This window comes from Tursiops truncatus, chromosome 5, assembly GCF_011762595.2.
Source record: "Tursiops truncatus isolate mTurTru1 chromosome 5, mTurTru1.mat.Y, whole genome shotgun sequence".
NCBI classification, from domain to species: Eukaryota; Metazoa; Chordata; class Mammalia; order Artiodactyla; family Delphinidae; genus Tursiops; species Tursiops truncatus.
Window position 1 is genome coordinate 102,133,179 of NC_047038.1, and position 72,089 is coordinate 102,205,267.

The 72,089-nt window shown below is 37.1% G+C and overlaps 1 protein-coding gene across 12 annotated transcripts; it reads right to left on the bottom strand.

Moving 5' to 3' along the window:
- Positions 1–331: 331 nt before the first annotated feature.
- Positions 332–59,730, bottom strand: KLHL8 (kelch like family member 8). Of its 12 annotated transcripts, none has more exons than XM_033857217.2 (12): positions 59,559–59,728; positions 58,296–58,397; positions 47,994–48,105; positions 28,350–28,722; positions 17,552–18,100; positions 16,959–17,145; positions 12,973–13,116; positions 11,936–12,047; positions 7,884–8,052; positions 7,501–7,660; positions 3,332–3,533; positions 332–3,115 (listed from the first exon to the last, which is right to left on the bottom strand). In XM_033857217.2, exons 4-12 carry the CDS (start codon positions 28,560–28,562, stop codon positions 2,992–2,994), a joined length of 1,860 nt encoding a protein of 619 aa, XP_033713108.1. In that variant the 5' UTR covers positions 28,563–28,722; positions 47,994–48,105; positions 58,296–58,397; positions 59,559–59,728; the 3' UTR covers positions 332–2,991. The 12 variants fall into 12 exon arrangements, with proteins under 12 accessions (XP_033713108.1, XP_033713110.1, XP_073661544.1 ...); XM_033857219.2 differs by having other exon boundaries at positions 47,980–48,105; XM_073805443.1 differs by having other exon boundaries at positions 17,552–17,872; positions 59,559–59,727.
- Positions 59,731–72,089: the final 12,359 nt, after the last annotated feature.

Here is a 72,089-nt window from a genome sequence, read left to right on the forward strand (position 1 = left end):
CTAATACATGGTTTTAAGAAAATATTATAGAGAAGTTTTATTGCCACTTGTTTACTCCACATAAAGGAGAAAAAGAGACAGAGTCAATGACACCCCAATATAATTTCTTTAGAAGTCTGATACAAGAAACCACAGAAAACATTCTTAACCAATAAGACATGAATTAGATTCTAAATGCATTTTCTATGATATAAGACATGGAGAAAAAAGGAACAAAACACTCAAGTGTACCATTTGCAAGAGTAGTTTCTGCAATTTCAACAATCTCTTATCTAGGCATTTAACAGCACTGTAAGTTTAAAATGCATTTAGGAATTAAGAGAATGAATAATACTCCTTAGAGTACACAGTTTATTCAAACATTTAAAAATAAATTAGTTACACAGAATATAGTGAAATTAGTCAAAAACAGTATCAAGTAATTTGTTTTTAAAGTGGCAGTACAACACAGTAAAAGCAGTGGCTTTAATAACTATTCGGGAGAATCACACAGAAGCAACTAGAAATACTTTTCAAAGAAATATGCAAACTTTTACTTTTTCTTTTTTCCATTTATAATTTAGAATTTTAGCTCTACTTTATGTCTTTTTGGTAGGTGATCTTAACATCTGAGGTTAAAGGGACAGGCCTCACAATTAAGTAGCCATCTTCTTTGAATATTTCATCCTTCTGTTCCTGTGAATATAATCACCTTTCAGTTGCATGATTCCTTCAGCCTGATTCACATTTCATATCTCAAAGAATATGTTTCTAATAAAGAGACGGTGCATATTGACTCTACTATTAATTTTTCAAACCATTGTCAGGTCCTTCAAGGCTGTGCTTCTGACTACCCACACATGATGTAACAGCCAGCCACATGTTCCATTTACTTCACTTTACTTCCCTTATGAGTAGTTCATATTTTATGGGTAGCTAGGGTACCAACTTAGTAATGTTAGATGACTACTGTATAGATAAAACCAGTAATGGAAATGTAACACCTTCATGTTCCTAAATGCTATACACATGACAAAGGCAGAAATATGTTAAAGAAAAAAACATTTTAAATGATCTTAGAAAGAATAAAAGATCCCCTCCCCCACAAAAATACATGTAACACACTAGTAACCATACCTAGACAAGCATTATAATACAAGAACTCCATTAGACATAAGAAATAGCTGAAGCCAGGTTTTGAGCCTTATCCTCCACATCCAGCCAGTTGTAGCCAGTCCACTGAGTGCTACGGAGTTAAATGCTTTTGGGATTGACTGAAATACGGTTACAATTGTACAAGAGAACACTGGTTCAGATCCAGCAATGACTTATGGACTTGCCCACAGGCTGACAGCAAAAAACTGGGACATTTAAATCTGCTTCACGATAGACCTTTATCTGCTAGCTGAGCCCACTTACAATTTTTTCTTCTTATTTTTTTGATCTAATATATACAAGGCACTGGCTTTTGGAATGTGGCCTTCTGCCTTACTGTACTGACAAGCCTAGGTTGCCATTTAATAAGGACCATCACAGCTACTAGGCAATGACCTTCAGGGCTGGACAGACGGAGTAGTGTTCTTCACTGCCGCAGCTTCCTTGTGAACAAGATGACTGACAGCAGTAAACTATACTAAATTCTAAGGCATGACTAAAGGAAAATTTAGGAAGGCCTAAAAGAGAGGTACCAAACTTGCACTGCAAATACAAAATATAATATTTTAATATTCTTCATAAATATTTATAAAAATATACACATATAACAAATAAGCCACTTTATAATGCTGCTAAAACCATGAAGAGCTGTTAGATCAGTAGATATATCAATATCCTGGGCTTTAAAGTAATCTAAAGAAATATTTTCAATTAAAGTTCAATAAATATACTGGAGAGAATTAAATATAACAGGAAAAACAGTTTCAATCTTTCTGTTTTTACAATATCTTTTATTGGTAATGATGGACTTGAAGTATTCAACAGTTCAACTACAATCTATAAAGGGTTTTTGTAAAAATGCATTCATTTACTGAAAATAAATAAATCCAGACTCTGTACAGTTTAGAAAAACTATGATGGTGGCAAATAACAAAATAGAAAGATAATAAATCTTGGGTTCAAAATGAAATGACTAAATCAAAGAAGAGTGTTAAACATATTTTTGGAGTCTCCTCATTAGGGAGTCATGTAATGGACACCATTCCCTCTCAAGGCTCTCAAATGGGCACTAGAATAATGTCGACTTTAAAGCCTTCTCCTCTAATATCCCCTCTGGTTCAATTTTTGATTATGAAACAAATCCTTTCGGCATGCAATGAAAAAATAAAACTGCAGATTCGTTCAGAGGGAATTAGTTCAGTTAGATCTTTTGGTGTCCTAGCAATTCAAACTGAAATTAAGGGCTTCCCACAGCATTCCTATAAGCTTCTGAAAACACAACTAAAGGGCACTCAGAAAGATGAAACATTTTTCCTATTTCTGTAATAGCCAAGGAATTGAAAACTCAACACCTAGAAAAAGCAAGGCATAAATTCATCAGCACCAAGTAGAAAAGATCTTCAAATGGAGCAGGTCTGTTATGTGTCCTGATATCCTTGTGTTGATGAATAGGTTCCAATCTCCCCTCTAGGAAAAATCCACTGCCTAAGGTTAACACCTTTAGGCAAAAGCTCAGCAAATGACTTCATTTTACATTTTGATTCATACACACTTTTTAAAAAAAGGAATTTCAAGGTTTTGGCACTCCTTTAAACACATTTTTTTTGGAGGAGAGATGGTTTCAGGTTAGAGTGTCTTCCTTCCCTACTTCATTATTTGTTAAAGTGGGAAGTATGAACTTTATTACTAGTAGTTTCAGCTACCATTTCAAAAGTTGCACTTAGTCACAATACAACAGTTTACATTTAAATGAGACTCTAGTAGTAGTTAAAATTGTTCAAAGGTGGCCATTACAAAATACTGGTAGTCTTTCTTGCCTATCAGATGTTATTAAATTGTTGGTGGCTGGAGTTCAAGTCACATACAGTCAACCACATTACTGGATCCATGACCTACATCTCGAATTTGGCTAGTTAAACAGGCACACACAGCTACACCTGCTCCAGCTCTGCAGTGAGACACAGATCCAACAAGCTCCCACCTGAAAAGATAGAGGAGAAAGGATGTTATCTTAAAACAAATCATGATTTACTTTACTCAAAAGACAAAACAAAAAAATCCCTATTATGGGACTGGTTTTGAAAGATAGTAAGCTATCCCCAAAGTTTTCTATTAACTACATGTAGCAGCATTTTAGCACTCCGGAATAATCTGTTACTGGAAGATCCCATTAAAGTGTAAAGGAAATAAAAATTACCTATTCAGCACTGGATCAAATGCTTCTACTGTATTTAAGTATGCATTGCCATTATGACCACCAACTGCAAAGATTTTGCCCATCACTGTTGCGATCCCCACTCCACCCCTGGGAGTGGTAAGGGCTGCTACATAATCCCACTTGTTGCTTCGAGGATCATACCGCTCAACTGAACTCAGAGGAGAATTATCATCAAAACCACCTATATAAAGAAAGATTTTTAAAATAGCATTATGTTTCATAGAAATTAACCATTAAATTTCAGTTCAATAGCTTCTACAAACCAATCTTTTCAAAACATTTTAGAAAACCCCAACATCTATCACTACTACCAACTCCTATTATACATTTACTACAATTCAAGATAATTTAAATAGTATTTTCCTCAATATTAGGATTAAAAATCTTAAAGTGAGAAAAACTAAAGTCCCTATATTTAAGCAGATAATTTAGGAGAAAAAAACCCCACGGACATTCATATAATTTTCCCTTAGCTTCCTAGAGGCAAGCAAGAAAGTACTGAGATTCCTTCTCTTTGTGTGTACATGTATATATTAGATTTTTAAACAGTAAGAAGGCTTGAGAAGAGAATAAACTACACTAAGTCACTTGACTCATTTAAATATGTCAAAGTTTTCCAACTGTTTCCCTTAGTACTATAATCGTAATCATAATTACAGAGATGGTGGACTATGACTGAATTCTTACCAATTTTTGCCAAAACTACATCTTCATGCTCCCTATTCTAGATGACGACAGTCCTCTCCACAGATCATCTTAACAATGTTACTTATTATGTTCCTGATTGTTAAACACAGAGACTGCTATTTTAACAGTGCTCTTTCCTTTAAAAATATATGTGTCTCTTTTTAGGCTCCACCTCAGTCTACATGAGTAATAGGTCTCCCTGATGATTAAGCCTGTTTTCCTGAGGACAGAAGTGTTGATATTCTGACAGTCTATTTAGAAACAAGGTCAGGTTAAAAAAAAAAATCAACAAAGTTAACTTCTCTAATGGGTTTAATTTTATTAAATCAATTGAGGTAAAATTCACTGATCGGGAGTTCCCTGGTGGTGCAGTGGTTAAGAATCCGCCTGCCAAAGCAGGGGACACAGGTTCGAGCCCTGGTCCGGGAAGAACCCACATGCCGTGGAGCAACTAAGCCCGTGAGTCACAACTACTGAGCCTGCACTGTAGAGCCCGCGAGCCGCAACTACTGAGCCCATGCACCACAACTACTGAAGCCCATGTGCCTAGAGCCTGTGCTCCACAAGAAAAGAAGCCACAGCACTGAGAAGCCCACGCACCACAACAAAGAGTAGCCCCCGCTAGACACAACTAGCGAAAGCCCGTGCACAGCAACAAAGAATCAACGCAGCCAAGAATTAATTAATTAAAAAATAAAATAAAATTCACTGATCTTAGCTCATAATTCAGTGACTTTTAACAAATGTAATAGTGTTATCACCACCACAACCATGATAAAAAACATTTTTTCACTGTAACAAAGGCTCTACTTTCAATTATTGCTAATGCTAATGTAGAAGAGATTAAGTTTTTAATACAGGGTAGTTATATTTTTCATGGCCCTCTTTTTCATGGGCTCCCTATCATTTCCCTAGCTAATGCATATAAATTTTGAACAAAGAACTCAAAGCAGAGGAACAGAAAAGGGAGGATGCAATTAGCTTCCTGTACATACAGTTACCTTCAAAGTTTTCGTATTCAAATCAGTTGTACCTGTTTTAAGTAGAACTTGAATGACCAAGAGGGTTTTTATTTTAAGGTTCTACGTGAGTCAGTCTTATTTTTACCATGTCTGTTCTACTATAAGTGCCCAGAAGATTTAACAAGTAACAGCAACAATGATACTCCTGTTGAGATATAACATATGTCAATGCCTGTGCTAGATAGGGAGCTGAGAGAGGTAGCAATGGTGTAAGTGTAAGAACTCTGGGTTCTCACAGACCCTGCTTCAAATTCCAGCCTTGTCAACTTATTTAGGCCTGTGACTATATTATTCAGTCTCTCAGTCTCTCACTACCTCAAAGAGCTGCTGTGATGATTGGGCTAGACTGAAAAGGTAAAAAATTATGTTATTTCTCTTATTCAATACACATAAGCACTGAAATACTCAGTATTACTTCTATTACTTGTAGATGTTTAAGTGCTAACAATATCCCACTCTCTTATCAAGAACTCTTTTAAGTTTTTTTTTAACATCTTTATTGGAGTATAATTGCTTTACAATGGTGTGTTAGTTTCTGCTTTATAACAAAGTGAATCAGTTATACCTATGCATATGTTCCCATATCACTTCCCTCTTGCATCTCCCTCCCTCCCACCCTCCCTATCCCACCCCTCCAGGTGGTCACAACACACAGAGCTGATCTCCCTGTGCTATGCGGCTACTTCCCACTAGCTAGCTATTTTACGTTTCGTAGTGTATATACGCCCATGCCACACTCTCACTTTGTCACAGCTTACCCTTCCCCCTCCCCGTATCAAGTCCATTCTCTAGTAGGTCTGTGTCTTTATTCCCGTCTTGACCCTAGGTTCTTCATGACCTTTTTTTTTTTTTTCCTTAGATTCCATATATATGTGTTAGCATACGGTATTTCTTTTTCTCTTACTTCACTCTGTATGACAGACTCTAGGTCCATCCACCTCACTACAAATAACTCAATTTTGTTCCTTTTTATGGCTGGGTAATATTCCATTGTATATATATGCCACATCTTCTTTATCCATTCATCTGTTGATGGACACTTAGGTTGCTTCCATGTCCTGGCTATTTTAAATAGAGCTGCAATGAACACTGTGGTACATGATTCTTTTTGAATTATGGTTTTCTCAGGGCATACGCCCAGTAGTGGGATTGCTGGGTCATATGGTAGTTCTATTTTTAGTTCTTTAAGGAACCTCCATACTGTTCTCCATAGTGGCTGTATCAATTTACATTCCCACCAACAGTGTATGAGGGTTCCCTTTTCTCCACACCCTCTCCAGCATTTATTGTTTGTAGATGTTTTGATGATGGCCATTCTGACCGGTGTGAGATGATATCTCATTGTAGTTTTGATTTGCATTTCTCTAATGATTAATGACGTTGAGCATTCTTTCATGTGTTTGTTGGCAATCTGTATATCTTCTTTGGAGAAATGTCTATTCAGGTCTTCTGCCCACTTTTTGATTGGGTTGTTTGTTTTTTTGAGATTGAGCCGCATGAGCTGCTTGTAAATTTTGGAGATTAATCCTTTGTCAGTTGCTTCATTTGCAAATATTTTCTCACATTCTGAGGGTTGTCTTTCCGTCTTGTTTACGGTTTCCTTTGCTGTGCAAAAGCTTTAAAGTTTCATTAGGTCTCATTTGTTTATTTTTGCTTTTATTTCCATTTCTCTAGGAGGTGGGTCAAAAAGGATCATGCTGTGGTTTATGTCATGGAGTGTTCTGCCTATGTTTCCCTCTAAGAGTTTAATAGTGTCTGGCCTTACATTTAGGTCTTTAATCCATTTTGAATTTATTTTTGTGTATGGTGTTAGGGAGTGTTCTAATTTCATTCTTTTACATGTAGCTGTCCAGTTTTCCCAGCACCGCTTATTGAAGAGGCTGTCTTTTCTCCACTGTACATTCTTGCCTCCTTTATCAAAGATAAGGTGACCATATGTGTGTAGATTTATCTCTGGGCTTTCTATTCTGTTCCATTGATCTGTATTTCTATTTTTGTGCCAGTACCATACTGTCATGATTACTGTAGCTTTGTAGTATAGTTTGAAGTCCAGGAGCCTGATTCCTCCAGCTCCGTTTTTCCTCCCTTTTTCTTTCTCAAGATTGCTTTGGCTATTCCCCTCCAACTCTATTATACAGTAGGTCAAAAAGCAATACAGAGACACTAACTGCCATCATGCATATGAAATACCTATTGGTTTGCTTAGTCAACACAATTCCCTTGAAATGAAGACAAGAAAAGTAAAGTAAAAATACAGAGGTAGAGTTTTAAACATGAAAGATGAAGATGTAAACAAAGAAGCTTGAATATGAATCTTAAGAATTCAAAAGCAAATCTTAGGACTGATTCCACTTGGGCCTAAATGCAATGTAAATTTGTGTCACTGACACTATCATTGTATGTCCTGTAAAAAATTAAACTAGAGAAATATCCACTCACCAACAACATATAAGCAACCATGGAGCTCACTAACTCCATTGCCTGCTCTTCGCTGACCCATTTCTTTAACTTCTATCCATTTATCGAGATGTGGATCATACCTCTCCACACTAGATAGAGAAGCTACTCCATCATTGCCACCTACTGCATAAACATGGTTCTAAATAAAGAAAGAAAAAAAAAACACAAGACATTAGATTTTGAATTGATTTACATGCTGTCCTAATGGTAGACCAGAATGTGCAAGAAAGCAGTATTTCATATAATAATCTGGTGTGTAATCAATATCTGCATACTGGAAATATGAATACATCAGACCTTTCCTTATTTGGTTAGGTATGTGATGCAATGCAATCCAGTGAGCAAGCTGCAACATAACTTACCACAAGAGCCACAGAGCCAACTCCTCCTCGGGGAGTATTCATTGGTGCCACTGTACTCCACTGATCAGATTCTATGTCGTATCTCTCAACATCGTTGAAGCAAGTGTTGTCATCTAACCCTCCAATTGCATAAATTGGGCCTCCCAAGGAGGCCAAGGCAATTCCTCGCCTGCAAAAACAATAAAAGACACTTCAGCATTCCATTTGTTTCCAGAAAAAAGGTAGCAAAATAATTTTGCTAATGTACCCATTTATCACATTAAATGTCAATGTGGCTTTTTCCTGTTATTTTTAGGTTTATCAAAGTTTCTGAATAGATGGCTACAGGGTTGCCAAATTGTGCAAGTGTATGTGAACAGTGCCCTCTGGAGTTTTATAATGCATAGCCTACACAGGTTACTTTAAACTTAAATGAAATAATAAAGGAAAACCCAACAAAATACTATAAATGGAGTCCAAAACATTCAGTTAGTAAAACACTCAGTTGCATAATTAAGAGACTGATGAATTGACAGAGATGGTCTGCTACAGAGGTCAGAAGTCAATCTCATTACTAAATTCACGTAATTGCAGAGCACATTTTGTTGCAGTGTTTCATTACATCACACAAAAGAACATCAATTTTATATTACAAGCTTTATATCACATTGCTTAACTTCTGAAGGGCATCTATTTATCTTGGAACAGAAGAGACTTAGCCCATGTTAAAAGCTAATTCATCATAATGGTGACTGAAAAAAAAATTATATCAATTTCTTAAAAAACACACTGCAGCAATCAAAAGTTGAACGATTCTAAAATTTATCTGTCACTGACCTGGTATATACTTTGGATAATGTGTATTGCTTAAACCTTTACTACCTTGCTTCTTCATCTGTCACCCATTTGAGAAAGCAGTAGACACAACTGATATTAATTTGTCAATATAGGTAATGCACCAAGAACAGTGATTAGCCCATATTCAGTGCTGTGTATTAGCTACTATTATTTCTGGAGAGAACTGCTGCTCTACTGAGATTATAACTCTCAGTTTACCAAAAGAGTATCCTAGGAAAGAATTCTTAAGGATAATGTTGTCATTCATTTTGTGTCCTTAACTTCTTTTCCCTTGAGTATAAAGCAATGACTTACAAAATACTGTGGTTATAAAAACTTTCAGGTGTAGGTGAACACATGCGTGTACACTCTAGAATATACAAGTGTTATATCGTGGCAGAAGTGAGTATACCATATAATTCCCCCCTCCCTCCACCCCCTAAATCACAAGACCATAAGACACTATTGATTATTTCTTACTCCTCAAAACTCTCTTGATTTTTGTGGCATCACATGTTTGAGTTTCCTCCTCCATTACATCTCTGGCTGGTACTTTTCAGCTTCCTTTACCAGTGCCTTCTTCTCTATGCTGTCACTGAATTATGAAGTTCCCTAAGGCCTCTTATCACCCTATACTCTCTCTGTAGGCAATTTCATTCTTTCCATAGATTTATAACTCTAATATGTATTTCCAGATATATATACAGCTTCTACTTCAAATCTGTGTGTCTGGATCTTCAACCTTAACTTTAATCTAAGTGAAACTTACTGTCTACCTCCTTGTGCTAGGCAGATTTTAAGATGTCTTCCTCCACAATATTCACCCTCTGGTTTTACTCCTATGATTATACTACGTTACATGGCAAAGTGGAGATTACCTGAATGAGCTTAATCTAACCACGTAAGCCCTATAAAAGCAGAGAGGTTTCTCCACCTGGTAGCAGAAGACAGGTCAGAAACTCAAAGAACGTGGTGGATTCTACAAGTCGCTGCTAGTTTGAAGATTGAGGGGAGCACTTGGAAAGGACCTCAGAATGGCTTCTAGGAGCTGAGAGTGACCCCTGGCCTACAGCCAGTAAAAACAAGAAACTCAGTCCTTCAATCACAAAGAACTGCATTCTATCAATAACCTAAATGACCTTGGAAGTAGTTTCTTCCCCAGAGCCTCCATTAGAGCCTACAGCTTACACCTTGATTTTGGTCTTGTGGAGCCTAAGTGGAAAACTCAGTTACAGTTCCTGGACTTCTGACCTGTGGAACTGTGAACTAATTATGGATGTTGTTCTAAGCTTCTAAGTTTGTCATAATTGGTTACACAGCAAGAGAAAACTAATATACCCATTAGAAGACAAACAAAAACTTGATCCTGTACACCGTCTTGCTCTTCCTAATGCAGAAAGTCACACCACTATCCATATCCAGTTGTTTAAGCCAGAAACTTAAGGATCATCTTAGCCTCTTCCTTATTGTTCTTTTTACCTCCCACATCTAATTATTATAAACTCTTGTTGACTGTACACTTCTGAACTCTCTCAAATATGTCCTCTTTCCTCTATCTCAACTTCTTCCACTTTAGTCCAAGCCACCGTTATTTCTTCGACTAAAAATATTACAATAACCCTTTTGGTTTCCCAGACTGTTTTCACTCTGGTCTTCCTCAAATACATTCTCCATTTCATAGCAGAGGATCTTTGAAAAGAGAAATCTGATTCTATCACTCCCCTACTATCAAAAAAAAAATGTGTGTGTATTTCAAAGCGCACCAGATTAAAAAATCTTGGCAAACTTGAAAGGCCCTTATTTTTTGCCTGCTATTTCAGCTGTCTGTTGACACTATCCCCTTTGATCTGTCAGCCACATGGGACTTCTTTCATGCTCTCAGCTCTCATTCATCTCCAGATTTTCAAAGGCTCTTCATCTCTTTCCATCCACCAACCTTACACCACCCACCACCCACCACTTAATGAGTCTAAATTCTTTTGTTCCTTCAGACCTTAGGTTAAATGGGACTCCACTCTCAAGCATTCTTTACTTACGCTAGTGCTAGCATTATTACCCTTGTAATTATGTCTTTATTTCTATCTTGCCTTTTAGAATGTAAGCTCTATGGCTGTCTTATTTATTGCTGTATCTTCAGCACTTGGTATATCCTGTAATGGGCATTTAACCAGTATTTGCTGAATAAATAAATCAACCCCTAGAGATGCTCTGTTAGGATAATGGGTTTCAATAAAACCATACCTTGAACAAACATCAGTATCCATTTTAGTGAAAAGATGAAAAAGAAAAAGGGGGAAAAACAGAAAACCAGGTATTTAACATATGAATATTATTTTGGAATACACACTGAAACAATGATTTGGGGGGATACAAATTATAAAAACAAATAACATGAGAAAATAAATGCAGTTCTATTATTTTTTATACAGTTGGAAAGCTATTGTAGTGCTCAGGGTATATTTTAGAAGATTAAAGAAATTCAACTGCTATTTTGTTAGACAAGTTTCACTCAATTCTCAGCTAAAAACCAGCTTAGCATGGTAAGGAGGCAAGAGTATAAAGATTAAAAATGTACTTAAGGATTTTCTCCCCTATTTTAATTCATGTGTTAGAATTTAAACTGTTTGTAGTTACCATGTAGCATAAATCAAGCCCTACTAAAGTATTAAAATGTCATTTATAGATAAGTAGTGTATTTTAAGGCTAGGTTTTCCCCACTAAGATTCTTTCTCCTCATGAGTGAAAAAAAGGCCAAAAATCTCTTTTCAGCCGAACTCTCTTCACATTTCCATCTAAGTTTTCGTACTTCTAACACACAAGAAAACTCAGTTAAAAATACTATGTTAAATTAATCAAGAATAGAAAACTAGATGTCAATGTATCCCCATGTGCAAAATTATCTTCAGTTGAGCACCACTAGTACATAGGAACGCAACTATTTTTGAAACTTTTCTGAATATTTTAAATTATTTCAAAATAAAAATTTAAATAAATGCTCAGGTATGAGTCAAAACTATGACAATCATTATCATACTCAAAGACATGATTCTATTCTTAATTCTCAGGAAAATTTTGAAAGTTATAACGAAGCATCACATTGGATGCTTTCACAAAATGTGTTTAGGAAGGTATTTAAAGTTTCTAAAAATGTAGAGTAAAAAATTAGCCCTTTCAGTTATAGGAAGCTTTCTTTATTTTCCACCAACAAATCAAAATAAATGTCCATGCTCATCTACCTCTTTGTGTTCATTGATGCCTTCATCATCCATTTATTATTGAGAGGATCAAACATCTCCATACTACCTAAATGTTCATTTCCATCATGTCCACCCACTGCATACACTTTACCTGTAAAGTAAAGAAGTATTTTCATTTGTTTCCAAGTAAATAAATTTATATATAATCAATATATAATTAAAATAGCACAATTAACTTTCAACAAATATTCTTCTGTTCAACATTATGATCAAGTCACTTCAGTAGTCAAATGAAAATAAATGTAAGCTTCTGCTTAATAAAATGCCTGAAACACGCTGTTTTACAAGTTATTTAAATGTTCAAACATTATCCTGCCCTTAGGTTTCCCAACTTTTTATTACTTAGTAGATGAAATCACTAATCATCCTTGCAAAGAATGTTTAATAAAATGAAAAAATGCTCTTGTATAAAGAAAATATAAAACTCTTAATATATCAAACCTTTTCTAAATGAAACAAATAAAAATTGGAACTATTAACATACCAAAATGGTAACTGTGACTATTTAGGTGTCTGGGTTACAGATGATTTTTGTTTTTTATTAAAATATGTTTTCTTATTTCTCCCCAAAGCATTTATACTTCTATAACTGGAAGAAAAGTGACTTTTTAATTCTCCTAACAATTTATCCATGGTTCTGCAATTAATTCATTTTTAGTAACCAGGTAAAAAACCTCATTTCAATAATAATAATTAGGTATAGAAAAAAGTTAATATATATTTATTATTTGTGTTCAATAAATATTTTTCTTTAGTTTGGTTATTTTGTAAATATAACTCAGAATAGTTTAACTCCCTTTTCCTTAATACTCATCTCCTGTTAAGCATCCATATGCAAGAGATTGTACACTGAGCATCTATGGGCATAAAACAAGTAAACATTCACCAAATAACCTGATATATTGAAACATATTTTATAATGTAGGAATTTTCTTATAGAAAGAAATTCTCAAAGTTCAAATATTTAAAAGACCATTGTGGTGACACGATGTGATTTAACACAAAAGCAGACCCACCTTCCACTGAGATTACACCCACATGTCGCCTTCGACTGTTCATTTCTGGTCCAAAGAACCAACTGTTTTTGTTGATAGAATAGCATTCGATACTGCGAAAGGGGTCACCCGATCCACCGCGACCACCTACACAAAATAGCACACCTAAAGGTAAAGCCACAAAATAGAGGTTAAAATCACAGCTCCCCCTTTTTTTTTTTTTTTTTACAGCTAATTTTATTTTTATTTTTTATTTTTTGGCCATACCACACGGCTTGTGGGATGTTAGTTCCCTGACCAGGAATTGAACCCAGGCCCATGGCAGTGAGAGAATGGAGTTCTAACCACTGGACTGCCAGGAAATTCCCCCTAACCAAAAAAAAAAAAATAGATAAATAAGTGTGGAAAAAAACTTACGAACTCAAAATTTTGATTAACAGGAAAAAAAAATTATTTGGATAGCATTTAACGTCATTATACCACTAAAAATCTAATTTTCTTTTCTTCCCCCTCATTTGAACTTTTCAAAGAATAGAATACATCAGTTATCTCAGCTTGTTAACATTCCACTATAATACGGTTGAGTTCCTCACCCACCCTGAAAAACTGCTCTTGCTAGTAAGGTCATGACAAAATCCAACAAACTCATAAAGTTAATTTCTGACTGAATACAATTACAACATTTGATATACTGATCACCCTAGTTTTTTTGGAAACTCCTTAACTCTTGATTTCCATAATATCAAAGTCTCCTTTTGTCTCCAATCATTTCTCTCTTTTCTGTTTTCTGTTTCATTCTCAGCCTACTTCTCACATACTTCATGCTTACACAGGAAAAGTTCAATCTCTTTACTTAAAATTCCATCTGTATCATAATGCCTTCCAATCTACACTTCTAAGCCACATTTCCACTTGATGTCCCAGAGGCACCTCAAACCCATCATAAAAGATCTCCCTTCCTCACCCACCTAAAGACCTTCGTCCTTCCCTGAGGTATCCTTTCTCTCCCTCGCTATTCCCACAGCCACTGTTAGTTCAGGCCCTCATCAGCTATTACTGCAAAATCTTGTTCTCTCTTATCACTTAGTACTCTTTTGCTTTCAGACTGTCAACTGAATAATCTAATTAAAAGGCTCTTTCAACAGCTTTTCATTACCTGTATCAGTAGTTCTTAAAAATTTTACTGAATGCCACTAAATTGTACATTTAAAAATGGTTAAAATGGTGATTTTTATGGTGTATGTGTTTTACCACAATTTTTCTTAACAAATCAAAACTTTATTCTGGGCACTTCCCTGGTGGCGCAGTGGTTAAGACCCCATGCTCCCAATGCAGGGGGCCTGGGTTCGAACCCTGGTCAGGGAACTAGATCCCACATGCTGCAACTAAAAGATCCTGTATGCCTCAACAAAGATCCCGTGTGCTACAAATAAGACCCGACTCAGCCAAATTAAAAAAAAGGAAAAAAAAAAACCTTTATTCTGATTCAGAATCACCAGAGGAGCTATTTTATAAAACACAGATTGCTGGGCCTGACCCCTCCCCCACCAAGAGTTTGATTCAGTTGGTTTGGGGTAGGTCCAAAATTTTGAATTTTTAAAAACTTCCCAAGTGAATGGTCATGCTGCTGGTCAAGAGGCCACCACTTGCTTCACACTATGAGAACCACTGCTCTACAGGATAAAGCCTTAGTAGAGCATAAAGGCCTTGCATTGTCCAACGCGATTTTCTCCCTGTCTTTCCTTTAATGTTTAAGCTCCTGCATCACCCATATAGTGATCATCCTCAATGTTCTGGTAACAACTTTTGGTAACTCTCATTCATGTAACATACAGTATTGAAATGATCTATTATGCTGATATCTGTCACCAGAGTCTAAGCGAGATTAAGATAGTGTGTTAAGCGTTTATGCACTAATAAAGATGAGTACAGTGCCTGGCGTGTACTAAACATTCAATAAATGTAAAATAAACTGAATACCCTTTTCTCTAACTGGCACCCAGAAAAACATCTATTTATTATTCAAAACTAAGACTGGGGGTTATTTTCCCTATAAAACCTCTGTCCCTTCCAAAGTAAAAATAACCACTCTTTTTGCTTCCCACTATACCTTTTGATTATATCAAAGTACCTTTAATACTTTATGGCATTTACTTATTCATATGTCTATTTCCCTAGATCAGACTGAAAGTTCTCTCAAAATAGGAACGGCTGTAGTCTATTTGTGTGTTTGCATTTCTAATGCCTAACCCAGAACCCGGCACATAGTAGGCACTTAATATATGTTTGCTGAATGACTACATACATGAATGACCAGAACTGCCTGTGCTATCTTTTCCAACCAATTCAATGTTTTAAGTCAGAGAATTAAAGTTGAAAGAATTAAAAAGAATTAAATTAAAGAATTAAATTTAAGAATTAAATTAAATGAAAGAATTAAATTAAAGTTGAAAGTTGAATTAAAGTTGAAAATTAAAAAGAATTAAAGAATTAAATTAAATGAAATAATTAAGGTTGAAAGAGATTTTAAACATCCTGCAGTCAAAATTATTTATAAACTGAAGCCTTCAGAGATTAAGAAATCTGCCCCAAATTACAGATGTTTTATGGCACAGCTGGAATTATAATCCCAGAATGTAATCCCAATTATTGATTAGATTTTATTTAAGTGGACCCTAATATTTCAGCTACATAGGTCACCTAGGGACATGACATGGAAGGAAAAAAATTAAAATGAAGTAAAAAGATCACGACACAAATCCTTTCTCCACTGTTCTGTGTAGCCTTGGGCATCCTTTCACTCTGATTCTTAGCTTCCTCATCCATAAAATGGAATAACACCACCTTTCTCACAATAAGGATCAAATCCTTCACTAAAACCTACTTCATAAAGTTCTTGCAATCATGTAAGAGATCATGTATATGAGGGTCTAATACATTTGGCATATAACCTAGACTGCCAAAATCTTTGAATTCAAGTCTGAATCTGAAGAATTAAATACCTTGACTTCTTAAAACAGGATTCACAACTAAAAAAATCTACACTTCAAAAATTTAATACTTGAAACCAACCTATAAAAGAAAAATAAGCCATCCTTTTCATGTTAAACTATTTAGAAGAACTACTTCTTCATAGGCAGATCTACAACATTCAAATTTTCTTTATACTATCTAGATAAAGTCCCACTATTCATTACCATGTACTGCCTTTTGTTGTTTTTAGGCTATTCCACGGATCTCTTTTTTTAATAACCACATTAGGTCACAGCAGATGTACAGGAAGTCTGTGTTCAGAGTACTGATTCCAGAATTCACTGACCACATTTATTCTCCCTTATCCCACAAATATATTCTTTTTAAAGAGTAACATAAGTGAACATAAAACTATTTTCTTGGGAAAACATGAAAGTCTGTAAATTATGGCAAATAAAGGCGAAAATGCATGCCTCCTCAAGTATAAGAGCTTTATATTCTAAGAGTTTCATGTGGTCTGTTATACTATTAACATTAGATGTATTAAGTACCTTTCTTTTGATGTGATAAAATGCAAAAATAAACATTTAAATATGCAGTATGTGTTAAGCTCCATGTTTGGTACCAGGGATACAAAGTTATTAAGATACCTACCTGTCTCTGAAGGGCTCAAAACATGTCAAATAAATTTCAATGCAACATAGTAAGATGTGAAAAGCAAGTGTCATTTAAGCAAAAATGACAGAGGATCTAATTCTGCCTAGAAGAATCAAAAAGACCCCCAAAGAAAAGATATTTCAGCAGGCTCTCCAGAGTGTATAAGTCTTGTTACAGCTTTTTAAAAAATTGGCTTATTGGTAAAACTATCTGAAATCATGCACAGTAAGAATTCATATATAACCTTACTTGCCAATTATTACTTTAAGACAATCAGATACTAATTATCTTACAATTAGGTTTCGGCAAACATAACCAACCCTCAAATACAACAAAATTCCTTAGAGCAGAGTTGATAAAATGAGTAATTTAATTACCAGCAGTATGTTTCCTTGGGGTAGTCCGAATGGAGTATTCAAAGTCAGGTACTGCTCTGCTACTCAAGTGAAGGTGGTAATTTCTTGCTTCATCCAATAAATCTCTACATTTTAGATTTTGTTTGACAATCTGTTCTTTTGCCACAACACCCATAAGAAAATCAACCGGCAACAGCGGCAAACGAACCTAAGATTGTGAATAGTTGCAGATATAAAATTTAAGTTGCAATTGGACAGTTCATTCTCTACTTTCACTGCAGCATGTTCTCTTTTTAAAACTCATTTACCTTCTAAAATCTGAATGAAGCTCAATGTGCCAAGTTCTAAAGCAATTTAGATTGCTTTAGATGATATCTAAAGATATCTCAAAGGGATTTTTAAAATATTCAGGTTAAAAAGCAAGTAATGATCTTTCTAATTCAAATAAGACACATTCAGACTTATCCTTAAATGATTTAGTAAGTAGGAAAGAGTCAAAGCCATTTTCACATCATATTACATCAACGGATAATCTACACTTTTTATGATAAATGGAACATGCTGATTTGCTTCCATATCATTTCATTTCTATACACAATCTTATTCATCCCTACCTGTGCAAGTGTTTCATCCAACCATTTGGAATGATGCTGAGGATTGGCAAGAAGCCACTTGATGGCTGCACTATAGACCTGCTTTTCATTCTCAATATTTAGATCACTGGAGGACAAAAGCTTATGGAGATGCTGGGGTGACACACTTACAAAGTCTTCACACTCCACCACTTCAGGAAAATGCTCACAGGCATACTGATCCGCCATGTCCATTAAGTCTATTCGATTGTGACTTTCTGCAAAGGCTCTTACTGCCAGACAATTGGAGGGATGAAAATGTAACTTCATGTATTCACAACAAGCTCTAGCCACCAGTTCAACCTGTAGAATACAGGCTGCATATAAGAGAGGCTGGACATTGTCAACAGTCAAAGTGAGTCGTGAAGAATAGACAAATTTTACCAAGTCTTCTATTGCATCACCATCAAAATCTCTGATCTCAATCAGTGTTTGCTTGGCTTCAGCCATTTCAGAGAGAAACATAGCTCTGAAGTAGGGAATAACACAAGCCAATACCAGTTTGTGACAAGAGATTAGCTTTGAGCCAACCTGTTCAAAACAAAACAAAGAGAGACTCAGTTTAATATCAAAATTAGCCTGAGATCAGCATTGAGTACATGCTGTATAGCAGGGATAAAAACTCCAGACAAGTTTAGTGTATTTGTTTTAGCAATGTAATCCTTTGTCACTTACTTTCAATCTAGGCCAATTTCTTAAGGTCACGCAATTTTCTTCTTCCAAGTTAGAGTCAAATCTTTTATACATGTATCTATAATGTATTATACCATAAACTATGATTTTTCTGTATTATCTCACATTTCAGAAGCATTTTGTGAATTAATGAGGCTAATAGCAAACATCACCTAGCACTTACTATGTATCAGGCACTATACTTTTTTTTTGGTCTAAGAGTCCCTTCTTTTTTTCCAATTTTATTGACATACAATGTTGTATAAGTTTAAGGTATGCAACATTATGATTTGATATATGTATATATTGTGAAACGATTAGCACAGTTTTAGTAAGCTATTCATCACCTCATATAATTACAAATTTTTTTCTTTCTGATGAGAACTTTTAAGATCTACTCTCTTAGCAACTTTCAAATATACAACACAATATTGTTAACTACAGTTATCGTGTCAGGCACTATTCTAAGTGCTTTTCATATATTAACTCACTCGATTGTCCCAATGCCCCTATGAGTCGATACTATTATTATCCACAATTTACCAGTGAGAAAATTGAAGGAGAGTAAACAAATCAATGTTAGTATTTACTATGAGCTTAACTGAAGTTTTTTCATTTCCTATTTAAATCATTTTGAAATGATATCTTATAGAAATGTAATAACACTGAAATCTCACCACTTTGTTGAAAAATTAGATTGCTGCCAATAGTCTGCCATTACAAACACAGTAGTGAACTTTGTTGTAGGAGAATCTTTGTTTACATTCTCTATTATTTCCTAGACATAAATTCCTAAAAACAGAAATGCTGTTTCAAAGGATAAGTACAATTTGGATACATACTACTAAATTGTCCATTTCTGATCTGCTTACAATATTTGTGCCATATTCTGAATGTTATCTTAAGAAAAATCTGCCAATTCAATGTATGAAATACCTCATTGTTTTAGTTTACTTGTTACTAATATGATTGAATCATTCATAAATTTTGGACTACGTTTATTTCTTCTAAGAACTCTTTCTATGACTTTTTTTCTCATTTGTAAGAACTCCTCAGACATTTAGAATATTAGTCATTTGTCATATATACATTTCAAAACTTCTCTTTTATAAGTATGCTTCAAAATTTTATTCACTCCCTATGGACTTTTATATAATCCAATCAATCTTTTTCCTTATGACTTCTGCCTTAGGTGCTATGCTTGAAATGGGAATCATTCTAACAGTCCACAAATATTTACAGGTATTTTTTCTAGTTTTATGTTTTTCACAAATCTATTTCCATCTGGAATTTTTTGGTACTGAGAAGACAGATATCTCTTTTTATTGATGTATAGTTGCTGTACAATATTATATGTTACAGTTGTACAATATACTGATTCACAATTTTTAAAGGTTATACTCCATTTACAGTTATTATAAAACATTGGCTATACTCCCTGTGTTGTACAATATATCCTTGTACCTTATTTTATACATATAGTTTGTACCTCTTACTCATCTTATTTTTAACACAGTAGTTATCCAGTTTTCCCAGCACTTTATGTTAAATAATCAATGAGTACAAGTAATAGGATAGTAGTGTTTTAGCAATTATCCTGTTTCCATGTAACATTTTGATTATGTAATACACTTATAGTTGTGTTTCATTATTTGGGAACTAATTTTAAAATAAGAACTCCTAAAGAAAAAGGCCTGAGGAATGTTACAATGTATAAAAGGTTTTGCTTATAAATGCCCCTTACCCAGCTTTTTTCACTAATGTAGAGGAAGAATGAATATCACTTATTTCAACAAGTACAAGATGATTGTTTCTGTTGGTTATACTATATTCACTTTGTTAAAATAATTTAGAAGGCAGGATTTAGAGTCTACTGAGATTCAAGTTGTAAACTATACTACAGCAGAAAGCTTGGCATGTTCTCAAATTCACACTAGCCCTAAAATGGGATCTGAAAGCTGATATTAAACATTTAAAAAATAGTCTAAAAATATCTTTTTTTTTTTTTGATCATCTGCACTGGCCACCACTGAGATTTAGTTTCTATGTAAATATCTGTAAATCTCACATGACATAAACCTGCTCAATTAAACAACTTACAAAGACTCTATTACATAATAGTACTATAAAATAAGGTACTACAGGTGCGGCCAGAAAGGCGGCCGCCCCCTTGCCTGTCACGCACTGCACGTTCATTGGGAAACTGGTGCTAAACCATTCGTAGACGACTGCTTCTGGGTCGGGGTTTTATAGGTAGCAGAGGAGCTCCCTCGCTGCAATCTACTGAAAGTCAGCCCTCGACACAAAGTTGTTGTTTTTTTTTAGTATTTTTTTTTAAGAAAAGAAAGTACTACAATTTTCAGATAAACATCATTTTTACAATGCCTTCTCATCCAAGCTGTACAAATCAATGGCCCTCAAGCTATCTTCATGTTGTTTATAAGGCTCTGTCCCTCTGTAACTTTAATTTGATTCAAATAAACTAAAACATGTATATTTAATATACACACATACACACAAAATCATACCCTTATGCACCCTTTTAGAATAAATACCCATCGTCTAAATAAGAAAATTTTAACATTCAGATATATTCACAAATTTGGGGGAGAAAGTTTATAAACTGGTAATTCCCAGTTAAGGCCCTCATACTGTTTAATGATAAAATGCAAATTTATTCTTGTATGAGAATAAATTCTCGTTGCCTAAAATCCTTCGGTAGGAGTGACAGTGATTTAAAATGCTTCCTTAATCCCCTTGGACAATTTAAAGTTACTGTTATGGACTATGGCTGGTAGCAGCAGTGTTTTCAGTTTTGTGCTGAATTCTGGGAACATTGTTTTTGATTGGAATAAAGGAATTGATACTTGGATGTTAGAGTTCTACAATGGCTGGACATTTTCTTTTGTTTTCTAAGTTTTGTGAATGTGGGGCTAATGCAAACTAACATTTTTGTAAAAATAAATAAATAAATAAATACCCATCTTAACTTTAAAAAGATCTTTGAGCCTTATATATGAAATAGGAACATCAAAAAATTTGGGCTTGGCCTCTTGCCTTCCAAGATGGCCCACACTCTGTCTATGGGGTGTGTATCTCCCTGAATAAACTTTTCACTTTACTATGTCTTGCTCTTGAATTCTTGCCTGCACAAAGCCAAGAACCCACACTTGGTGGCCATCCCAGGGACTCAGACATGACTTGGGATGTGACCATCCTCTCGCACCCCACTCTCTTTCCTGCAACATCTTTTCTGGCACCCAATGCGGGGCCTCAAAGGCCATAATCTCGATCCGCCTATTGGGCTATGGCTCCCCTCTGAAGGGTGGCTGGGACTTATCCTGAGCCATGTAGATTCCAGTAGCCCATTAAGTGGCAGCTGACGTTGCCTGCAGGATCTGGCAGAGACCAGTTCTCTGGCCGTGAAGAAGCGCACTGAGGCCAAGGCTTTTCCCACTCAGTCTTTCTCATTCTCCTATTGCTCTATGTCTTTGGACTTGAAAAGATCCACCCAGACGACCACCAAACATCCAAATTAAGACTGCGTGGCAAGTAACTGACAACTTGGTTGGGTCTAAAGAACTCCTTCCAAGGGGCTTATCTGGTGGCACAGTGGTTGAGAATCTGCCTGCCAATGCAGGGGACACGGGTTCGAGCCCTGGTCTGGGAGGATCCCACATGACGCAGAGCAACTAGGCCCGTGAGCCACAACTACTGAGCCTGCGCGTCTGGAGCCTATGCTCCAAAACAGGAGAGGCTGCGACAGTGAGAGGCCTGCACACCGCGATGAAGAGCGGCCCTCGCTTGCCACAACTAGAGAAAGCCCTCGCAGAGAAACGAAGACCCAGCACAGCCAAAAATAAAAAATATGGGCTTTTATGCATTTATTAGCTTTCCTTTGACACTATGCAGTCTCATGTTCTTAAGAGTTTATTTCTAAATTTTTCTTCTCTGGTACATAAATATAAGTATCAATTACCAAAAATATTTTATCAGAAATTTTAAAATGAAAGAAATCGAAGTCTAAAGACTAGATGTTTAAAACTGGGTGAAAAATACACAAACTACAAAATATTAGACATTATTATACCATTTAAAATGATATAAATACTACAGCATATGTCCTTGATACTAGGGAATTTTCTAATTTACATTTTGATTAGATAAGTGAACATATGAATAATTCAAGATGCTCGGGGAAAAGAAAACACGTCAAGCTTAAACCCAAGTAGTGAAATACGTTGAATATCAACATTAACATAATGATCCTTTATTTTTTAACAAAAGCTTGAAATACAAACCGCTAATCCAAACCTTGAGTAACTGTCCATGGATTAGCCAATAGGGATCAAAATACAATGAAACAGGGACTTCCCTGGTGGTGCAGTGGTTAAGAATCCACCTGCCAACGCAGGGGACATGGGTTCGAGCCCTGGTCTGGGAAGATTCCACATGCCGCGGAGCAACTAAGCCCGTGCGCCACAACTACTGAGCCTACACTCTAGAGCCCGCTAGCCACAACTACTGAATCCTGCGCGCCTAGAGCCCATGCTCCGCAACAAGAGAAGCTACTGCAATGAGAAGCCCGCACACCAAAACGAAGAGTAGCCCCTGCTCGCTGCAACTAGAGAAAGCCTGCGCGCAGCAATGAAGACCCAACACAGCCATAAATAAATAAATTTATATATATATAAAAAATTCCATTAACTATCAGCCCTGACTTTCAAAAGGAACCTATTATCTTACATTAAAGGTCACTTACTTTTCAAGTTTTCTTTTTTCCCCTCAACTACAATATATATTTAAAGTGTAAAATCAAGAAAGTACAGAAAAATATAAGGGAAAAAATTTACTCACAATTCAACAAATACTGTCAACCTGTTGGCATATTTCCTTTTAACTTTTTCCCATGCATTTTGAAACATAATAGACTGTCCTGAACTTTGTCACCTTTTCCTAAGTTTCTGAAAACTTTCAACTCTTCATGCTTATTCTACACAGTGGATGTAACACAGTTTATTTATTCTGATATCAGCCATTAAGACAACTTTTCCATATTTTAAATATAAACAGTATCTTAGAACAGGAAGTTTTTTCAACATTTCAGAATACTTCCTTGAGATAAAATCTAAAAAGCAGAATTAATGAGTCAATAAATATAAGCTTTTTACAGCTCTTGATACATACGGCCAAACCATCCATGAAAAACAAGGAATGAATTTACATATCCATCAGCAGTGTTTGAGAATAATCCCTTCATCAAAATTTCAAAGCAATAAATAATGTTCAATATGTTGATAACTGAACAATTTTTCAATTGATTTAATTTTTACTTCTTTGACATTTTTAGTACTTTACTTAACAGTAACTCAAGCTAAATGTTTGAGACCGATATTGAAATAAAAGTGTAGAAAACACATAGAACAGAAATGAAGACTGGAGGGAAAAAAGCCTATATACCCAAGTCTCCTTTTATGTACATTTATAAGCTGTATTCTAATTTTTCAGTTTAAGCCCTTGTAATTTTGCCCTTTTATCTCAATTAGCTACTCTTTTTCAATAATCCACCAATTTTATTCAGTCAGAGTAGCCATAAACATGTTTAATTGCCAGGTCAAGAAGGGGTTAAATGTATAAGACTCAATGTCTTGGCTTGTAGTGAATTACCATATCACAATGTCTAGTCACATTCACTGTTGTACAATCTTATCTCACTACGTTTACTTTAAAAACCTACACAATGAAAACAATAATTTTTAGGTAGCATTTTGGGGGTCAAATAAACAAGGATCTATGGATATAAACACTCAAATATCCCTTCTTCTGAGCAACATTAAAAATAAAATCAAAATACTGACTTACTATTTGAATGGACAAAAGTAGAAGTGATCATTTTATTAGACTTCTTAACACAGAATGCTTAAGTGTTAAATATAAAATCACTTTTTTTTTAACATCTTTATTGGGGTATAATTGCTTTACAATGGTGTGTTAGTTTCTGCTTTATAACAAAGTGAATCAGTTACACATATACATATGTTCCCATATCTCTTCCCTCTTGCGTCTCCCTCCCTCCCACCCTCCCTATCCCACCCCTCCAGGCGGTCACAAAGCACCGAGCCGATATCCCTGTGCCATGCAGCTGCTTCCCACTAGCTATCTACCTTACGTTTGTCTCGGGCTTCCCTGGTGGCGCAGTGGTTAAGAATCTGCCTGCCAATGCTGGGGACATGGGTTCAAGCCCTGGTCCAGGAAGATGCCGCAGAGCAACTAAGCTCATGCGCGACAACTACTGAGCCTGTGCTCTAGAACCCGCGAGCCACAAATACTGGAGCCTGTGCTCCACAACAAGAGAAGCCACCGCCACGAGAAGCCTGCACACCACAACAAAGAGTAGCCCCCGCTCACCGCACCTAGAGAAAGCTGGTGTGCAGCAACGAAGACCCAACACAGCCAAAAGTAAATAAAATAAATAAATTTGTATTTTAAAAAAATCACTTTCTCCTTTATCATTTCTCTTTTATTAGATTATGCCTGCTCTCTGGTCAGGAGTTAACTGCTACATTTATAAGGATAACAATTTTATCATTTCTACCTCTTGGAAGTATACTACTATAATGCAGTTCAAATACTTTGTTTCTCTGCAATCTTTCAGAGCACTTATTCTTACCTGATCAGTTGAAAGTTTTGACAGCCAATAATTATAACACTTAGAGTCTTGAACGTGTTCATTAGAATCCTATAAATACTTGTTTTAAAAAAAAAAATCACAGAAACGTGCACTTTCAAAAAAAATGCCAAACAACATGACTGAAACATAATCAGTGATGGCATCAAGAGGTGATGTAAGGGATTGTCCTCCTCTAATAATCTCTATCAACTTCTTGAGGTAAAATTAACTATGATCTTTAACAAGGATAATGACATTTCCTCAAACTACATAAAACATAAATAAAAGCATCTTTGTAGATGCTAGTCTTGTTGATCTATGATGTATAATTTAAGCATTATGAGAGCTATGCAATACCCCTTTCAAGACAATTTCCCTCTGCCTTTTCCCCACCAAATTGTTGCCCTTAAGAATCTTCCCTCATACATAACTTTAGAGCTGCCACTAGATATACTGTTCTAAAATATTTTCACTAATAAATACATAATAATATATAAACAAGTTTTACCTTTCCTTGGAATGACCTCAAGATTATATATAATCTCCTATGTGAAGCCTTTCCAATCACCTCTCAGACATAGTTAACAGATCCTCTCCTATGCTTCCATAAAAATATCATAAAATGACAATCACTAAATTGTATTTTAGTTAGCTGTGTATGTGCCTATCTCCAGCTAAATTTCAAACTCCCTCAATGCAAGTACAGCACGTTATTCAGATTTATTTACACTCTCCATATACTAGGGTAAGACCTTAGTAAATATCTGTTAAATGAGTTTGTTTTTCCAATATCAGTGCTCACTTTGGAATTTAAAAACACACTAATGGCCTTACATATGAACAATAAAACCAGTTTTGATAACTGTCTTTCTAAAATGCTTGTCCTAAAAGCAATAATGATCTAATGAAGCATACTAATAAAAAAAGGAGATGAATATATCAAAGTATAATCCTCAAGGTTATATGAATGTAAAAAGTGAAGTTTGTATTGAACAGAGCATTGTAAACTACCCATAATCCTGCTTGGTTTAGTTGTTCTGTGACAGTTAAAATTCTGAAAGTTTAAGAAATGTTGAATTAGAATTAAGAAACAAATCCAATAACAGACCCGCTAAAAGATTAAGCTACAGTTCTTTCTAATGATAAGAATATACTGTAGCAGCATTATCTAATACTTTTGGAACAACAAGAATAGTACACATAATGATCCTAACAGCTGATTATTTATTATTATGTACTGAGCACTGTTGTAAGGACTTCACATGTTATCAATTCACTTATTCCTCACAAAAACCTAATCATCATCATAATTTTACAGTTGAAAAAATAAAAATGATAGCTCCTTTCAATTAGTAAAGTTTCTCATTGCTAAATGACTTCTATCACTGCTTCAAACACAGTAATTTTGGGTTTCCACCATATTCTTTTTTTTTCCACCATAGATTCTTCTGAGGTTTTCACTTCAACCTATTGCTGAAGTTACCCAATAAACAAAGAAAAGTTATGAGATTAGTTATCACTTGCCCTAAAATGGCTGTATCCTTACTTTTCACTTAAGAAAGTTTACATGCAGTAGCTAGTAAAAATTATTCTAAGATCCAATTATAAAATGTATACAATCAATAATATTCTATTTAATTATTTTCCAACATATACTGATATGATGAACTGGTAATTTATTAAATTCAAATAATCTATTTTACATTTTTATTTTTGTCAAATCCAGTGTGGGTCACTGAATTTCACACTTGCGTTGAAAATTAGAATGGCATTAGATTAAACATAATATACTATACAGATCAGGTGTTCTACACCTACAGTTTAGGTCTTCCTTCATTAAAATTTATACATGGCTAAATTTCACATAAAGCTAGTAAAATTATTTAATAGTTTTCTTCTCAATATCTTAGTGTCCTTACATATTTGTAGGTCCTAATTAAAAGTTTAAGTAAAGAGAATGTAGGTCATTTATTTACAGTATAACACTATACTCCTGGACATTCTGGGCCTAAAACTCAGAATTTATGCATTCAGTTTACAGACTTTTGCTGAGTGTCCCTGATCTGATTCTCTAAGGGTGTCCTCAATCCCCACAACTCTGAGCTCTAAGAACCTGGCTGATCAGGAGCAGAAAGCAAAATCTAAAAGATCCCAAAGTGGCAAATCTCATGTGGAAAATGCTGCATATATACACATAAATCCTCAAAAAAATTTAATATTACACTGAGAGATAGGAATAGTAAGAAGTACTTTAAATGAGCTATGAGAAATAATTAGAACACAGGCTCTTCAACACTGCTTTATCAATTTTCCAACTTTATTAAAACTGTCCTTTGTAGCAGAGCAACATAATCATATAGGCCTTAGACAAAGTTTACTAAAGACTTTTTCATCCAAGTCTAAAAAACTCTACTTCACTATCAGGTAAAAATAAACAATCTCACTTAAAGACGGTAATATTGAAATAGAGATTAAATTACAGGCATATCTTGGAGATACTGCAGGTTCAGTTCCAGACCACTGCAATAAAGCAAATATCTCAATAAAGCAAGTCACATGAATTTTTTGGTTTCCCGGTGTATATAAAAGTTATGTTTAGACTAAAAAACGCTAACCATCACCTGACAACTCAGGGCTGCCACAAACCTTCAATCTGTTTAAAACAAACAAAAAAACACATTATCTGAGAAACACAATAAAGCAAAAAAGTGCAGAAAAACAAGATATGCTTACACCAGAATAGGAACACACAGTTAAACATTAGTGGAGCTACATATAAAACCAAGAATTCTGACTTCTAACCAACATCAAAAGTAAGTGAATACATCAAGTTGGTTTTTTTTTCTTTTTTCTTTTTTTGGCTGCGCCAGGCAGCATGCAGGATCTTAGTTCCCTGACCAGGGATCAAACCCATGTCCCCTGCAATGGAAGCATGGAGTCCTAACCACCAGACCACTAGGGAATTCCCAACATCAAGATTTTTTAATTCACAAGTTAAAAGCTAATTCCCTGGTGGTCCAGTGGTTAGGACTCCACGCTTTCACTGAGGAGGGTGCAGGTTCAATCCCTGGTCAGGGGACTTAGATCCCGCAAGCCGTACAGTGCAGCCAAAAAAAAAAAGCTTATCTGGTCAACAGCAATTTATCCATTTCACAAATAATAACTATTTGTTGTTTTAGGGCTCCAGAACTTTCAGAAGTGAAACTAAGAAATAGTGAATATCAACATTTAATTAGTATAATAATTTTATCTTATGCTAGGTTCCCTTTACTTACCCTCCCTTATGTCCCTTCCCCTTCAATGTAATAAAGGGTTGAAACTAAAACCGTTCTGACTATAATAAGTAAAGCAACAAAAATTTGCCTTGCATGGTTATAGAAACCTTTATTTTATATAATACACTGAAGAGATTGAGGAAAGAAAAAAAGACAGTCTCACCTTCAATGTGATATCACAGAGTTCTCCATTTTCATAAAACTGAAGAAGAGAACCATGAAAATCTTTCCAAGCTTCATTTGCTTCAAAGATAAAGGAGTCTTCTCCATCACCATCACCAAGTGAAGATCTGTTCTTTACTTGCTGGTGCTGTTGCCTCTTCCCCTTTGTGAAGCGATTCCTAGCTTGTTTTGCATTTACAGATTCTGAAGCCATTTGTAACACTCTTCTTTTAATACAGCTCTCTTCTCAAACATTCCATTTATTCTTTTGTAAAGGACAGGGAAAAGGTAGATGGGGAGAAGGTAGATGCAGTCCACTAAACTTCAGACATTTTTCAAAACCTACTCAACTGCCATTGTCCAGTTAGCTGAGACTGAAAAACATAACAAAACACACATAAAACAACCACTCAAAAAATGATTACTAGAAATTATAGTTTACCAATACCGTATATGTAAAATGACCATATAAATCACTGTTGAAAGAAGAACAGGTGACTTTGTATTTTTACACTAAATGTCACATAAGCCACCTCAGCTAATTGTATCAGTGAAGGGACTCCTTTAAAATCTAATTGGAAAATTGTGGGAAGATGGTGGAGTAGAAGCACAAGGAATCTGTCTCCCCACATAGACAACAACTGCACTGACAGAATCTGTCTGATGTAACTGTTTTGAAACTCTGGAGTCGGCTGAAGGATTACAACTTCCAGAAGACTTAGTAAATTACAGTTGACTTTGGTCAATGTCAGCTCTGTGTACAGTAGCAGCTGCCCACCCTCAGCCATGTGGCAAGCAGCTGTGCATGTGTTTCTGGAGCAGCTTGCACAGTTTGCAGAAGCCACAGTAGGCAAGAAGGACTCTACCCTCTGAATATCAGGGATCTCTCCTCTGATTGCTCACTACTGTTTCTGATCACAGAGGTGCAGACAAAGAGGTGGCCAGCCACTGTGATTGCACCTCCTCCCACTGTTGCAGGCCCCTCCCTCTCATCTGAAGTGACTTCCACGATATTTTAAAGGCTGGTGCCCTTTACCGCTGCATTTTTCACTATTTCCCCTTTTGGAAGTAAGACACTAAAGACTAAGACATTAAAAAACAACTGCATATACAAGGAAAATCAGAAAGTGACCATGCATGCCCAGGAAAAGGCTCAGAAAAGACCTGAGAAGACTTTAAGTTTAAACCTCAAGCTGATCTTCATCATAAAGACAGCCCACAACAATTAAAAAAAAAAAAAAGCCAAACAACAAAAAAACCACAACAAGCCTTAAGGAATAGGGAAAAATCTGATTTTCAGAGTTACCACATTATTAGACTCAAACATCTAGTATTTAACAACCAAAAAAATCACAAGGCATACAAAGAAACAGAAAAGTATGGCTTATTCAAGGGGAAAAATAAATCAACAGAAACTGTCTCTGTCTACTAAAAATGCCATTAGTTCTTTTTCAAAGACTTTAAAAAGACTGTCTTGAAGATGCTCAAAGAACTAAAGGAAGATGTGAACAAAGTCATTTGTGTTAACAAAATGGAACTATCAATAGAGAAACAGAAAACCTAAAAAGGAACCACAGAGAGATTCTGGAACTGTAATATTAATAACTGAAATTAAAAATTCATTAGAGGGGGGCTTCCCTGGTGGCACAGTGGTTAAGAATCCGCCTGCCAATGCAGGGGACACAGGTTCAAGCCCTGGTCTGGGAAGATCTCACATGTCATGGAGCAACTAAGCCTGTGCACCACAACTACTGAGCCTACGCTCTAAAGCCCACTAGCCACAACTACTGAAGTCCACACGCTTAGAGCCTGTGCTCCGCCACAAGAGAAGCCACCGCAATGAGATGCCCATGCACCACAACAAAGAGTAGACCCCGCTCGCCACAACTAGAGAAAGACCACGTGCAGCAATGAAGACCCAATGCAGCCAAAAATAAATGTAAAAAAAAAATCATTAGATGGATTTGAAGGCAGATCTGGGCAGGTAGAAAAAAGATTTAGCAAAGTTGAAGCTAAGACAATGAAAATTATCAAGTCTGACAAAGATTGAAGAAACATAAACAGCACCTAAGGGACCTGGGGAACACAATCAAACAGATCAACATACATATCATGAGAGTCCTAGAAGGATAAAAGACAGAGAAGAGGGCAGAGAGAATATCTGAAGAAATACTGGCTGAAAACTTCCCAAATTTAATGAAAGACATGAACATAAACATCCAAGAGACTCCAAAAAATATGACCTCAAAGAGACCCACACCAAGACATATTATAATCAAACTTCCAAAAAGCTAAAGAGAGAATCTTGAAAACAAGAAGAGAAGTGAATCATCACATACCAGTGATCTCAATAAGATTATCAGCAGATTTCTCATCAGAAACTTTGGAGGCCAAAAGACAATGGGCGGATATGTTAAAAGTACTAAAAGACAAGATGTATCAATGAAGGATCTATATCCAGAAAAACTGTCCTTCAAAAGTGAGAGAGAAAGTAAGACACACCCAGATAAACAAAAGCTGAGGGAGTTCATGATCACTAGACCTGGTCTGCAACTCAAGGGAGACCTACAAGATGAAAGAGATGAAAGAACACTAGACAGTAACTCAAAGCTATATGAATATAAAAGTAAATACATGGGTAAGTAGAAAAGCTAGTATTATTGTAACAGTGGTTTGTAACTGTACTTTTTATATTTGAGAGACAAATACATTTTTAAAGAATTATTAATGTAAAAAGCTAGTTTTACTGTAATTTTGCTTTGTTACACCAAATCACGTTTCCTACATAATTTAGGAGAATACTTAAAATAATAAGTAAAAAATAAAACTTAAATAAAATTTAAATTAAACAATTTTAATAATTTGAATTTTTAGTTCATGTTTTTAGGCACACAATGTATAAAGATGCAATTTTGTGACATCAACAACTGAAAAGGGTAGAGATGAAACTGTAAAGAAGCAGAGTTTTTGTCTGTTATTGAAGCTAAGCTAGTATAAATTCAAATTAGAGTATTATAATTGTAGGATGTTAAATGTAATCCTCATGATAACCACAAAGAAAATGCCTATAGAGTATACACATAAGAAAATAAGAAAGGAACTTAAACATTTCACTACAAAAAAAATCAACTAAACACAAAAGAAGACAGTAATACAGGAAATGAGGCTCAAAAAGCTCTAAGGCACATAGGAAACAAATAGCACAATACCAGAAATAAGTCCTTCCTAATCAGTAATTACTACAAACATCAATGAATTAATAAACACTCCAATCAAAAGACAGAGATTGGCAGAATGAATAAAAACACATGATCCAATTATATGCTGTCTACACAAGACTCATTTGAGATCCAAAAACAAAAACAGGTTGAAATGAAAAGGATTGAAAAAAATATTCCATGCAAACAGTAACCAAAAAAAGAGCCAAAGTGGCTACACTAGTATCAGACAAAAATAAGATTTTAAATAAAAAATGTTACAAGAAACAAAAAAGGACAGTATATATTAATAAAAGGTTCAATACAGCAAGGATATACAATTATAAACATTTACATATATAATGACAAGTCATGAAAACATATGGAGCAAAAACTAAGAAATGAAGGGAGAAACAGACAGTTCTACAATAATAGTTGGAGACTTCAATAGCCTACTCACAATAATGAACAAAACAACCAGACATAAGTATGGAAACAGAGGACTTAACACAATAAACCAACTAGATCTAACAGACATATGCAGAACACTACCCAACAACAGAATACACATTCTTCTCAAGTACATGCACATGGGACGTTTTCCAGGAGAGACAACATATTAGGCCACAAATTAAGACTCAATAGATTTTAAAAGACAGATATACCAAGTATCTTCTCTAACCACAACACAATGAAGTTAGAAATCAATAACAAAAAAGAAAACCGAAAAATTTACAAAATTGTGGAAATTAACACAATTTTAGACAACTGATGGATCAAAGAAGAAATCACAGAGAAATTAGAAAATACTTAGAGTCAAATGAAAACAAAAACACAACATACTAAAACATGAGATGCAGTGAAAGCTAAGCTAATTTCCCACTAAGGGGGAAATTTACAGTTTTAAACACATCAAAAAAAAAATCAAATCAACAACCTAACTTTAAAACCTCAGGAACTAGCAAAAAGACGAATAAACTAAACCCAAATCTAGCAGAAGGAAGTAAATAATAAAGGTTTGAGCAAAGAGAAATTAAACAGAGAAGAGAAAAACAATAGAGGAAAGTCAATCAAGCCAAAAGTTGGTTCTCCGAAAAGATCAACAAAATTGACAAAACTTCAGCTAGACAGACTACGAAAAAAAGAGAGGGACTTCCCTGGTGGTGCAGTGGCTAAGAACACACCTGCCAAGGAAGGGGACATGAGTTCAATCCCTGGTCTGGGAAGATCCCACATGCCATGGAGCAACTAAGCCCATGTGCCACAACTACTGAGCCTGCGTTCTAGAGCCCACGGGACACAGCTACTGAGCCCTTGTGCCGCAACTACTGAAGTCTGTGCGTCTAGAGCCCGTGCTCCACAAAAAGAGAAGCTACCGTAATGAGAAGCCAATGCACCGCAACAAAGAGTAGCCCCTGCTCGCCACAACTAGAGAAAGCCCCACGCAGCAACGAAGACCCAACACCGCCAAAGATAAATAAAATTGAAAAAAAAAGAAGGGCTTCCCTGGTGGCGCAGCGGTTGAGAGTCCGCCTGTCGATGCAGGGGACACGGGTTTGTGCCCCAGTCCAGGAGGATCGCACATGCCGCGGAGCGGCTGGGCCCGTGAGCCATGGCTGCTGGGCCTGCGCATCCGGAGCCTGTGCTCTGCAACGGGAGAGGCCACAACAGTGAGAGCCCCGCGTACCGCAAGAAAAAAGAAAAAAGAGATAAGCCTCAAATCACTATATTCAGAAATGAAAATGGGGACATTACTACTGATTCTAAAGAAATAAAAAGAACTATAAGAGAAAATTATGAACTGTACATCAACAAATTGGATAACCTAGATGAAAAGGACAAGTTCCTAGAAACACAAAACCTATTAAGACTAAATCACAAAGAAATAGAAAATCTGAATAGACCTATAACTTGTAAAGAGATTGTATCAGTAATCAAAAATCTCCCAACAGTTTCGGTTGGAGCGCAGGGAGAGGACTGCGGTTAGCGGCCTGAACATAGCCTGAAGGGGTTAGTGCACCACGGCTAGCAGGGAGGGAATCCGGGGAAAAGTCTGCACCTGCCAAAGAGGCAAGAGACTTTTTCTTTCCTCTTTGTTTCCTGGTGCGCGAGGAGAGGGGTTTAAGAGCGCTGCTTAAAGGAACTCCAGAGACGAGCGAGAGCCGCGGCTAAAAGCGCGAACCCCAGAGACGGGCGCGAGCCGCGGCTAAAAGCGCGGACCCTAGAGACTGGCGCGAGCCGTGGCTAAAAGCGCGGACCCCAGAGACGGGCGCGAGCCGCGGCTAAAACCACGGACCCCAGGGACGGGCGGGAGATGCTAAGGCTGCTGCTGCCGCCACCAAGGGGCCTGTGTGCGAGCACAGGTCACTATCCACACCCCTCTTCCGCGGAGCCTGTGCAGCCCCCAACTGCCAGGTTCCCGGGATCCAGGGACAACTTCCCCGGGAGAACGCACGGCGGGCCTCAGGCTGGTGCAACGTCATGCCGGCCTCTGCCGCCGCAGACCCGCCCCGCCCGCAGTGCCCCTCCCTCCCCCCCGGCCTGAGTGCGCCAGAACCCCCGAATCAGCGGCTCCTTTAACCCCGTCCTGTCTGAACAAAAAACAGACGCCCTCCAGCGACCTACACGCAGAGGCAGGGCCAAATCCAAAGCTGAGCCCCTGTGAGCTGTGAGAACAAAGAAGAGAAAGGGAAATCTCTCCCAGCAGCCTCAGAAACAGCAGATTAAAGCTCCACAATCAACCTGATGTACCTGCATCTGTGGAATACATGAATAGACAATGAGTCATCCCAAATTGAGGAGGTGGGCTTCGAGAGCAAGATCTATGATTGTTTCCCCTTTTTCTCTTTTTGTGAATGTGTATGTGTATGCTTCTGTGTGAGATCTTGTCTGTATAGTTTTGCTTCCACCATTTGTCCTAGGGTTCTATCCGTCCATGGTTTTTTTTCTTAATAATTAATTTTAATAACTTTATTATACTTTACCTTCTTTCCTTCCTTCCTTCCTTCCTTTCCTTCCTTCCCTCCTTTAGACAACAAATCATCCCAAATTGAGGAGGTGGTCTCTGAGAGCAAGATTTATGATTTTTTCCCCTCTACCTCTTTTTGTGAGGGTGTATGTGTATGCTTCTGTGTAAGATTTTGTCTGTATAGCTTTGCTTCCAACATTTGTCCTAAGGTTCTATCCGTCCCTTTTTTTCCTAAATAAGTATTTTTTAATTCAATAACTTTATTATACTTTATTTTATTTTACTGTATCTTCTTTCTTTCTTTTTTCCTTCTTTCCCTCCTTCCTTCCTTCCTCTCTCCCTCCCTCCTTGCTTTCCTTCTTGCCTTCTTTACTTCTTTGCTTCTTTCTTTCTTTCTTTCTTCCTTCCTCCCTTCCCTCCTTCCTTTCTTTCTTCATACTTCTACCAATTCTCTCTACTTTTTCTCCCTTTTATTCTGAGCCGTGTGGATCAAAGGCTCTTGGTGCTCCAGCCAGGAGTCAGGGCTCTGCCTCTGAGGTAGGAGAGCCAACTTCAGGACACTGGTCCACAAGACACCTTCCAGCTCCACATAATATCAAACGGCAAAAATCTCCCAGAGACCTCCATCTTAACACCAGCACCCAGCTTCACTCAACGACCAGCAAGCTACAGTGCTGGACAACCTATGCCAAACAACTAGCAAGACAGGAACACAACCCCACCCATTAGCAGAGAGGCTGCCTAAAATCATAATAAGGCCACAGACACCCCAAAACACACCACCAGACGTGAACCTGCCCACCAGAAAGACAAGATCCAGCCTCATCCACCACAACACAGGCACTAGTCCCCTCCACCAGGAAGCCTACACAACCCACTGAACCAACCTTAGGCACTGGAGATAGACATCAAAAACAGCGGGAACTACAAACCTGCAGCCTGCAAAAAGGAGACCCCAAACACAGTAAGATAAGCAAAATGAGAAGACAGAAAAACACACAGCAGATGAAGGAGCAACATAAAAATGCACCAGACCTGACAAATGAAGAGGAAATAGGCAGTCTACCTGAAAAAGAATTCAGAATAATGATAGTAACGATGATCCGAAATCTTGGAAATAGAATGGACAAAATGCAAGAAACAGTTAAGAAGGACCTAGAAGAAATAAAGATGAAACAAGCAATGATGAACAACACAATAAATGAAATTAAAAGTACTCTAGATGGGATCAATAGCAGAATAACTGAGGCAGAAGAACGGATAAGTGACCTGGAAGATAAAATAGTGGAAATAACTACTGCAGAGCAGAATAAAGAAAAAAGAATGAAAAGAACTCAGGACAGTCTCAGAGACCTCTGGGACAACATTAAACGCACCAACATTTGAATTACAGGGGTTCCAGAAGAAGAAGAGAAAAAGAAAGGGACTGAGAAAACATTTGAAGAGATTATAGTTGAAAACTTCCCTAATATGGGAAAGGAAATAGTTAACCAAGTCCAGGAAGCTCAGAGAGTCCCATACAGGATAGATCCAAGGAGAAATACGCCAAGACATATTAATCAAACTGTCAAAAATTAAATACAAAGAAAGCATGTTAAAAGCAGCAAGGGAAAAACAACAAATTACACACAAGGGAATTCCCATAAGGTTAACAGCTGATCTCTCAGCAGAAACCCTACAAGCCAGAAGGGAGTGGCAGGACATACTGAAAGTGATGAAGGAGAAAAACCTGCAACCAAGACTACTCTACCCAGCAAGGATCTCATTCAGATTTGATGGAGAAATTAAAACCTTTACACACAAGCAAAAGCTGAGAGAGTTCAGCACTACCAAACCAGCTTTACAACAAATGCTAAAGGAACTTCTCTAGACAAGAAACACAAGAGAAGGAAAAGACCTATAATAACGAACCCAAAACAATTTAGAAAATGGGAATAGGAACATACATATCGATAATTACCTTAAATGTAAATGGACTAAATGCTCCCACCAAAAGACACAGATTGGCTGAATGGATACAAAAACAAGACCCATATATATGCTGTCTACAAGAGACCCACTACAGACCTAGAGACACATACAGACTGAAAGTAAGGGGATGGAAAAAGATATTCCATGCAAATGGAAACCAAAAGAAAGCTGGAGTAGCAATTCTCATATCAGACAAAATAGACTTTAAAATAAGGACTATTAGAAGAGACAAAGAAGGACACTACATAATGATCAAGGGATCGATCCAAGAAGAAGATGTAACAATTGTAAATATTTATGCACCCAACACAGGAGCACCTCAGTACATAACGCAAATACTAACAGCCATAAAAGGGGAAATCGACAGTAACACATTCATAGTAGGGGAATTTAACACCCCACTTTCACCCATGGACAGATCATCAAAAATGAAAATAAATAAGGAAACACAAGCTTTAAATGATACATTAAACAAGATGGACTTAATTGATATTTATAGGACACTACATCCAAAAACAACAGAATACACATTTTTCTCAAGTGCTCATGGAACATTCTCCAGGATAGATCATAACTTGGGTCACAAATCAAGCCTCGGTAAATTTAAGAAAATTGAAATTGTATCAAGTATCTTTTCCGACCACAACGCCATGAGACTAGATATCAATTACAGGAAAAGATCTGTAAAAAATACAAACACATGGAGGCTAAACAATACACTACTGAAGAAATCAAAGAGGAAATCAAAAAATACCTAGAAACAAATGACAATGGAGACACAACGACCCAAAACCTATGGGATGCAGCAAAAGCAGTTCTAAGGGGGATGTTTATAGCAATACAAGCCCACCTTAAGAAGCAGGAAACATCTTAAATAAACAACCTAACCTTGCACCTCAAGCAATTAGAGAAAGAAGAACAAAAAACCCCAAAGCTAGCAGAAGGAAAGAAATCATAAAAATCAGATCAGAAATAAATGAAAAAGAAATGAAGGAAACAATAGCAAAGATCAATAAAACTAAAAGCTGGTTCTTTGAGAAGGTAAACAAAATAGATAAACCACTAGCCAGACTCATCAAGAAAAAAAGGGAGAAGACTCAAATCAATAGAATTAGAAATGAAAAAGGAGAAGTAACAACTGACACTGCAGAAATAAAAAAGATCATGAGAGATTATTACAAGCAACTCTATGCCAATAAAATGGACAATCTAGAAGAAATGGACAAATTCTTAGAAATGCACAACCTGCCAAGACTGAATCAGGAAGAAATAGAAAATATGAACAGACCAATCACAAGCACTGAAATTGAAACTGTGATTAAAAACCTTCCAACAAACAAAAGCCCAGGACCAGATGGCTTCACAGGCAAATTCTATCAAACATTTAGAGAAGAGCTAACACCTATCCTTCTCAAACTCTTCCAAAATATAGCAGAAGGAGGAACATTCCCAAATTCCTTCTACGAGGCCACCATCACCTTGATACCAAAACCAGACAAGGATGTCACAAAGAAAGAAAACTACAGGCCATTATCACTGATGAACATAGATGCAAAAATCCTCAACAAAATACTAGCAAACAGAATCCAACAGTACATTAAAATGATCGTAAACCATGATCAAGTGGGGTTTATTCCAGGAATGCAAGGATTCTTCAATATACGCAAATCTATCAATGTGATACACCATATTAACAAATTGAAGGAGAAAAACCATATAATCATCTCAATAGATGCAGAGAAAGCTTTCGACAAAATTCAACAGCCATTTATGATAAAAACCCTGCAGAAAGTAGGCATAGAGGGAACTTTCCTCAACATAATAAAGGCCATATATGACAAGCCCACAGCCAACATCATCCTCAATGGTGAAAAACTGAAAGCATTTCCACGAAGATGAGGAACAACACAAGGTTGCCCACTCTCATCACTGTTATTCAACATAGTTTTGGAAGTTTTAGCCACAGCAATCAGAGAAGAAAAGGAAATAAAAGGAATCCAAATCGGAAAAGAAGAAGTAAAGCTGTCACTGTTTGCAGATGACATGATACTATACATAGAGAATCCTAAAGATGCTACCAGAAAACTACTAGAGCTAATCAGTGAATTTGGTAAAGTAGCAGGATACAAAATTAATGCACAGAAATCTCTGGCATTCCTATATATTAATGAGGAAAAATCTGAAAGTGAAATCAAGAAAACACTCCCATTTACTATTGCAACAAAAAGAATAAAATATCTAGGAATAAACCTACCTAAGTAGACAAAGACCTGTATGCAGAAAATTGTAAGACACTGATGAAAGAAATTAAAGATGATACAAATAGATGGAGAGATATACCATGTTCTTGGATTGGAAGAATCAACATTGTGAAAATGACTCTACTACCCAAAGCAATCTATAGATTCAATGCAATCCCTATCAAACTACCACTGGCATTTTTCACAGAACTAGAACAAAAAATTTCATAATTTATATGGAAATACAAAAGACCCCGAACAGCCAAAGCAATCTTGAGAACGAAAAAAGGAGCTGGAGGAATCAGGCTCCCTGACTTCAGACTATACTACAAAGCTACAGTGATCAAGACAGTATGGTACTGGCACAAAAACAGAAAGATAGATCAATGGAACAGGATAGAAAGCCCAGAGATAAACCCACGCACATATGGACACCTTATGTTTGATGAAGGTGGCAGGAATGTACAGTGGAGAAAGGACAGCCCCTTCAATAAGTGGTGCTGGGAGAACTGGACAGGTACATGTAAAAGTATGAGATTAGCTCACTCCCTAATACCATACACAAAAATAAGCTCAAAATGGATTAAAGACCTAAATGTAAGGACAGAAACTATCAAACTCTTAGAGGAAAACATAGGCAGAACACTCTATGACATAAATCACAGCAAGATCCTTTCTGACCCACCTCCTAGAGCAATGGAAATAAAAACAAAAATAAACAAATGGGACCTAATGAAACGTAAAAGCTTTTGTGCAGCAAAGGAAACCATAAAGAAGACCAAAAGACAACTCTCAGAATGTGAGAAAATATTTGCAAATGAAGCAACTGACAAAGGATTAATCTCCAAAATTTACAAGCAGCTCAATAACAAAAAAAAAAACCGAATCCAAAAATGGGCAGAAGACCTAAATAGACCTTCCTACAAAGAGGATATACAGACTGCCAACAAACACATGAAAGAATACTCAACATCATTAATTATTAGAGAAATGCAAATCAAAACTACAATGAGATATCATCTCACACCAGTCAGAATGGCCATCATCAAAATACCTAGAAACAATAAATGCTGGAGAGGGTGTGGAGAAAAGGGAACACTCTTGCACTGCTGGTGGGAATGTGAATTAGTTCAGCCACTATGGAGAACAGTATGGAGGTTCCTTAAAAAACTACAAATAGAACTATCATATGACCCAGCAATCCCACTACTGGGCATATACCCTGAGAAAACCAAAATTCAAAAAGAGTCATGCACCAAAATGTTCATTGCAGCTCTATTTACAATAGCCTGGAGATGGAAACAACCTAAGTGCCCATCATCGGATGAATGGATAAAGAAGATGTGGCACATATATACAATGGAATATTACTCAGCCATAAAAAGAAACAAAATTGAGCTATTTGTAATGAGATGGATAGACCTAGAGTCTGTCATACGGAGTGAAGTAAGTCAGAAAGAAAAAGACAAATACCGTATGCTAACACATATATATGGAATTTAAGAAGGAAAAAAAATGTCTTGAAGAACCTAGGGGTAAGACAGGAATAAAGACACAGACCTACTGGAGAACAGACTTGAGGATATGGGGAGGGGGAAGGGTGAGCTGTGACAGGGCGAGAGAGAGTCATGGACATATACACACTAACAAACGTAAGGTAGATAGCTAGTGGGAAGCAGCCGCATGGCACAGGGATATCGGCTCAGTGCTTTGTGACCGCCTGGAGGGGTGGGATAGGGAGGGTGGGAGGGAGGGAGACGCAAGAGGGAAGAGATATGGGAACATATGTATATGTGTAACTGATTCACTTTGTTATAAAGCAGAAACTAACACACCATTGTAAAGCAATTATACCCCAATAAAGATGTTAAAAAAAAAAAATCTCCCAACAAATAAAAGCCCTGGACCTTATGACTTCACTGGTAAATTTTACCAAACACTTAAAGAACTAATATCATTCCTTCTCAAACTTTTCCAAAAAATTGAAGAGGAAGAAACACTTCCTCACTGATTCTATGAGGCCAGCATTATCCTGATACCAAAGCCAACAAGTGTTGGCACGGATGGGGAGAAACTGGAACCCCTGTGTACTATTGGTGGGAATATAAAATGGTACAGCCACTGTGGAAAACAGTGTGGTAGTTCCTCAAAAAATTTAAAATAGAATTACCATATCATGCAGCAATTCCACTTCTGGATATATATCCAAAAGAATTGAAAGCAAGATCTTTTTTTTTAATTGAAGTACAACTGATTTACAATGTCATGTTAGTTTCAGGTGTAAAGCACAGTGATTCAGTCACATATATACATATGTATATAATATATATTCTTTTTCAGATTACTTTCCCTTACAGGTTATTATAAAATACTGAATATAGTTCCCTGTGCTATACAGTAGGTCCTTGTTGGTTACCTATATGTTAATCCCAACCTCCTAATTTATCCCTCCCCCTCTCATTTCCCCTTTGGTAACCATAAGTTTGTTTTCTATGTCTGTGACTCTGAAAGCAAGGTCTTGAAGAGATATTTATACACGCATGTTCATAACAGCTCTAATCACGATAGCTAAAACGTGGAAGCAACTCAAGTGTCCATAGACAAATGGATAAGCAAAATGTGGTATATACATACAATGAAATATTATTCTGCCTTAAAAAGGAAATTCTGCAATATGCCATAATGTGGAAGACCTTGAGAACATTAAAGATATTATGCTAAGTGAAATAAGCCAGTCAAAAAAAGATAAACTGTATGATTTAATATATGAGGTACAAGTAGTCAAAATCATAAAGACAGAAAGTATAATGATGGTTGCCAACGGCTGTGGGGAGAGGAGAATGGGGGCTTGTTTAATGGGTACAGAGTTTCAGTTTTACAAGATGAAAAGAGTTATAGGAATGGATGGTGGTGATGACGGCATAACAATGTGAATGTATTTAATACCATTGAAACATGCACTTAAAAATAATTAAGATGGTTGGGCTTCTCTGGTGGCGCAGTGGTTGAGAGTCCGCCTATCAATGCAGGGGACATGGGTTCGTGCCCTGGTCCAGGAGGATCCCACATGCCACGAAGCAGCTAGGCCCGTGAGCCATGGCCGCTGAGCCTGGGTGTCCGGAGCCTGTGCTCCCCAACGGGAGAGGCCACAACAGTGAGAGGTCCGCGTACCGCAAAAAAAAAAAAAAATAATTAAGATGGTAAATTTTATGCTATGTGTATTTTATCACATTAAACAAAAATCTAATTTGAGAATAATTCAATAGCATATGACTTTCAGGATGTGGAATGCACTATCTCCAAAAAGAGAGGCTATCAGCTAAAAATTTTAAGTTTAAAGACTATCTGATGATGCAAAGCAAAAATAGAGGGTAGGGCTTCCCTGGTGGCGCAGTGGTTGAGAGTCCACTTGCTGATGCAGGGGACACGGGTTCGTGCCCCGGTCCAGGAAGATCCCACATGCCGCGGAGCGGCTAGGCCCGTGAGCCACGGCCGCTGAGCCTGCGCATCCGGAGCCTGTGCTCCGCAATGGGAGAAGCCACAGCAGTGAGAGGCCCGCGTACCGCAAAAAAAAAAAAAAAAAAAAAAAAAGAGGGTATTTTGACTGAAATAGGTTCATCCTAGATTTTGAGGTCAGATCATGGTTCCACCATTTACCAACTGAGTAACCTTGGGTAAATGACAATCTGCTTAAACTTTCGTTACCTCCTCTGTGAAACAGAGAAACCAGTTACTTACCTTACAGAAATATTCTGGGGATTAGAGATACGGTGTTGCTAAACACGGACACTTGCATTATAAAAATCTCATTTCATTTGCATTTTCACATCGAATTTACTAGTATTTACATAAAGTCAAACTTACTCATTATCAAAGCATATTTGATGACTATTCACACCACCAATAGTTCTACGCTACAATCCTATTTTAGTGACAGAAACAAAGAGACTTTAAGTTAAAATCTGTGATTATACCACTTACTGGCTTTTTTTGAAGTCTTTGCTAACCTCAATTTCTTTATCTGTAAATAGGTATACCTATCTACTTCATAAGACTATTCTGAGAATTATATCAAACGCAATAATGGATTTACAAGTGCTTATGAAAGTATGACCCATGTTGCAAATACTGGTATTATTAGCGTGGAAGCTTCACTTATTGTGCAGTTTTTGAAAAAGATAAATACCTTAACTAGTCTTTTCCTGTATTACCTCTTTACTGTTAATTGCATCAACTATTTCCAGCTTTTGACAGTAACCAAAATGGTCAATGTAAGGCTACAGATTATAGTTATTAATATACTTTTTTTTTTTTTTGGCTGCGCCACGCAGCATACAAGATCTTAGGTTCCCCAACCAGGGATTGAACCCATGCCCCCTGCATTAGGAGCGCGAAGTCTTAACCACTGGACCTCCAGGGAAATCCCAATAGTTACTAGTATCTTCTTAAAGTTACTGTGGTAGACACATGATGGTGACCCCTAATGAGTCATGCCTTCATATAATCCCCTTGAGTATGAGAAGAACCTGTGACTTGCTTCTAACCAACAGAATATGGAAAGGTGATGAACTGTCACTCTCTTGATTATGTTACATTACATAAGCTTGTGTGAGAGCCTCTCCTGCAAGCCTTGAGAGAGCCACGTAGCAGGAAACTATAGGCAATCCCCAGGACCTGAGGGAGGCCTCCACCTGACTGTCAGTAAAAAGTTAGGGTCCTCAGTCACACAACTGCAAAGAATTTCTCCCAACAACCTAAATGAGTTTGGAAGTAGATTTTTTCCATAGTTAAGCATCCACAGGATAACAAAGACTGGCCCACACCCTGACTGCAGCTTTTGTGAGATCCTGAGCAAAGGACCCAGATAAGCCAGACTCCTTACTCACAGAAACCGAAAGATAATAAATGTGTGTTGTTTTAAGCCACTAAGTTAATGGTAGTCTGTTAAACAGAGTAGAGAACTAATACAGACACCTTCTGTCAGGTCTAAACTTTTATCTGAGGAAAGCATGTGTAGATGTTCTAATAGGCAGCAACCACTCTACTATCTTTTAAGCTCACATTTCTGATGCAGAATAAACAATGAACAGATGGAACAAATAGAAAATACCCCAATTTGTAGTTGAAAACCTCTTTGGTAAACAGTCAGATAGTAAGCATTTCAGGCTTCACAGATGGTAAATCTCTATCACAACTACTCAACTTTGCCAATGTAGCACAAAAGCAACCACAGACAATAGTAAGTAAATGAGCATAGATGTATTTCAGTAAAACTTAATTTATAAAAACAGTTGGTGTCATTTGGCCCTTGGGTCATAGTTTGCCAAAACCTGAGAAGGATGGCTGATTTAAACCCAACTATGTCAATAATCATGTTAAATATAAGTGGTCTAAACACCCCCAACTAAAAGACAGAGACTCAGAAATACTACTCAGCAATAAAAAAAGAAGAAGCCATTGAAACATATAACATTATGCTGCATGAAAAAAAAAAGTCTCAAAAGGTTACATACTATATGATTCCATTTATGTAACAATCTTGAAATGACAAAATTATAGAGATGGAGAGAAGATTAGTGGTTGCCAGGAGATAGGGAAAGATGAAGGAAGAGGAGTGGCTGGGGTTGTAAATGGGTACCACAAAAGATATTTGTGATAGAACTATACTATATCTTGTGGTAGTGGTCACATGAATTTACACATGTGATAACATATACATTCATAAATTAGTGCATGTGAAACAGGAGAAATCTGAATAAGGTAAGCAGACTATATTAATGTCAATTCCTTGGTTGTGATATTGTTCTAAAGTTATGCAAGATATTAGCATTGAGGGAAACTGGGTGAAGGATATACAAGATCTATTATTTCTTACGACTGCATGTGAATCTACAAATAAATTACAAATTACCTCAAATAAAGGCTAAAAAAAAGAAAAAGACAGACTGGATAAGAAAAAGTGGGGGAAAAAAAAAAAAGTGAGACCCAACTATAAGTTGCCTACAAGAAAAGAGCCACTTCAAGTATAAAGATACAAATAAGTTAAAAGGATAGAAACAGATATACCATGCTAATAGTAATGCTAATAGTAATAGTAAAGAAAATGGAAGTGGCTGCATTATCAAACACAAACTTCAGAGTAAAGAAAATTACTAGTGATAATAAAAAGACACTATATAAAACATGGATATCCACATGCAAAAGAATAAAGTTTGACTCTTACCTTACACCATGCACAAAAATTAACCCAAAGTATATTAAAGATCTAAATGTAAGACCTGAAACTATAAAACTCCTAGAAGAAAACATGGGGAAAACACTTTGACACTGGATTTGGCAATGATTTCTTGGATATATGACCAAAAGCACCAGCAACAAAAGAAAAAAAATAGACAAACAGGGACTATATCAAACTTTAAAACTTCTGTGCAGCAAAGGAAACAATCAACAGGGTAAAAAGGCAACCCACAGAATGGCAGAAAATATTTGCAAACCATATACCTGATGAGGGGTTAATATCCATAATAAACTCCTATAACACACAATAAAAAACTGACAATCCAATTAAAAATGGGCAAAGAACTTGAATAAACATTTCTCCAAAGAAATACAAATGGCCAATAAACATACAAAAAGGTGCTTAACATCGCTAATCATTAGGGAAATGCAAGTCAAAATCACAATGAGATACCACCTCACACTTTCAAAACAAACAGAAGATAACAAATGCTGGCCAAGATGTGGAGAAACTGGAATCCTTACACACTGTTGCTGGGAATATTAATACAGTACAGATAGAACATAAACAGTATGACAGTTCCGCAAAAATCTAAAATAGAATTACCACATCATGCAGCAATCCCACTTCTGTGTATATATACAAAAGAACTGAAAACAGGACCAAGAAGATATATTTGCGTAACCATGTTCACTGCAGCATTATGCACAACAGCCAAGAGGTAGAAGCAACCTAAATGCCCATCAATGGATGAATGGATTAAGAAAAAGTGGTATACACATAGAATGAGTATTATTCATAGAATGAGTATTATTCAGTCTTAAAAAAAAAAGAAGAAAATTGTTATATGCCACAACACGGATGGACCTTGAGGACATTTATGCTAAGTGAAATAAGGCCGTCACAAAAAAGACAAATACTGCATGAATCCACTTATATGAGGTATCTGAAGTAGTCATATTCTTAGAAAAAAATAAAATGGTGATTACCAGAGGCTGAGGGGTGGGGAAAAAGAAGAGTTGCCGTTCAATGGGTATAAGCATTTCATTTTTGCACAATGTAAACACACTTAACACTAATGTACTGTACACTTAAAAATGGTTTAGATGGGAAATTTTATGTTGTGAGTAGTTTACCTCAAAAAAAAAAAAAAGACACTACATACATAAAAGGGTCAATTCACCAAGAAGATACAATAATTTTAAGTGGTGGAGTCAGGACTCAAACCTAGCCAGCAGGACTCCAAGTGTCTGTGCTATTAACCCCTGCACTACTGTTCAGAGCATACTGCAAGTGAAACAGAATTACAGAACAAAAATACATGAAAAATCAAAGTCTAATTCCCCCTTGTAAAACCAGCTATTTTTTCTAATTCCTCTGCTTTTGCAAGTGGCAACGCCATTTTTTCAGTTGCCCTAATTCAAATCCTGAGCCAATCTGACTCCTTTTTCGACTTACATAACCCATCAGTTTTAATTCCCCTGATTTCTACTTGGGAAAAATCTCTCTCCTATTCATCTCTTTCTTCCTACTCTCATTGAACTCTACTCTCTTTCACTGTACTCTAATTCATATCTTCCATTAACCATTAATGCTCCTTTGTCCCATCCCTAAACATCCATCAAGGGCAAGGCTGCCAGATTTATCTAGCTGTAAGTGTCCCTTCCAAACTGCTTAATGTTATGTATTTCAACAGCTTATCCAGGCATTCAAGACTCTCCTTGCTCTGACTTCAGCCTACCTCCCAATCTTTTCCTCCATTAATTTTTGACATAAAGTAGGGAAAAGGAGGGGAAGGACTATTTACTAAACCACTGGGTGTCACATATTTTTCCAGAAATCTTACATATACAGTCATCCCTCAGTATCCATGAGGGATTGGTTCCAGGACCCCCCTCAAATACCAAAACCCAACGATGCTCAAGTCTCTTATACAAAATGGCATAATACAGCTGGCCCTCCCTTTCCACAGATGCAGAATGTGCAGATACAGAGGGCAGACTGTACTCTGTCATTTAAGCATCACAACTACATTACAGACAGCCTAAACATCCCTGACTTGCTGTCACACAGGTAGAAAATGGTGGAAGGGACTTCCCTGGTGGTGCAGTGGTTAAGAATCCGCCTGCCAATGCAGGGAACGTGAGTTTGAGCCCTGGTACAGGAAGATCCCAAACGTTGCGGAGCAACTAAGCCCGTGTGCCATAATTACTGAAACCTGTACACCTAGAGCCCGTGCTCCACAACGAGAAGCCACTGCAATGAGAAGCACACGCACCGCAACGAACAGTAGCCCCCGCTCTCTGCAACTAGAGAAAGCCCATGTGCAGCAACAAAACCCCAATGAAGCCAAAAATAAATAAATAAAATAAATTTATTTTTTAAAAAATGGTGGGAGTTAGGGTTTCAATTCAGTTCTGATTAAGCCCATTCTTCTTCTACTATATCACAGACTTCACTATTCCATTTTCCTCAAGTTTATGTACAAGTTCTCAAGCTGTTCCTCATGGGGCAATGATGTGAAAGCCTAGCCTAATAAGTAATGCTTCTTTCATGAAGTCTTCTCTAATTCTTCCAATGGGATGTGATCTCCCTTCTATGAAAACAAACAGTAGTTTGACTTCTCTAATTCATTTAGTTTTCTTCCCCTTGTGTTTTAGACATATCTGCTTAATACAGTGTGAACTCTTTGAAAAGATTATGTCTCAAAAACATCTACGTATCTTACCTTATATCAAACTACTCTAGCTTCTATCTAGTAAAAGGCTTTATTATGGTCATAAAATTATTTCCTTTGTCAGAGGACTGCTCTATAAAAAGGGCATTAACAAATATTCATTTTGATAAAATTACTTTTACATTTGACATCAGATTTGGGCAAGACACAACAGCTCAAAAACTTTCTATACTAAATTCTTTTAAAATGGTCTATTTAAAGAATGCAATGTTTTCAACTTTTTAAAAAGTCTATTATATAAAGTAGAACAGGAAGACAGGAGCAGGAAAAGAATATTTACCCTAAGACACTCACTCTATAGAACTTAGCCGAGGGACTTCCCTGGAGATCCAGTGGTTAAGACTTTGCCTTCCAATGCAGGGGGTGCAGGTTCGATCCTTGGTTGGCCAGTTAAGATCCCACATGCCTTGCGACCAAAAAACCAAAACATAAAAAACAGAAGCATTACTGTAACAAATTCAATAAAGACGTTAAAAAAAAAGAGATAACATCCTAATAAGAACTGACTGTGAGACTTATAAAGACTGCATATTAATAATGAGTGCAAGTGTAACTCCACCTAAACTCTAACCCAGAATTTTTTTTAATGTATCTAAGATTCTGACTCCTAGGAAGAAAAAAAGATGATACTCCTCCTTCCCCAATATATTAAGAGATTAAAAACACCAGAAAAAAAGAGATGGCTCACGGAAGTTTGTTTCAATCATACCCTGGCACATTATGACACTGAGGCAGACAGGAAGTTGAGGCCATTTTTATTGTTCCTCTAAGAGCCAGTAAAGTCACATCAACCAACAAAATAGGAAGTTCTGAAGAAAAAAATACTTCAAACAGAAGAAGATAGGTTTTACTGGTTCACTGCAGGAAATACACAACAAAAAATAATGTACTTTTACATGTAAACACAACAATTCACAATCACAGAAAAGAGGCCTTACAGCAAAAGCATAAAGGTACTACTATGTGAAGTCAGCCCACTTTATTTTCTTTTTTCAAACTTCTTTGCATTTATAATCTGACATTTTAGCATGTACTATCAAGATGAAATACTATTATGCAGAATACTGTATTAACTCATACTGTATTATCCTCAGAAAGGTCTTTACAGGCAAAGAGTGACTTTTATACTAAATATTAATCAGAAGAGTACTAAGTAGAAAGAATTCCAAATGGCACTTTGATTGAAAGCACCTCTAAAGTAAACTCAATGCTATATAGTTACTGATGCAGTACTTACTACAGGCAGCAATAGTGCTATTAGACTCATTCTTCTTTAAAATAACCTTAGTTTGTACTCTTTACAATTCAGTTAGAAGATTTTAAATGATACAAAATATATTTTATAGCAGTTTCTGATTAATTTTAGAGCTATATCTGAAAGTTGACAGAGAATGTGTGTGTATTTACCAAACTTAACTCGTGTGGATTTGTGAAATAAGATGGTAAACCCCACCTTATGTTGTATAGAGGAAAACATGACCGCACGTAATTCTCCACACACTTCATGCTATCTCATACCTCTCTGCCTCTGTTCAGGCTATCTTCTCATTTTGAAATGCCCTTTACCAACTCCCAGTCTTATCAACTGACACCTACTCATTTGTTAAGACTCAGCTGAGGTTCATTTGCTCAAAAAGGCCAGCCCTGAAAATCTCCCTTATTCCTAGTCTGGATGGGGTGTACTTCCTCTGTGCTCCTATAACAATTTAATCACATCTTTTTCATTGTACTTATATAGTGGATTATACCATACTCAACTTTTTAGTCAAATTTATAATACTCGTAATAATTGCCTATTCACTATTAGTCTTTACCGTAACACTATGTAAGTCCCCAAAATATAGGCACTTTCTACGCACTCCTACTGTTCCCATGTTGAGCACAACACATGGTAAACAGAGGTGCTAAAAATACTTTTGGAATGGATGAACAGATTAATTATGAACCCTGGAGAGTGTTTTTCTATTATCCAAATCAACATATAAATTATCTTAACTAAAATAACACTGCATTCTGCATATATTATTTTAATCACAATCATAAAGGATGTCACTTAGCAGACATTTTTGAATTACTTCATTTCACAGGTAAATGTTTCTTAAAATTTATTTTTTTACTTTTAAGTCAGAAAAAAATTAAGCTATACTCATTATTTCCTTTTTATTTACAAAAGCAAAGAGTATAGAGATTTTAAATTTTGATTGAAATGGTCCAGAAAAAAATATATTATGCCAATAATTAAAGGAAAATTTGCTGCTTTGACAAACTGAATTACAGCTTCAGTAGTTCCTACTCAGTAAAGGTACATGAAACTTCCAAGAATTTACTGTGACTTACAAAAAAATGTGTTTCTTAGCATTAGCATGTTTAGATACAATTGTTATTTGTTATCAGAATCTGCTTGTTAAATACTACTGTCATTTCCCTGGTCTAAAAACAACATTTTCACTGCACTGTATATTTTGAAAGATGTTTCTATTTTAGAGTCTGTTTTATTGAGAAGGCATTCTACTGAGGCTTCACTACCAATAATCATTTCCTTGTCTGAACTGGACCACTTAATTTATTACAGTCACAATAGTTTAAAGGTCTAGTATAAACAGTTTTTTTTAAAAAAAAGGACTTGAAGTTTACCTAAATATGTGAATTGCATTTGCAAACTCTTAAGAGGAGCCCCTATTATTATTTTTACTTGAGAATGTCATTGAAGTCACAGGGTTGTACTCAGATAACAGATGATAATTACTTGAATAAAAACATGAAGCCTACTAAAAAATTAATTTACCAATAATTTGTTTCCAAGTGTCAAAAGATGAGATATTTCCCACTCAATATATGAAATAAAGCAAAAAACACAAAGCTAAATAATAATTCTTACTTCAGGGAGAGCCATGCTGGTCAGGCATAGTCCCTCTGAGTAGAGCACATTGCTAATCTTACATAGAGCTTGCGAGGAAGTGTGGCGTTCAGTGGCTGGTGGACTTGCAGAGGCTTGCAAAATCTTGTTCACTAAGGGAAGCTGTTGTTGATTTATTACACTGACTTAAAATGAATGCTAAAGAACTGTCATTTATTGAGTAAGCAGATTTGAAATTGGTTCTGATGACTAATTGTTACCATGGCTATACAAGAATCAGTCTTCTCTTTGGAGTTTGGCAACTTCCTTTTATTTTTACAAAATAAGCACATAAACCAACATATGCATATATATACTAAGGATATACTACTCATGTGGTTTTATAACATTTCAAGAAATTTCAATTAAAAAACAAACACTGTCAGTGTTAAGGATAAACACCATCTGTCTTATATTAATCATTCAATCAGTCATCACATGTAATATTGCAGGTTCTGGAAATTCAAAGATGAATATGAAAAGCAACAACAAAGTGCTTTACAGCAGTACTAGCAGTACTATTCAAAATGGATCTGGTCCACAAACGTTTTTTTTTTTAAACAGGTCTGCAGTGAGGCAGTACACAAATGGAGTGTCTAGAAACTCTGATAGCAAAGCTATATTTGAAAGTAATTTTATGTCTGTTGAATTTCATAAAAAATTGAAGTTTGAATTTTGTGTGTCCTTTTTTTCATTTCATTTTTCCAGTAATTTATTTTTGTTGTCTTTACCAAAGTATTAGTTCATAGACTAGTTTTTCACTACAGCGTCTGAAAAGCACTACTTTATGGGACTCAAGCAAGGCAAGTAGCCACAATAGGTGAGGCTGTATTATGTTTGGCTACTAAGATACATGCAAAAATAACATGTATTACACCAAGAAAGTATCCACATTAAAATTTGAGGAATGGTGTTGTTAGTGGCCTAGACGAAAATCCCTCAGAAGATGATACAGCACACTTAAGAAAGGCTGCATCATCAATCCTCTAGATGGATGAGATTATAATGAATGGAAAAACAAGGGACTCATTAAAATGCTTCAAGAGTCAGATCCTAAATGTGAAGAAATTTAGGAATACCTTAACCAATCTATCTCTTGTATTTTTCTTTTTAAAAAAAAAAATGTATGCAAAAGCATAATCTAATTTTTTAAAGTAATCTGTCCCCCCAAAAGATGAATAAGACATGACATAATTCCCAACATTAAGGAGCTTGAATCATTTAGACGGGACACAAACAGGTGATAATAATAATGTGGTAAAGGCAATAGTAGAGAAATATGCTGGATAATATGGGAGAGCCTAAACTAGCCTTGGTGATCAAGAGGGCTGCCCATTGAATGCAATAGCTCACATGTACTCAAAGTTCCCATTCCACTTTATCCAACTATAACCAAGTTTCATACATTCTCCTCCCTAAATTTTTCTCATATTGTTGGCCTTGCTTCTCCAGCCACACCACTTTAGTCACAGGCCCCATCATCTCACAGTTATTATTATAGCCTCCCCACAGCCTCTTCTCTCCCCAATACATCCTTCTTACTGCTGCCAGTTATCATTCCCAAATTCAAATCTCAACACATCACCTCAATGCTTAAAAACTTCCACGGATAATGTAACGGTAAGTAGAAGAAACTAGGTACAAACTGTATGATCTGTATTTTATAGATGTATATGTGATAGGTTTCTAACTTGAACTGCTGTTTACAATCAATTAATGAAACAATTCCAAAGCCTCTATTTTTTACAGAGAAATTTGTGAAGGAAAATAAGGAAATATAAGTTTAAAGCTGGCTGCAGAACTTTAAGGCATGGGCTATACAAAGTGTAATCCCAAAGCTCTTCAAATTCTAAGAAAGAAAGAGAAATGACTAAATGTTTACTCTTATTATAGCTAGCATTCTGTTTTAACTAGGTTAAATATTCCTATATATTATAAACATTTTATAATACTTTAAAGTCCCTTATATAATGATTATACGGTACACTTGTTGATTTTATAGGACTTAAGAAGTAGCACGGTATAGGAGAAAAAACAGTGAGTTAGGTATCAGAATTGGATTTTAACTACTGCATTATTGGGAAGTTACCTAATCTCTCATGTCTCAATTTCTTCATTTATAAAAGAACAGCATTGGTCTAGGTCAGGGGTCAACAATCTTTTTCTGTAAAGGGCCAGACAGTAAATATTTCAGGCTTTATGTGTCACTGAGACTGTCCCAACTACTCAACTATGCCATTGTGGTAGGAAAGCACCCATAGATAATAAAGTAATGAGTGTGGTTGTGTTCCAATAAAACTTTACAAAACCAGAAGCAAGCTGGGTTTGGCCTACAAGACCATAGATCTGGGAAATTGCTGTTTACAGTCTTCCCTTGATATCCTGGGGGATTAGTTCCAGGACACGGCACTTCGTACGAAAATACAATGATGCTCAAGTCCCTTATATAAAATGGCATGGTATTTGCATATAACCTATGTACATCCTCCTCTCATATACTTTAAATCCTCTCTGGATTAATTATAATACCTAATACAATGTAAATGCTATGTAAATAGTTGCCAGTGCACAGCTAATTCAAGTTTTGCTTTTTGGAACTTTCTGGAATTTTTTTCTTGAATATTTTCGATCTGAGTTTCCTTGAATCTGCATATATGGAATCTGCAGATACAGAGGGCCTATTGTACTTCTAGTTCTAAACTATGAGAGGTACTTTTTTCCTATTTAAAATTATTGAAGCTGTTGCCTTTCTTTTTAGAGAAATCTATAGTCATTTAACACAAGGCACATAAACTAGTGGTTAATAGCAGACTTTAGAGCCAGTTTTGAGAGTCCCTGCTAGTTGTGTAACCTTGGGCAAGTCACTTAAAATCACTCTGAGCCTCAGCTTTCTGTAAGACTGTTGGGAAGGATAAATGAAGTAGTATAAGTAAAGTACTTAGCCCTGTGTCTAGTTCACAGCAAGCATTCAATAAATGGACATTATTACTTTTACAAATTATGTGATCCTCAGCCCTTGGTGAGGAACACAATCCTTCAATCAACGTTTTTTCCAGCAAAGAAACAAAATATGCTATATAGTGATCTACATTCAGATTCATTTTTCACTATAGCAAAAGATGAGAACTGGCTATATTACTCTAAGTCTTTTTTTTAAAAAAATAAACAGCATTAGTTGAGTGCTTACTATCTACTTTGTATGTATGACTGTATGACTTTAGTTAAGTTATATAACCTTTTATCAGCCTCAGTTTCTTTACCTGTAAAAATGAGGAAAGTTACAGTACAAATTTCATAATCCATAAAACTGTTATAAGGACTGAGTTAATAAATTGTCTGGCACAGAAGTTATACAAGTAACTGCTATTATTTGAGTTAGATATTTCACATTTATTCATTCCACTCCTCAGGACAACTCAAAGAGGTATTATTCCTATATTTACAGTTGTAGACAATAAGGCTCACAGAAGTTAAGAAACCTACCCAAGGTCACACAGCTATAAGTGGCAATGCCCAAGACTCAACACAGGCTTGCGTGACTATACAGCCAAAACTTTTAACACTAGGCCAAAGATGGCACTAACTGTCTTTGTATAGGGAGTGTAACTACATCTTTGTATGGTATGTATAGATTTTAAGAATTAAATATGGATGTTAATAATATTCTCCCCATACAGAAAATTTTTGAATTTTTTTTAAAGTTCAAGAGTAAGAGAACACACATAAAATCACAGATTTTTTAAAAATTGAAGTATAGTTGATTTACAATGTTGTGTTTGTTTCAGGTGAACAGCAAAGTGATTCACTTATACGTATTTTTTCAGATTCTTTTCCCTTATAAAATCACTGATCTTCTCAACATGACAGTATTTCCATAGATAAAATTTTTGCTGAAATGATTCCTGTTTTCTGTATCCAATTAATTTAACTCAAACTTTCATTATTAAAGAAATACACAATCCTCTGCATTAAAATAACTAAAGATGCAATACAGTGACTTTTATATATATGTGTGTGTATATACAGATATACACACACTATGCAAATGCTGACATTCATCTCTAACTGATCTTCAAGATCCATATAGACCTCTCAGACTACTTTTATAAAGTGCAAATCTAGAGAGCTGAACATAGTTCTGCTACTTTATAAATCCCCAAGTATTTATTTAGAACCTTGAACTTTGAAAAGCATTCAGCTATCAAATGAAAATACCAATATCCAAGGGGAAAAGAGGGGCTTCCCTGGTGGCGCAGTGGTTGAGAGTTCGCCTGCCGATGCAGGGTACACGGGTTCGTGCCCCGGTCCGGGAAGATCCCACGTGCCGCGGAGCGGCTAGGCCCGTGAGCCATGGCCGCTGAGCCTGCGCGTCCGGAGCCTGTGCTCCGCAACGGGAGAGGCCACAGCAGTGAGACGCCCACATACGGCAAAAAAAAGAAAAAAATAAAAAAAGGGGGGGGGAATAAAAGAAAAAAACTCAAAAAAGAGGGGGACTTCCCTGGTGGTCCAGTGGTGAAGAATCTGCCTTCCAATGCAAGGGACGTGGGTTCGATCCCTGGTCAGGGAACTAAGATCCCACATGCCACGGGGCAACTAAGCCTGCAGGCCACAACTGCTGAGTTCATGCACCTCAATGAGAGAGCCCACCTGCCGCAAACTACAGAGCCCACGCGCCCTGAAGCCCGCACACCACAACTACAGAAGAGAGAACCCGCACGCCTCAATGGAAGATCCCGCACGCCTCAACGAACATCCTGCGTGCCTCAACTAAGACCCGACGCAGCCAAATAAACAAATTAATTAATTAATTAATAATTTTTTAAAAAGACATTACTCCACTGGATACACTCATTCATAAGTTTGTATACCATCACTTCATCCACCTCATACTCTTCAGACCTTGTGACTGCTACTGGTAACTGATCCAGAAACAGAAGTTCGCTTCACACTGTAAAGCCTTATAGCCCAGCAATCTACCACTAACAAAGAAAATAGGGCAGTTTGATATAGCTTACTTCCAAACTCTATTACAGGAATGAACTCAAACTTAGAACACTAACCTACTTCTGAAATTCCCAAAATGCAAATAAGATTAATTTTAAATGTCATAATTAAAATCACAAATTAAAATTTAATCTACATAAGCTGACTGTAAATTTCACATTCTTTCCAAACTAGCAATGCTGAATGTTAAAATGATCATCAATTAGAATTCAATATAACTTCACATTCCGTGTTATATAAAAAGAAATATTACAACATAAATATACTATGTAAGTATCATCATCTAGTTTGGAAGAGAAAATGCTTAGTTTTCTTTAGCATCTGGTGTTTTGTTGAGAAAAGAAAAAAGTCCAAATTTTAGAATAAACAAACCAAATTATCTTTTAGCATTTCAAAATCATATTCTAACATGCTGGATTGTATCAGGGTGACATTCTTTGCCATGCATTTTAACGCCCATCAAGCCTGGAGGGGTAGGAGGAGGAGTGGACATTATCTGCCTAACAATAATGGATCAATCAGTGGTGTGTGCTCCAGGTATAAGCAGCAGCACTCTTATTGGTATGAACATAATATATCAAAAATATCAAGCTCTATTTCTAGAAGAAAAACAGGCACTCACGGTGCTTCAAAAATTATCTGTATACACATACACAAACACAAAATTCTGTTCACTTTCCTTTATCAAAAAAAAATTTTCAAAATAATCTGCAAAATATCTAGTAAAGAAACCTCCTTAGATAACCGAAGCTAATGCTTCAGTTCAGTTAAAAAGGGCCGTGAACTCCTTTTAAACATACATTGAAAGCTGTAGGTCTTCTCCCCAGAAAAACACAAATTTACACAGAATTCAGACTCTTGGAAGACCATTTATGGACACATCCACAGGTCCAGGTTAAGAACCACAGACAAAGTAGAAATTTTCTCAAGGTCCCTTTGACCCTCTTCCATAATTTTACCTCTGACTCACAAGAACCAACTAAATTATTCATAACCAGACAATGAACTCTCTTGTACAGCCAACCCTTAAAAAAAGAAGTTTGACAGTACTTACATAAGCAGTATTCAACAGAAAATAAACTACACTGGCAACATTTTGAAATATAGCATGTGACTAATGATACTGATAAATATGATAGTGCATTACAGTTTATAAAATGACTTCACATTATAAAAATGAATATTTTTACCCCCTTTTACAGCTAAGGAAATAGAGGTTCAGAAAATAACTTGACAGAGTCACAGAGCCAACAACTGAAGAGCTGGTATTGTAATCCAGAGTTGCCTAGTTCCAGAACTGAGCTCAATATGTTATTATATCCTGATGCTTCCACAAGAGCCCCTCACACAAAGAAAATAGATTTTTTTAAAAAAAGCCTAATGGGTCACATTTTAGTGTAGTTGTATCTTGAATACTGACATCAATTTTTTTTAAAAAGTATATTTCAAATGTTCCATTTCCTCTTGCTTCATTGGTTTACATAAAACATGTTTTTCAGAAAAGTGAAGAAACTCTCAAGCTAATGAGTTTCAGGACTGAAAAATATGACATTTTCTTATTCTACGAAGCATTTCTTCTCCCTCAACTCTTTAGTTCTTAATACACAAAAATAAATGACTCTTTGTTGAAAATTCAAATATAAGAAACCAGTTTAAATATCCAATGTTTTAAAACACAAAAGCTATTTGAAATTAATTTTTAGGAGGTTCAAAATAGCCCCTTTAATCTTTTCAAAATGACAAACCCATTTTCAGTTCTCTACAACTCTAAAAGAGTTCCTGATTTTTTGAAAAAGGGTCATTTGTCTAATCCCACAGAATGTACAACACCAAGAGTGAACCTTCATGTAAACTCTGGACTTTGGGTGATGATGTATCAATGCAGGTTCATCGAGTGTAACAAGTGTACCATTCTGGTGTGGGGATTTTGTTAGGGGAGACTGTGCATACATGGGGCAAGGCAGGGGGCATATGAGGGCAGGGGGTATATGAAATCTGCACCTCCCACTTAAATTTGCTACGGGGCTTCCCTGGTAGCGCAGTGGTTGAGAGTCCGTTTGCCGATGCAGGGGACACGGGTTCGTGCCCCGGTCCGGGAAGATCCCACATGCCGCGGGGCGGCTAGGCCCGTGAGCCATGCCCGGTGAGCCTGCACGTCCGGAGCCTGTGCTCCACAACGGGAGAGGCCACAACAGTGAGAGGCCCGCGTACCGCAAAAAAAAAAAAAAAAATTTGCTATGAACCTAAAACTGCTCTAAATATAAACTATTTTGATAAATGGGGGGGGGGGGGGTCTAATTTATCTGCTTCACTTTCTTCTTAACAAATGAGGAAATAGTATTTTTTAAAATTGACCTCACTGGCTGTGAATTAAATTTCCTGCCAGGATACAGAATGTGCAATTATTACAGAATATATTACCATCTTAGAAAATAATAGTAATCTTATCAAATGCTGAAAGAATTAACAGCTTTAACTGTTAACATGATGAAGCTAAATGCAATAGAGTATGCTATCTTAAGATTTCTTTTGATATTTATACTCTTCGTATCTTAAGGGCGCTATACAAAGTGACTGAAAGTTTGAAGTAGGTCATGGGTTGACTGACAAACTAAAGTGGGTGCCCCTAGGAAGGAGGAGGAAAAGCAGCAGCCAATGAAAAAAGCCACCGCCAAGTAGAGAGATCCTCTGCTTACCCAAGTCTACCCTCTGGCAGGATCAAGACTCGAGGGAGGTGGAGGAAAAGGATTTCCTCATAGAATGAAAATGAAGAACACCAAGGGTCAGCAAGTATCAACCTACACAGGAAAAAAAACAATGCAAAGAAAACAAAGAAAAAAAACGTGCAACGAGCAGATAAAATACCTGTGTCGAACCAGTTTCTTTCAAGAACTTTCTCCCAAAGTGGTAACATTAGCATAAGGTAAAGGGCCAAACGTAGTTATGCTATTAATGCAGATTAGAAGGAATACTGAGAAAAGTTCAATTTTCTACAAAAAGTCATCCGATCCAACACTGCCAAGTGCGAAAACATATAAAAAGCTTTTCAAACGCAGGCACCCAAACGCTAGGACAGTGCGAATCCAGTAAAGGACCAGCCCTGGGCTAGAAAACTCGAGCGAAGTAGATAAATCGCCTCCCGCAGGAAACCAGCAAGCTAAGCCCAGAACTGAGAGAAAGGAGGAGAGAGCAGGCATCCGTGACTGTAAAACAACTCCATTGAGCAGCTGCGTGTTTTGAAAGAGGCTGCAGTTTCTGGTGTCTCACCGGGAGGCACTCTTCGATCCGGTCTCCACCCCCGCGGATGGTCCACCGGGCGCGGGCTGCAAGCCCCCAGCACCAGGCAGTCCGATCCTCAGCGAGCCCCGCGGACCGGCCAGTCCCGACGGGCCACGAACCCCTCAGGCGGGCCAGTCCCAGAGGGGCGGCTAACCCTCCGGGAGGGCAGCAAACCCCCGCAGCGAGCATCCAGGACAGCGGTTAACCCCCGGCGGGCCGCGCGTCCGGCGCCGCAGAGCCCGGAGTCAGCCTGCCTGCCCCACCCCCACAGGCCGCGGGTCCCAGGGGTGTAGGGCCGCCCTCCCCGGACCCCGAACCCGTGCCCGCCGCACCGCACTGCTCATGCCCGGGACCCCCGAGAACCACCTGCTTGCCCCTCTCTTCTTCGAAAGACCCAGACGAGCGAGCCAGGGGGCCGCTGGCGAGAATGACAGAGTCAGAGACTGGGGTTTCCCTCGGGGAACGCGACCCCGTGAGAGCCACAGAAGCAGTGCAGCGGTTTAATGGGCCCAAACCCTATCAGCTGTGGAGTTTGGGTTACTGCGCGCAGGGCTGGAGTTTCCCCGCGCCGCAGGCACGAGCCCGGGCGGCGCTACGATCTGGGGTAGGGAGGACTTGGCAGGAGGGGACAGCACCGCACAAAGGAAGAGGGAAGTGAGGCGGAACGAGCGTCCGGTTACCTCAGTCCTCTGCTCGTCCCTCCGCTTGGTTCCTCCCGGCCTCGCCAAGGATACAGCCGCGCTATCAGGTTCCCGCAGCCCCGAGCGGCGCCTTACCAGCCCCAAGCCAGAACCCGACGGACGCGCGCTCTGTTGCGCGGCCTCGCCGAGCCCAGCCAGTGCCTGGCGTCCTCTCGCCCGCGCCTGCGCACAGCACTCTGGGAAGTGTGGTTTCCAATTACCTCCTCCGGTGGTCCGCCCCCGCCCCACGTGCTCTCCAAGCCCAGCTCCGCTTGGGTAGCTGGAGTTTTCACACGACTGGGAGCGTTATCCTGCCGGATGCTGACGGGCCAGGGCCTAGCGGACGTCCCCAAAACACATTTTTAGATAGGCCATGGCATAAATACCTGTGGAGTTACCCGTTTCTTCACTTCTGTGGCAGTACTATAAGTCCCCTCCTGATCATGGTGAGGGTTCTTAGGGTTTATGTCTCTAAAAAAAAAAAAAAAAAAGGGAAAAAAAGGCTTCTACTTTTATTACTGTCAGTTTCTCCACAGGCTCTACAAAGGATACATAAAACAGCTGGTGTTTATAAGCACATAACCACAGTTTATAAGCCCACGGAAGCCGTTGATTGACCTAAGCACTCGCTGCTAACAACCATTGCAAGTAAAAATGATGTTGAAATAAACTGATTTTTCGATAAAGTCAATGAAATGTAGGAGGAGGGGGATAATGAGAGAGCAAAGAAAAAACTTTGAAGAAGGATATTCCCCAAAATGTGTCTTTTGTTAGAGCAACCTCTAGCTTTCACAACCCTAGGAATCTGTTTCAGAATAAATTCAATCCTAGGTACATTTATAAATATTAACACATAGGTTTGGATTGATTTTGCTAGAAAAGAGTTTTTTTTTTAACATTAGCATCTTATGTAAAAACCCCAAAATGACTTTGAATTTTCGTTTCTAGGGGAAAAAAATCACTTTTATTTTTTTAAATAGCAGAAATAGAAATAAATCTTAATACTTCAGAATATTTCTCTTCAGAACATTATATTTTTCAAATTTAATGTAAATACATTTTGAAAAATAGAGCAAGACCAGTTTTAGTGTACACACACACACACACATTGTAAAATTTGTCTGGAAGCATGATGTAATACTATATATTTAATAAGACCATGTTCTAATAGAATTTTTTTATAATCTGAACTTCTTTTTAATTGCATGTGCAGTATCTTCTAAAAAATGCTTATGGAACAGAACTGCTCTTTTTCCTCTGCTAATTGACAAATACCAAACTACTTGTAGTTACTAACAACGTCAAAGAAATATACACAATATTTCAATATTGTTACCATTTATTTTTTCAAAAATATTTAGTGAGCACCTACTATATGCCAGACACTGAGTTAGGAACTGGGAGATACACAGTGAACAAAACCAAATAGTCCCTGCCCTTGTGGAGACTTAAGATCTAGTGGAGGAGACAGACTAAACAGATAATGAGAAATAAAAAGGTATGCAGAGGGTGGCAAGGGGAGTGGGGAACATATAAGGTATACCAATATAGAGCTTTTTGTTGGGAGAGGGGAGTCAGGCAAAAATTCTGAAAGTTAAATGAAATTCTCAAACCAAATAACAATAAACTGGGGGGGGGGAATCCTTCCCTAAAATGTGATATATCCACAACAATGCTCTCAAATAATTATTTTTAAAAATAAAATCTTACAAAACAAGATACATCTTGATAGGATTCAGAACATGCTACCCCAAAATATGGCACCTTGTAATACTGAATATCTTAAACTGAAAGAATTTGAGAAAACAGAAGCAGGAAGGTCACTCTTCATTCCCGCCTCACTCTTCTTCCCCAAAACAGGTCATCAAACTCCCATATAAAAAGTATCCTCCCTATACCAGGAGTAAAGAAGACATTTATACTGCCAGAGATGGAATTTAGGGCCGAGAAGTCTGTATAAACATACCTAAGATAAACTAACCCTTATCTTCCTAGTTACTTCTTCACCACTTACTAACCCTAGCCCAAACACCACTGTCTTGTCAATTCTTCACACACTTATTGTTTGTCTAAAAGGTGTAAAAGCTTCTTGCTGAGGTCACTTCTTTGAGTCTTCATTCTCTTGAATGTACATGAAGTCTCCCACATACCCGTAAAAATTCAGTAAAATGTGTATGCTTTTATCCTGTTCATCTGTCTTTGTCCGTTTAGTTTTCAGAGGTAGACAGAGACCCTAGGAGAGTCAAGGATAACTTCTTCCTCTGCTACAACCTCAGTGAAAGAAAAGAACACACATTTCCTAAATATGACAAAGATATCTTCTTAGCTTTTATTCATTCTTCCCTAGCTCCATTTGAGAATAAACAGGACTAGCCTTAATAAGTAAGGACCTTTCATTAGAGACGCCTTACCTTCCCTAAAGTTCCATAAATTAAAATTGGTAAAGATCTGATATCTGTTGGCTCACTGTCTGTTGTACTTTGGTCCAAATAAATTGCAATGTTTTAACCTCAATTGACATTTGCATGTTAAGTCTTTATCTCTAATCCTGGAATAAAAGGCTTTATACAATCTCCAAAAGAATTTCAAATGGGGCCTGCCAAGGGATTTGGAAACACTAATGAAGGGGACCATTTTATTTTCATTTGCAGTGGAGGCAAAGCCTTCAGTCAGTGGGCAGTCCCTTGGACAGCTGCCTGCCTATGAAAATTTCCTTAAAGAGTCTGAACAAGCAAGACCACCCCTCCTGTCCAGGTCAGAGTCACTGGTTTGCAGTTACCTTTCTTCCCACTCCTCAACTCCCATTTTATCACCCTCCTCCTCAGCCAACTGCCAGCTTCAGCTTCCCTTAACAATCACTTCCTGCCTTCTGCCCCATGATATACTGGATGGCTGCATTTTCTGGCCTCACCCTAGTGGCCTGACTTAACCTATTTTAGTTACTTTATGATAGTTCTTCCATCCATTACCCTTGCCATTAATCTGACACAGGTATCTCTAAGCCTTTGTTGACCATTTTTCACTCTCATCTCTGAAATACTTAAATTTCCCTAATTTCTCTCTGGGCCTTTGTAATTGCTATGCCTTCTCCCTCTTTGCCTGGTTAACTCCTACTCACCAACCAACATCAACCTAGTTACTGTTTTCATCAGGAAGTCTATCCCGGTTACAGTTCCCCTCCTCTCTAATGCTTCCTGTACATGCTCACATTAATGCTTCCTGTACATGCTCACATTACAACCTATTTTTGCCCCTCAGGTAGCACATGTCAGTGAGCATTTTAGTTAGATATCTATTCTTTCATTTGTCTGAAAACTTCTTAAATAGAAAGTAGGAGCACAGTACTTGATATGAGGTGGCTGATTAACAAATACTTGGGAAATAAACGAATGCATATCAACTTTGTGCAATAAAGAAGGACCCAACAAATATTTTCTGTGAAGAAAATATTTTAGGCTTGCGGACCTTCAGGTCTCCGTTGCAACTATTCAACTCTGCTTCTTAAAGCACGATGGCTAATTCTCACTGGTGCCTCCAGAGTAGCTATATAACAGGGAATTTGAGTTAAAGATTTGAATGGAAGTAGTGGGGCTGCAGCGTTGACCAGAGGACAGTACTTGAGGATATGTTTACATAGCAGGTACACTGTTCTTGTTTAGAGTGATTATTTATTTTGGGTAGTTTGGGGGCAGGTCAGTAGATGGAGCTAAAACAGAAGGCATCCTTGGTATAGCCACAGCCAGTTAAGGTTGTGCACTAAATTATTTCTTTGGAAAATTACCTGTTGTGTTGGTGAGTTTTTAAAACGTATCATTTAATTCAGGTTTGCTTTTTCCCCCTCCACTTTTAACATTTCACTTTGGCTATCCCATCCTGCCCAAGTTAAATCACTTTCCATTTCCCATGAACCTGCCTAGACATGGTTGAACTTTCAAGCTGCCTTTGTGGGAGCTGTGGAATCTTCTCTCCAGCAATACGTGACATAACAGGATAAGAGCATTTTGCCTCTATCCCTACCACACTCCAGAAGTCTCCTGACTTTAATTATTAGAAAAACCCATTTAGAGAAACTTTGTTTTCCAACGTTTGAAATGTGTGCAATACACTTCTGAGCAAAGTTGTATCCATATGTATGGTAGAAAGTGGTACAGTGATACAAATGTAATTGTGTTTCAATTCCAATACTATTCCAAATGTATGATCTCTATGAAAACTACTGTAGATCTATATTACATTAGCTTTCTGATATCATCTTCACGTTCTCAAAGAAATTCTATCCCTCAAAGGTTTCTTTTTTTTTTTTGAATTTTTTAAATTACAGTGCAGAATGACAGATACTGCTAGTTCCTAAACAGTATCTTCCTGCCTTCTTCATTAATGAAAGAACCCCAGTTTTTTTGAAGGGATGACTAGGTACCCAGCTAACAAATTATTTGTCACGCTCCCTGACAAAGTTCTATTCATAAGGTGTAAGTACAAGTGTTGCATGGGACTTTAGGGATGGCTGCTTAAAGGGAATTGATTCAGCTGGAAGGTACCTCTCTTATCCTTCTTTCTTCCTGGAAATAATGGCTTGAGTTTTAGCAGCCACCTTGGACTATGAGGTTATTTGAGGGTGAAAGTCATGTACAGGATGATGGAAGAATGACAGAAAGAGCCTAGGTCCCTCTTGACCACTGAACCACGAAAATAGTCCTACTACAAGCCTTCCAGTGTTAGAAGTTCCAGTTATGAAAAGGATAATATTTGTATGTGATAAACAAAATGTGGCTGCTTCTAAATTTTAGAACTGGCAAAGTGGACTGCCCAGGCTTGCAGGCTTTCTTTCCTTATTAATTAACAATTTAGGACTGTTCTTTCACTGGGCCAGTGGAGAAGGAAGAACAATAGTCAGGAGACAGGAAGAGATCAGCAGGTGAAAACCATTGATTGAAAGAGATAAACCAGGATTGAGTAATCAGATAGGGTGTGTGCATTTATTTCACTAGGCCTTGACAGTTCTGCACAGAAACCTTAAGACAATACTTTGAGGTTATCATGTTGCAACCTTGGGATGATGGTGTAATTTTCCCCTAAATGGTTACAGGCTGTCCTGTAACCACAGACTCATGCACTCATAATCCCTGCACAGATGGTACAGAAAGAAGCTCAAATTTTCAGATCCTCTTTGTAAGTGATTCTCTTTGGAAGTTTATAAGCCAACATTGAAAAAGAGATATTATTATAATTGCATTTCATTTTCAAGGAAGCAGAACCAAAAGAAAAACTTTCAGCCAATTTCCTCAGAGGCAAAACTGGGTTATTAGAATAGAGTAGCCTGTTGTTCAGCCTATATGTGAAGTTCCAGTTGCTACTTTTATCATCAACTGAGCCTTGAGTCAGAAGCCCGTGCCTACCTGGTGGGAGGTGCCACAATAAGACTCTTGCTTTATGCTCACAACTGTTGAATAGAAAACAGATGAGGCCAAAGAGGGCTCAGGATAGAAGATATGTGATCACCTTTGCTGCGTGCTGCCTTGGCAAGCAGTCATTTACATGTCAGTCAAGGAGTTTTAAACTTCACTCAGGCTACTGTCCTTAAATCTGGACTACCTTTTTCCTTTAGAAAAAATTTAAAAGCAGTGTCCATCTTACCTGCCTCTACTTCTCAATGTGAACCCTTTCCTCAAGGTCTGCCAAAAGTTTCCCTTCTCTTGGGCTTCCCTGGTGGCACAGTGGTTAAAAATCCACCTGCCAATGCAGGGGACATGGGTTCAAGCCCTGGTCTGGGAAGATCCCACATGCCGCGGAGCAACTAAGCCCGTGCGCCACAACTACTGAGCCTGCACTCTAGAGCCCACGAACCACAACTACTGAGCCCGTTCACCTAGAGTGGTGCTCTGCAACAAGAGAAGCCACCGCAATGAGAAGCCCACGCAACACAGCGAAGAGTAGCCCCCACTCGCCGCAACTAGAGAAAGCCTGCACACAGCAACAAAGACCCTATGCAGCCAAATAAATAAATAAATTTATATAAAAAACAAAAGTTTCCCTCCTCTCTCCTCCCAAGAAGCCCGCTCTCACACTCTCAGGCAGGCTGCTGGCAGATGACTCACGGTACATTTAATGAGCCATTTGAGGCAAATTTAATAAAGGTGTGGACAGGTTCTAGGAAAAGCTAAAAGGAGCATGCAGTACTCCTGAGCTAGTAAGAGAGCAGTTACCAGAACTGGAGGGGAGAGAAAGCTGTGTGTAGAGGCCTGCTGACTGTAATAAAGCCTTGATGACTCCCTGCAGGAAGGGTGCTAGGATAGAAGTACCCCAATCTCCCTCTCCTTCTCTTTGACTTCAGGTGACAGCCCCTGCCAAAGGCAGCTTCTGGAAGCCAGTGGATAAGGAAGTTTGTTAATTTTGTCCATCAACGTAGATTTTCTGGCACAAAGTTGTATAGAGAAGGGTGAAGAGGGATTTAGAAAGACAACTGGAAGATATTGTCACCTTCTCTGACATTTTTGTTCATGCTGGGCTTATCACCTACCCTCATTTTCAACTGTCATATAATCTACTGGTCTGGTCTACGATTCAAGTGTATGACCCCCTTTTAAATAGAGAAATGTTTCTCTCCTCAGTTGGCATTTTTAGCTGCATCATTCACGCTGACACTTAACCATATACAGCCTTTATTATCACTTAAATGTTTTAAATGTATGTGAGTATCCTGTTATATTGTAAGCTCTGTGGACCAGAATTTACGAGTTATGCTTCTGCTCTATCTCCATAGTACCTAACACAGTGCTCAGCACAGACCAGTTGAAACAAATTGTAATCTACTTAATTCCCTCCCTGATTTTATCCCCACCCCTTACCTGCCCCAGCAGATGCTTATACCTTCATATTATTTTGTGGACACTCAAGGTGAAAAAATTATCTAAAATCGCCATTAGATGGTTCTGATGAACCTAGGGGCAGGACAGGAATAAAGACACAGATGTAGAGAATGTACTTGAGGACATGGGGAGGGGGAAGGGTAAGCTGGGATGAAGTGAGAGAGCTGCATTGACGTATATACACTACCAAATGTAAAATAGGTAGCTAGTGGGAAACAGCAGTATAGCACAGGGAGATCAGCTCAGTGCTCAGTGCTTTGTGACCACCTAGAGGGGTGGGATAGGGAGGGTGGGAGGGAGGCTCAAGAGGGAGGAGATATGGGGATATATGTATACATATAGCTGATTCACTTTGTTATACAGCAGACACTAACACAACATTGTAAAGCAATTATACTCCAATAAAAATGTAAACAAATTTTTTTAATAAAAATAAATAAAATCACCATTAGAAAGCACAAGAAGTCTAGATATGTTTGTAGGGGTGTTTCTGAAGTTGGATAGTGGAGTATGCAGGTCAAAGCTAGACTTCCATCAGCAGACACCTGCAGCTCTTTACCTGATGGCTTTTTCTATCTGCCTCACTAGCCCAAAGGCAGAGGAGACTAGAAGCGCTGGGAAGTTCTACTGTCTCCCATCTCCCCACAAGCAGCTCTCAAATAGTGACTGAAGGGACTTGGTGACTAAAAATCAAGCAACCTCACCGACCTGATGGGGGGAGGGGGCAGGCAACTCTGAGGTACCTTCTACACGGTTTCCCAGAATTCCCCTGGGGTTTGAGCCCAGCTGCCCACAGGGGTGATCTGCATGATAATTCATCCTTAATTAGCTTCCTTCTCTTTGTTTTTCTCTCTCCCTCTCTGCTGCTGCCAGTGCTTCTTGGAATCACCTCCCAAATGAAATACGGACTTAAATTCTTACCTTCAAGTTTACTTCTAGGGTAGAATGATGTGACATCACCAATGATATGCAACCCATTTGTGGTAGGAATATACAAGATGTACTTTTCTTTATATACCTTCTCTGTACTGACATTTTCCTCTTTCTTTGCTTTCATATCTAAACATATTATTGATCCACCTAAGAAAAATTCCAAAGACATTTAAAAAAATTAAAAGTAAAGTTAGTGTTTTTTAAATCTTATTATAAAAGCAATATATGCTTATTGTTAAAAAATTAGAAAATAAAAATAACACCACTATTCTAAAATAGCAACTGGTAATATCTTGCCAGTTCCAAAAATACCTGCCTCTACTTCTCAATGTGAAATATTACCTTCCAAAAATATTTTGGAACATTTTCTTTACATGAATTAAAGTAGGCTTTTTTAATTGCTTTTTTTCCCCACTGAAGAATATATGTTGAATAACTTGACAAGTCAAAAAATACTTATGTTTAACAACATTCAAAAATGATTGCAGAGTGTTTCACTGTATGGACTTACTACTACTGTTCCTTCAATCAAGTTTCACTTTTAGTTATTTTGAGTTTTTCAGTTTTCAAAAAAAAAATTACTAGGTTGTATAACTTGTAACTAAATGTAACTTCTAACTAAATCATCAAGGTACTTCCGCAAAAGTGGAACTGCTACATCAGAGAACACATATATTCAAAAGATTTTTGACATCTTACCTAAGTGACTTCTACCAGCAATGTATGAGGTTATTTCCTGACAGTTCTATCAACTCTATTTTCTTCTTTAAGCTTTTGCCAATAATTAATTTCATTGCTCTGATTAATAACAAGGATGAACTTTTTAATATTCCCATTGGTCATTCTTTTCCTTTTTTTATGATTTGCCTTGTTTCCGTACATAAAGACAATTGTAGGAAGACAATGCTGCTGTAATACTAGCTGGAGGTTATGATCTCATTGCTTTTTTTTTTTTAAACATCTTTATTGGAGTATAATTGCTTTACAGTGTTGATCTCATTGCTTTTTATTAATTGGTTGGTTATTCTTCCTCCAAGAACAGTCCTAAGAAACAACTCTGACCTCTCCTTGCTTCAGATATCTAATTCACACTTAAGTTTAACCTCAACCCCTGTACCAATGACCTTTCACATCAGTGAAAGCAACCTAGCAACCTACTGCATCTCTCCATTAGCTTTCCTATCAATATTCAGTTTCAGCATATTGAGTCCTGATTTCCAATCTGTTGCCATTCCCACCCCTCTCAGTTCCATCTAAACTCTCTTGGCCTCCAAAATTTGAAATAGCAGAGCTTCTTTTTAATCTTTTTTTCTTTTCTGTACTCAAATCCAATCAAACATGATTACTCATTTTCTTAGTTCATGATATTTCACAGATTTTCTCCTAAAGCTTTATCTCTACAACCATGACTCTAATTTAGACCCATCACATTCTATCTAGAGGACTTCTCCCTTCAGAGCTAATAGAGTTTTATGCGTACAATTTTCAATATTTTAAAATAATTAAATTTATCCTGCACTTAACAGTATATGTGTATACATAAGGTAAAAAGAATAATTAAAGTCTTACTCTGAGGGTTCCTTTCCAAACACATTCCTCTCTCTCTCCCACAGAGGTAAATACTATCCTGAATGTATGTTTATCATTCCCATATATTGCTTTGTTTGCATATATTACTCTATTTGAATTTAGTTTGCAAGCTTTTGAACTTTAAATAAGCAATATCATATTATATGTATTTTTTTGCAACTTGCTTTTCTTGCTCAACATTATATGTAAGATTTGTCCTTGTTGATGGTTTATTCATTTTTTTTACTACTGTGTAGTATTGCATTGGATGCCTATACCATAATTTACTCATCCCCCCTGTTGATAGGTATTGAGTTGTTTCCAGTTTTTCTTTTTTCTATTACAGACCACGCTGTTATGTACATTTGTGACATGTACAAGCTTACATAGCAAATGCAAGAGTTTCTCTAGAAGTGGAATTTGTGATTTCACAGTGTTCATAATTTTGATATCACTAGATAATGCCAAATTGTCTTCCAAGATTTACACTTAGGAAAGTTTCTGAGGATTTCAGTCATCCCACACTCTGACCAGCACTTAGTTTTGTCAGATTTCGTAAGTTTTGCCAATCTGGTAAATATAAATAGTATCTCCTGGTTTTAATTTAAATTTATCTAGTTATGAATGAGATTTTAATGTTTCATATGTTTACTACCAATTTAGATTTCCTTTTCTGCAAAATTCTTCTTCAATTTTTTCCTTATTTTTCTATTGGATTTTTGTTCTTTTTCCTGATTAGTTTTTAGGCATAATTTTCAATATCCTAAATAGTAATCTTCTGTTCATTATCTGAGTATTAAACATCTTCCAGTTTGTGGCTTCTTACTTTATTTTTGTGGTACACGGTCCTCTCACTGTTGTGGCCTCTCCCATTGCGGAGCACAGGCTCCAGACGCGCAGGCTCAGTGGCCATGGCTCACGGACCCAGCCGCTCCGCGGCATGTGGGATTTTCCCGGACCAGGGCACGAACCCGTGTCCCCTGCATCGGCAGGCGGACTCTCAACCACTGCACCACCAGGGAAGCCCGCTTCTTACTTTTTAATGATATCTTTTGATAATCAGTTTTTAATTAGAATGTATTGATAATAAAATCTATCAATCTTTACCTAATGGGTTGAGGTTTTTATATCTCCTTTAAGAAACACTTTCCAACTGAGACTTAAAAAATTTTCTTCTAAAACTTTTGAGTTTCACATTTTATATCTAAATCCTTAGTTTATTTGAATTGATTTTTGTAAATGAAATTGTTATCATGTTACCATTTATGCCTACACCATAGTCAGCCTATAGAAGATACTCAGTATTTTTCCACTTCTTTTTTTATTCTTTGATTTATTATTTTAAATAAATGTTTTTTAAAAAATGCTTATTTCAAGCTAAATGAATCTTTTAGAAGCACTCCACAACGTACTCTTGGTTATCATTTAGATGTTGCGTAAACTACTAAAAACACAGGCAAGCCAACGATTTACCACAATCAGCATTAAATTCTTGGATGTACCACTAGATTTTAGAGTGGGATGAGTTCTGGGCCCATAGTGTAGATTGTAGAGATATTTTTAAGTATTTGATCTGCTAAATGAATAAAATGTAAAAATATACTTGTGTCATCCTTTGAGATGAATTGGATAAGCTACACCTTTGTGGGGGAAAAAGCATGGTTGTTATCAGTGAATCATGATCTATCATGATCTCTAACTATAACAAATCAAGCATTAAAAATTATGTTCTATACTTCATATTGTATATGTAAATATGAGCTCCTTAATGGAATATGAATGATAAAACGCAGAGTCTCTCTCTTCAGGTTTTTCAAACCCCACCAGTTCCTAATATACCCCCAGGGGAAAGCCAGACCCACTCAATGACTTGGCACCAGAATTAAGCCAAAGCTTGTCTTTGAGATAGGCACAGTGGGAGGAAGCGAAGGCACCATAGTAATAGTTGTAAAACACTTGGAGCTCCCTCTGCTGGAATATATTGGTATAGTAGCAGTGGTAGTGCAGTAGAGCAGTAGTGAAGGAAGCACTCTACCTCCAAGGTAGAAGAAATGGAAACAAAAGGAAACAATCTAAAAGTTAGCTTTGATACCAGGTTAAAGGGAAAGTTTAAAACAACAGTAGACTTTCTTCTAGACAAATTTTGTAAAATTTGTCATTTTCCTTCTACTTTAGGGATATTTGCCTTATAGTACAAAAAGCATTATCTTGATTCATTAATTGACACCTTATGGGAGCAGCCTCAGGGAAGAGCATAACATCATTCTAGAACGTTGATGACTGAAAATGTATTTATAGACTAGACTTTTATTCATTATGTAACTTTTGGAAAGTCATTTAACTTCTCTGTATTGTGTTGCTCTAATTTTAAAATGAAGATGACAATAACAACCCCAAACTCTTTGACAATGGAGGGTAAATGAGAAGCCAAAGATGTGAAACAAACTTCCAAGGTGTCACATATCCTCGTGGCTAAAATCCCAGAACTGGTTGGTAACCATGTTCCCAGATGAATAGTGTTGAGTCCCAGGCACTGTGTCAGGTCCTGGTAACACAGTGATGAATAAAGACTGTCCCTCACCCTCCTAGAACTCACAGTTTAACAGCCTATGGGAGAAGACACTATAATAATACAAACAGTAACAAAAAAACCATGGCAAATCCTATAAAAGAATGTATTGGAAGGTTATAGAGACACATAACTTTCTAGATGGTCAGAAAAGGCTTCAAAGAAGACTTTTTGTTTGAGTTGGGACTTGAATGATGAGGTACTTTCCAGTATATATTTCTTTCTTAAAATTTTAGTTTATTTAGCTGTTCTTAGTGGGAACTCTCTTCCAAAAACGCTTTTTAAAAACATGATAATTAGGGGAACAGAAAGTTAGCCTAGTTCTAGTTTATTTCATTGGAAGTCTTAATAAGCAACATACTGATGCAACCATTAGTTTAATAAATAAATTACTAGACTGAGATAAATACACCGGCATGGGAATAAGGAAAATATTGGCTGATGTACAGGGAGAAATTAATGGAGAGAAAGATTATAAGTTATATATTTATCATTTATATCCTACTTCTGAAAATAATGTTAGGCTTGATAGCTTTTAGTTGGTATATTAAAGATAATAATACAAATTTACCATTAGTAATGATAAGGTGTTCT

Bases quoted from the DNA above. Each gene is read 5' to 3' on its own strand.
- KLHL8 (XM_033857220.2), bottom strand. From the start codon at position 28,562: ATGGCTTCAGAATCTGTAAATGCAAAACAAGCTAGGAATCGCTTCACA. The intron at 17,146-17,551 runs GTAGGGATGAAT...TCACAATCTTAG, and splicing joins TGGATGAAACACTTGCACAG to GTTCGTTTGCCGCTGTTGCC. The intron at 8,053-11,935 runs GTAGATGAGCAT...TTGTTTTTGCAG, and splicing joins GCATCAATGAACACAAAGAG to GCGAGGAATTGCCTTGGCCT.